General features: G+C 37.8%; 4 protein-coding genes, 1 long non-coding RNA gene and 2 pseudogenes across 10 annotated transcripts; 4 read left to right on the top strand and 3 right to left on the bottom strand.

Moving 5' to 3' along the window:
• The first annotated feature begins 15,467 nt into the window (after positions 1–15,467).
• Positions 15,468–15,941, top strand: LOC148690236 (uncharacterized). Its single transcript, XM_088687222.1, has one exon. The coding sequence runs from the start codon at positions 15,468–15,470 to the stop codon at positions 15,939–15,941; it is 474 nt and encodes a 157-aa protein (XP_088543348.1).
• An 11,885-nt stretch (positions 15,942–27,826) lies between these two features.
• LOC137732135 (serine/threonine-protein kinase BSK2) lies at positions 27,827–39,216 on the top strand. Of its 4 annotated transcripts, XM_088688291.1 has the most exons (11): positions 27,827–28,130; positions 28,222–28,448; positions 28,872–29,007; positions 29,413–29,546; positions 30,323–30,428; positions 36,451–36,536; positions 37,094–37,282; positions 37,421–37,579; positions 38,277–38,390; positions 38,466–38,543; positions 38,774–38,891. In XM_088688291.1, exons 1-10 carry the CDS (start codon positions 28,046–28,048, stop codon positions 38,517–38,519), a joined length of 1,290 nt encoding a protein of 429 aa, XP_088544417.1. In that variant the 5' UTR covers positions 27,827–28,045; the 3' UTR covers positions 38,520–38,543; positions 38,774–38,891. The 4 variants fall into 4 exon arrangements, with proteins under 4 accessions (XP_088544417.1, XP_088544416.1, XP_068327536.2 ...); XM_088688290.1 differs by lacking the exon at positions 38,466–38,543 and having other exon boundaries at positions 38,774–39,216; XM_088688292.1 differs by lacking the exons at positions 27,827–28,130; positions 28,222–28,448; positions 38,466–38,543 and adding an exon at positions 28,484–28,644 and having other exon boundaries at positions 38,774–39,216.
• A 9,276-nt stretch (positions 39,217–48,492) lies between these two features.
• LOC137732917 (uncharacterized) lies at positions 48,493–49,871 on the top strand (annotated as a pseudogene).
• Positions 49,872–50,215: 344 nt separating this feature from the next.
• Positions 50,216–51,437, top strand: LOC148690235 (uncharacterized; annotated as a pseudogene).
• Positions 51,438–52,974: 1,537 nt separating this feature from the next.
• Positions 52,975–54,550, bottom strand: LOC137730822 (glycine cleavage system H protein 3, mitochondrial). Of its 2 annotated transcripts, XR_015957579.1 has the most exons (5): positions 54,318–54,550; positions 53,865–53,953; positions 53,483–53,653; positions 53,108–53,295; positions 52,975–53,048 (listed from the first exon to the last, which is right to left on the bottom strand). XR_015957579.1 is itself a non-coding variant. In XM_068469805.2 (4 exons), the coding sequence occupies exons 1-4, from the start codon at positions 54,424–54,426 to the stop codon at positions 53,167–53,169; spliced, it is 498 nt and encodes a 165-aa protein (XP_068325906.2). In that variant the 5' UTR covers positions 54,427–54,550; the 3' UTR covers positions 52,975–53,166. The 2 variants fall into 2 exon arrangements, 1 of the variants encoding a protein (XP_068325906.2); XM_068469805.2 differs by having other exon boundaries at positions 52,975–53,295.
• Positions 54,551–55,365: 815 nt separating this feature from the next.
• LOC137730844 (nucleolar GTP-binding protein 1) lies at positions 55,366–59,544 on the bottom strand. 2 transcript variants are annotated; one of them, XM_068469833.2, is made up of 3 exons: positions 59,350–59,544; positions 56,183–58,228; positions 55,366–55,656 (listed from the first exon to the last, which is right to left on the bottom strand). In XM_068469833.2, exon 2 carries the CDS (start codon positions 58,212–58,214, stop codon positions 56,193–56,195), a length of 2,022 nt encoding a protein of 673 aa, XP_068325934.2. In that variant the 5' UTR covers positions 58,215–58,228; positions 59,350–59,544; the 3' UTR covers positions 55,366–55,656; positions 56,183–56,192. The 2 variants fall into 2 exon arrangements, with proteins under 2 accessions (XP_068325934.2, XP_068325935.2); XM_068469834.2 differs by having other exon boundaries at positions 56,183–58,231; positions 59,350–59,462.
• Positions 59,545–62,688: 3,144 nt separating this feature from the next.
• On the bottom strand, positions 62,689–67,360 carry LOC148690234 (uncharacterized). The gene is made up of 2 exons (XR_015957451.1): positions 67,192–67,360; positions 62,689–62,888 (listed from the first exon to the last, which is right to left on the bottom strand). It is a non-coding gene; the product is annotated as an uncharacterized LOC148690234 (long non-coding RNA).
• Positions 67,361–72,089: the final 4,729 nt, after the last annotated feature.

Here is a 72,089-nt window from a genome sequence, read left to right as displayed (position 1 = left end):
AGGATAGTAGAATCCTAGCAGATATCTAGGAAGTAGATATTGCATCATCTTAGGAAAGTGATTACTTGCGTTGCATGCCAATCCTTAGATTTAAAGGATTCCAAGACTATAGCAAACCTGATGATTCCTTGTTGGATTATGTTTCCATATATTGAGGAATAAGCATGGTCAATCTCAACAAAGCCATTGAACTTTTCCCACTGATTCCAGAACATGATGATGATGGCATATCGCTGCTTTGTTGAGGAGGCTTTCGAGTTCATGGCAAGACTTCTGAGGTATTTATATTCTGATTTGCCTAACTCTAGCCCTGGAAAATCATGGTCCCAAAATTGCCCCAAACTATATATCTAAAAAGGACTTGTTCCTCTTGATAATCGATAGTAATCCAAAGACTATACCTTTTGAAGTAATAGAATACATACCGTTTTAATCATTCAGATGTGTGGCATCTTGAATCTTGTGAATGCTGCAAAGAATTACTCGAGTTGTTCTGCATTTAGGCGTGTTACCTTGCAAATCATGCCATCAATGTCGTTATGATGGAGACTTCTTAGTTGCATGTGCGAAGTGTTTACTTTAATATTTAAATTTTCTCATCCAAGTTGTAGTTTCTTCTCTTCGGCATATGGATGGAGTTGTGCATAATGTGAATGAGCATAAAAAAAGTAAGGAGTTGTGCATAATTAAACTAGGGTTAATGGGTTTATAAAGGATAGTCTTGGAAATAAAAAAAGTAAGTGAGGGCATAATGGGAACAAAAGTGTCATTCCGATTGCCCAAGCAATCAAGAATTGGATTACCACATGCATCTAAGGAATCCAATTCCACCAATACAAGGAATTGAATTCCAAAATTTGTGTTGGCCCCAGTGCTTTTTTGATTCCTCAATGTTTAGTAAACACCAGAGTACTCTGTAATCGGAATTCAATTCTACATTTTTATTCCAATTACAGATACGTAAACATGCCCTTAAATCAAACAAAAAGTAGCATTCTAATTCCATTATACATTAAAAAACACACCCGCACACTTCTAGAGGCCTCTCCTTCTATGAGAGCTCTTCTTTATACCAATGAAAGTTCTTCTCACCTTAGTGTGAGTTTAAGCTTTATCTTCTGTTTTCTTGTGTAGCTGCTGGTCCTGCTATGGCCAAGGTTGTTGGCAGTCCATGCTTTTCATGTTTTCTTTTTATGTTCCTTTCCCTTTTTGTTATCTGCAAGAAGCCCAAGCCCTTTTCCTTCCTGATCTACACCTTTCTTGCCTTTATTTTCACCATATGGATCCCAAATTCCATACCTCACTTTTTCAATTTTCAGCCATACAACCTATTGAGATTGTGTGCAAAGTTCTGTTGGTTTCACTGACTTGGGTGTTTCCAACACCACCACTTTCTCCTTATTATCTGCCTTTTTTGACAGTGTCGTTTGTGGATTTCCAAGGACTTCATTTGATTGTTGGCTTCTATCGTTTGGTTGCCTACTATCCATACTTTATGGCTATACTCGAGAAGCAGATTGGAGTTGGATGTGGCATTTGGTGAGATGTTGCTTGGCTGTGGAAGTGGATCTGGACGGTTCAGGAAGATCTCTTGCGGCGGCAAAGATAGTAGAAGTTTCTGGGTGCTGTGTTTATGTGTTCTGGTTGTTGGGCCAAAGTGTTTCTTGGCTCGTGTAGTGTATTATCTAGGTTTGGCCCATGTTTTTCCGTTTATATGTAAGTTTGGGCTTGCTTGTTTGTAAGGTTTTATTGTGTAATAAAATGTTACTTTTTACCAAAAAAATGAAAATAAAAATTTTATTATACAGTTGTCACCCACTTTCGCACATTTTTTTATTTATATATTTTAGAATAAATCAATTAGAATTTTTCATTACATTGCAGTTTCTGTTCTAAAATTTGTATATTTACACATTGTTGCACTTATCTTTCTATAATTCTATAAATTTAAAATACTGCGTTGCCCTTTTTGTTTTGTTGTAATCAAATTAGTTACCTAATACTTGAATTTAGTATGATTTCCAGCTCTTTGTAGTTCATTTTATTTCTCAATCATTTATTTTTAGTGAGAAATACATCATTTTTTATTATAGTGAAATTAGTCACATCTACTCAAAAGAGTGAACTAGCTAGAGAGAACTTTTGGATTGTAAGATACTAGTAAATATTGAGCTCTCAGCTATAAACTTTTTTATTGGAAAAACACCAAGATAATCATAAAAGCACAAATTATGGGAAAATCCTCATGTTTTAAAGAAATAAAATTCACATTCAAAAGGGAACCAATCAATCAATAATTCAAAGATTAACAAAAACAATTAAGAAAAACTCAAATTTTAATTCACAAGATAATTGATGAAACGAACCGAGAAATAACTTTTGCATAAAGAATAGAAGCAGTTGAGATGCTTGAGGCTCCTTCACATGCCTAGCGAAAAGTTCGAATTGAACTGAAAGTCAGAAATGGGGTGAAAGAAACGGCAAAACGAATTGTTGTTGGGATATGGGGAGAAATGGTTTTTTTTTTTTTTTTTTTTTTTTTTTTTGAGGTTTGACAGAAAAGCCGGCATGAGGAGTTTTGAGAGAATCTAAGAGAAGATGAAGCGGCAAAGCCTGAAATTTAGATTTCAAAGTGGCTGGAAGCAAATCCTTACAATCATGTCTAATACATGTAAAGAGAGAGGGAGATTTTTGTTTAGCAATCAATAAAATTGCAAAATCATAGTGTTTGGGCTTGAAATAACAGCTTGGCCCGAGATGGGTTAACTCGAGGACCATGGTTCTCAATCCAGTATGCATCCTTTAGCCCAATGGGTTTTTGGCTGATAAATAGGATTGACCGAGTCCTTGTAAGGGCAAGAATGTAATGAGATCAAGCGTGGCTGGTTCGGTCGAGTCCTATATGAAATTGCCAGAGATCAGACTGAGCCTTAGCTAAATGCGAGTTATTCTAAGGATCAAATGCCTGCGTGATCAGATATAGATGAATACATCTCATAACAATGCTAGGTTCAGAGTCTTGGTGAGGATTAACGAAGTCAAGACTAGATGAAGATGAAGTTTTGGCTAAGAGGAGACAAAGGAATATTCGAGCTAGTGCCAAGCCATTATAGTCCCATCAAGACTCTACATTGGCAGTCTTGTTTATCACAAAAACTTCATCTATAAATAGAAAACATTTTGTAACATTAAAAGCCCATTCAACTCAACAAACAACTCAAAATTATCTATGCGAAAACCCTCGCTCTATGTGAAACCCTTTTCTCATTTCTTGAGATAAAATACTAATTATTTTAACTCTCCTGATAACAAATCTTCAGTTTGGATAAGTGAGCAACACTGTGTTGACAACTGGCTACATTTTCAGTTTGAACTAACAAGCTGCTTCTAGTTGGTTGGTTATTTATCAAAGTCTTTCTAACTTATTCACCAAAAAATGTCACTTTATTATCTTCCCAACAAAGTGGAGTATTCTATGATTGGTTACTCTCAGGTGTACTTTTCAGTTCAGCATTCAGACGGCTGAACCATGTTCACCATCAAAACACTTATCTTCTTTGAATACTTCTTTGAGTACTTGTTTTTCTACGTAATGATCTGGTCAACTTTGTCTTCAGGTTCTAAAATCGAAGGTCGAGACGTACTTCTTCCTCGACAGTAATTGCTCAAGTACTGAAGTCAACAACACATTGGGCACCATCACCACCACATCTATTTACTCATTCACCATAATGACGTAGTTAGCTCATATTTACTCAACATGTGTGGCACGTAGGCTTTGTAATGTTTAATGTCAATATTTTGGCATGCCCAGTAGGAAGGTGCTAAGATAACTACGAAGCTTATGACCATCGAAACTTGCTCAGTCAAGAAGAAAACAGTGATGGGGAAATCATCAGCAAATCAGGCATCTATAATTCAATGTTTGCACTTTAAGTTAATATGCCTACTGGTACAGAATTGGCACAAGATCATCTTGTTACCGTCACACCAGAGCATACATAGAGGTGGAAATAGACCTTTATGGCCAGAAGTTATCGGAAATGTCTATAGGAAGACAACAAGACCTGTCGATTTCGAACTTCATGAAGGTAGGCATGATTAAAGAAGTAGATGATAAAGACAGTGAAGACTCAGACATGCTTCCCAAAATTTTTTTTCGGCGAAGACTTACAGAAAACACCAGACATTTAGAGCATACCTTCAAGCGTGCGTTTAGCTGACTCGGCCTCAAGTAGAACACGATGAATCAGTACCGTGAAGAGATACGAAGATCCCATGAGGAAACTAATCGTTTTTTCACTGCTAAAAGACAACGGGCGAGCATCGCATAACCAAAAAAGAAAGTGTCTCTCGGTGAAGATCGGACACTCTAGACTCAACGACTTAAGGCCATTACAAGTAGAAATAAGGTCTGTCAAAAGGTCCTTATAGGCCGTTACTTTGAGTGGTTGGCCAGACAAGAAGACAGAGGGGACACAATGACAATTGACATAGACGAAATTCAACGAACATCGACTCGGCTGTGAATGATCCCATGATTTATACATCCTTATCCTCTAATACTTGAAAAATTCGACTATCCACGGGGTTTCAAAATCCTCGATTTTCGTTTATTTTCTGGCGAGTTAAGCTTGTCATTCGTAGAATATATCACTAAGGTCATAGCCTAATATAGAGATGCCATCCATAACTTAATGTAAATGACAATGTGGGTGATGAAGATAGCAATGGTGGCGAGGGCAATGGTTGTGATGGTGGTGGTAATGGTGCCAATAAATGGTGGTGGATAGGCTATATATATAGGTAACAATGGTGGTAGGAGTGACAACAACAACGATGGTAGCGGTTGTGGTTATGGTGGCAGTGGTGGCAGTTGTCTTTATAGTGGTGGCGACAATGGTGGCATAGATGGTAGTGGCAGTTGTGGTGGTAGTGATGATAGGTATGGTTGCGGTGGTGGTTATAGTGGTGGTGATGGTGGCGCGATTTTGGTGTGGTGGTAAAGGCAATGGTGGTGTACGAGGTTAGGTTTCTAGTGGTAGGTGGTGATGGTCACTTTGTTATCCAAGGATAAAATGTGTCTAGAAGGATAAATAATGTCATTTTTCTTAAATTAATGACCTTATTACAAGAATTAAAAATATTCATTAGATGCTTAATTTCGCTTTTTATTTTTACCAAACACTTTTTTACTGCTTAACTTTAAAGTGACATAACTTTTGGTGAAAAAAGGTAATACCAAATTGGTCCTAATTGCCACAACTTTATGGACTTTATTGTTACCATATGTATACCTGACAATTTCTTACATGACTCGTTAACATGACAAGAAAATAACGGGTTTCGAGTCAACACGATAACTAATTGGGTCGTTATCGAGTAAGTTTACACAAGGGTAACACGTGGGTCACCCGTTAAGACAAAAAATTATTTTGATGATTTTAAAGTTAAACTACTAAAAAAACTTAACATAAAATACAACAGCCATAGTTTATGTAATGTATATTAAATATGTAGTATTGAATTATTATTCCATATAAGTTAAAAAAATTAAGCTTTATTTATATATTTACTTTTACTGAGATAAATTTTACTTGACCTGTTGTCCAAAATTCAAATCAACAAATATGGTATTAGTATAGGCAAAAAGACAGACTTTCAATTTTAAAGTTAACGTGTAACATCTCATATCGCCCAGGGGAGTGGATCTTGTAAGCCTTATATGTATATTTCCATCTCTACCTAGCACGAGACATTTTGGAAGCTCATTGGCTTTAGAGTTCATTCGAACTCCAAAGTTAAGCGAGTAGCACGTGAGAGAAATCTCATGATGGGTGACCCACTGGGAAGTTCTCGTGTGAGTTCCCAGAAACAAAACCGTGAGGGTGTGATCAGGGCCCAAAGCGGACAATATAGTGCTACGGTGGAGTCTAGCCCGGGATGTGGTGGGGGCCCGGGCCGGGATGCGACAATTTGGTATCAGAGCCAATCCCTGGCCGGATGTGTGTCGACGAGGACGTCGGGCTTTTAAGGGGGGTGGATTGTTACATCTTACATCACCCAAGGGAGTGGATCTTGTAAGCCTTATATGTATATTTCCATCTCTACCTAGCACGAGGCCTTTTGGGAGCTCATTGGCTTCGGAGTTCATTGGAACTCCGAAGTTAAGCGAGTAGCACGCGAGAGCATTCTTATGATAGGTGACCCACTGGGAAGTTATCGTGTGACTTCCTAGAAACAAAACCGTGAGGGTGTGGTGGAGGCCCAAAGCGAATAATATCGTGCTACGGTGGAGTCGAGCTTGGGATGTGCTGGGGGCCCGGGCCGAGATGTGACATAACGACCCAACAAAGTTTTTCTTTTTCTGATACAGTCATATTCATAAATGTTTTATCCTCTTAAAAGTGAGATTAAAACATTATAAAACACATTAAAAATAAAGATATCAAAATAATTAAAAATACCAAACACCTTAAAAAAAAAAAATATATATATATATATATATATATATATAACCCATCCCTACTTTTACGATTTTATGAATTGTAAAAGAGTGAATTGACGAAAATGCCTTAGAGGCGAGATTGTTGACTTTCAATGATTGTTATTTTGTTATCTGTACGAGCTAATATTTTACAGTATTCTCGAAGTACTCAACATTATGAACGCGTAGGCGCAAGCAGAATCGAAATCGGAGTTACGAAGAAGATTTTACAGAACTACAAATACGAAAATACTTTTGTAAAAATTACTATTTTATATTTTATATATTTATTCAAAATTTTACATTATTATATCTTTATTTTAATATTTTTTTAAAGGATGTTTTATTAATTTATTTTGTGGCTCGTGTGGCCCACACCTTAACTCACCATCTCCTTCTCTTCCACGTAGGTCTCACCCCCCCCCCCCCAACAATTATGGGCTCTCTCTCCTCCCAGATCTCCCTCACTCTAACTCTCTTAGCCATCTCTCTCTTTCTCTGCAAACAGATCATCCATCACCACCGCATGTCGCCGCTTCAACGAGATGGCCACCACGCACCACCTGACCACTAAGTCACCAACCCCAAGCTTTTGAATGCAATCACTCTCTCTCTCTCTCTTCACCTCTCTCTGCCCAGTGGCACCATCACTGTTCATATTTTCCTTTGGCGAGTATTCAAATATCCGACAATGGTAAGTTCCAAAAACCACTCATAACTTCATAGATCATGTTTTGGTGTATGTTTCTAACCTTTATAAGGTCTTTATTGGGGGTTTTGGTGCAAAGATGAACTCGGGGAGACTTTTCCCCAGTTTTCAGCAAAAGCCGTGATTTTCAGGCCTCACTAGCCACCACCTATCTTTATTTTGGTTTAATTTTAGGGTGAAATGGTTAAAAATCGAGCTTAAACGAAGCTCGAAAGTTTCCTGGCCAAATCAGCCTGATTCCGGTGTTCTTCTTTACTGGGTCTGACCGACCCCTGAGCCCAAACAGGTCAACCTGACCTGAGAGAAAAAAAAGGGTCGATCCGGATTCGTGGGCCATATCCAACCCAGATCCATTTTAGATTTGGAGGGAATATTCTATTAACCTTTCAGTTAACTTTAACAAAATATTCCATTTGAGAATGGAATATTCCGTTAAAATTAACTGTTGACCGTTAGTTGATTTTTGTTGACTTTTTCATAATTTTCTCGAAAACTGTCCTAGGCTAATTTCAATGCCCCGAGTCTGTCTTTAACATCTATTTAGTGAAATTTTGAAGTTTTAACGTGGTTGATCGTCCTTAGCATATTTCGAAATCTTGATTCCAAATCCACCGTCTATTTCTTCAAATTTAATCGTTTCAGTAGGGTTTTACTAACGAGTCCCAATATTATGATTAGGTGCGATTATTATCGAAGACTTCGGCTTTCCTAGTTTGAATGGTTGTGAGCTCGCAAATATCTATGAGTGGTTCTTTGCTTTTAAATAATATATAATTATATAATTTCCATTCATATATTTGAAAAGGAATTTCTTACGTATGCCTAGATTAGTCTAATGTTTATAAAAATTAGCAAAATGATGAAATTTGCGAAATTATTCTAAATCCTACGGATGCATATGTATGCATACTTTTGTGGGATTTTAATTATGGCCATGCTTAATATTTATTGAATGGTATTATGTCAACGTAAATTATTCATTTACCTCTGTATGATTTTATTTATGTTATTTGCTCATTGTTGCTGCACCAATGTTAGTACTCGCCCAGGCCAGGGCCAGTCTTTCACGTGTATGTTCACATTGCACTATACGCTCACTTTGGATCCATTGTTGGTGCCAATCCTGTCCTAGATTGGTATAGGCAATTAGGACTCGTATACGATACATATGGTGCCAGTCTTCATGTGATTGTAGTACCAGAGCGTAAATCATTATTACACCTAGTCCTATTCATGTCAGAATACTTCTGCATGAACTCATGTGTCAGCATATGTCAATGAGCACTCGATGCGATATGTTCATTTCTACGAGATATTGTGATTACTGGTAGTTATATGCCTATTTACGCGTTTTGTGACATATTGAATTCTTGAGATATTGTAGGTTACGGTAAGTGTTTTCATACTATACGTAGTTCGTATATTTGGAAACTATACTTGTTTTACGGCGAGCGGTTATAATGCTTTCAAAAAGGTTTTTATAAAACTTTATTTTTAGGCCCACTCACCCTTGTTTTTCGCCCCTCCAGGTTTTAGTGCTGAGCTTTCATGTCGACGAGGATTCTTGGCAAATCTTAGTATAGGTGGTTACCTTCGATGGTATGATTCTCATCCTACCTTACTATACTTTACTTATACTCTAACATCACATGTGAAATAGGTTCATTCCCGCTCATAAGCGCACTCTTATAATTAGGCACTTTTAGGTTTAAATTTATTCACATTTTCCGTATCACTACACTTTATGGCTTCATCACCCTTTTGGTGTCAGCTAACACAACTCAATTCAGAGTCCAGGTGGACATTCCGGGTTGGGGTGTGTCAATTTGGTATCAGAGCATAAGTTTAGGCAGTATTACGTTCATCACACGCATGATGTAAGCATTCTTGGTTCTTAAACCTAAGTGTCAAATCTTGCCACCTTGTTGAGCACAAAAATTATATTAGCCTTTCTATGTTTTGGGGGACTTGGATGACTTATTGACCTTCTAGAAGAACATTTTGGCGACCGTCTGTAGACTTAAACAAAGAAGCTCACTGCTAAGGAAAAATCCCGATTTGGAATGTATTTATGGCCTTGACGTCAAGCTAATGTAGTTGTGTATCACCAGAGAATTACCAATCAATCCCATCATTATTCTTCGGTCATCATTACCAAACCTTTCGAGATAGGAAACTAAAATTAGTTTTGATTCTTTGCAATACCTATTAGTATACCACCTATTAGAATTCATATGAAGTTTTACTTTCATCAAGATTTCCAAAAACGTCTTGAGTGACAATGTGGTGCTAAAGTGGTAGCACTCAACAAAGGAACATATAGGGGGACATTCACTTTTGGTCCCCATAGAACTAATTTTCTCAAGCACACTAGTTATAATTCTGGATCTTTAGGAGGAAGATCGACTTACGTTAAAGTCCATTCTAAGTAGGTTGTTAGCAAATTCCTTTTCCCGACCTTAGAACACTTCAACCAACACTAGTTCCTAAAAATTCCTTCGATGTTGTACTCGCAAATTCGATGAGTATAGGCATGAGAGTATGAATTGTTATATCTTCGATAAGCAGTAATCAATTTTCTCTAAAATCAATGAAACCACCTCATATGACCAATTCCTTACCAATCATCCGAAACCATCAACTCGAGCAGGCTCTAACCTGTAATCAGCCTACGGTAGCGTTACTCATTGACAATGTTTTCCGATATCCCGGAACTGTAAATCAGTATTCAGGTGGTTTGATTTCTGATACTGGACAAATGCTAGTATATGGGAGTGATATCTTTGTGATTCACAATTTCAGGGTAATGAACAATACCAAAATATCATATCTGCGATCATTAGCGGCGCAACTAATAGACTGATTAACAGTGACTACCTAAGCTAAGGAAATTACAATCATGGAAACTTAAGAGAAAACCTTGTAGGAGGACAGTAAACTCGTAGTTGTTTTAACCACATTACCCATTTAGGCAACCCAAACATTCATGACCAGTCATTCTTGTGGTCACATCCATCGACAAACATTAGAATTGAAGCATGAGTTACTTTCATGCTGTGAGAGTGAATTGGGTATTTAGAAAGCTATGAAAATCTTTTAGTACATGTTGTAGAGAAATGAAGTAATCTTTTAGTACGTGTTGTAGAGAAATGAAGTAGTATGGTACATTTCGAGGACGTATACCTTTGGTGTCATTTCTGAAAATTTTACCTGGGATATCACCAATTTGTGCAGTAAGATACATTATCGATCCACTTTCTCGTACTACACCAATTTTCTTTGTATCTTTTGAACAACTTCTACATCCTTGAGAGAAATTAGTTACAAAAGCATACCGATTAGGAATTTACCCAACTAAACACTTTATTTTAGGAACATCAAACCCATCCACGAAGACAAAAGACTGAATCTTAGGATCGTACCTAGATTTTAGCAACTTAATCAGGTAACGATTAAAACCGTTAACCCATACTTCGAGTTGATGGTCTCTTCGACCAATTTTTAGAGCCCGAGTTTTCTTCCATAACCTGATGATTTGTAGTAACCTTGTTGATGACTTTCTTACCTATTCCAGCGACAAAATCCATTCTCTATACATCAAAAGTTAGCTTTTTACCAAATTCCTTAAATATTACCTTTGTTTAGTTGGTACTTTTCTTGAGAGAAGTGATCTCAGCAGACGACATTCTCAGCAGATGTGATCTCAGCATCTACTCTGACTCTGATTCCATATTCATCTCTTAGTGCTGGAAGGCATTCTAGTCAACCTTGAGTACATGTCTACCCTATTGGATTTTATATTGTTATGAAGCAAACAAATCATTAAGGAAAATCGCTCGAATAACTAATTTTTAGTTTTGACCATTAATGTTTCAATCACCTAACAAATACTCTGCTGAACAAATTTTACTATTGGTGATTGAATAATCCGAAAGCTATTGTTGTAGTGAGATGTTACGCATTCAATCCAATTACCTTGTATTCTTGATTTGATGAACTTGTTTTGACCCTCATATTCTTGAGTGCTCTTTTAGCCTTCTCGACATAGTTTTCGCTAAATTCAAGATAAATTCACTATGAATCTGATCGCTAAGGCGTTGCTGTACCGACCTGTTCCTAATTTTCACTGTAATTTCCTTCCTGTTTGTGTAATTTGACGTTTTACCCTTTCTGGGAGAAGAGTAATCTGACATGGACTTTGTTTTTTACTGCTATTTCTTTTACCTAGGTTTCGTACTTAAATTGTGTTCGTCATTACAAAAAAATGAGCGCATGTTACATTAGAAGTGGATCTGTAACAAAAAAGTTACGCTCTATTAAAGTATGTTAACCACGGGTATTCTGTACACACATGTACGAACTTATAGTGTCTGAAACATTGTAAGAAACCAAATCTGTATGTTAAAATTGTACAAAATCTGAAAGTCAAAACCTTTCCACAAAAAAGGGATTCGTGTTCCCTCTCCTTCACATAAACAGCCAATCACTTTCCCCCATTTCCTCTCCTCCATTCGTTTCTTGGTTTCCCTCTTCACCACCAATCAAACGTCTTCACCATTATTTACCTTACACCAATCAGACCACTCCCTCACACCTCTCACCCAATCAGAAAGAAACTCACTCTCTCTTCTCTTTCATTTGCCAAGCTCTCTCACTCTGCAACTCACTCAAACGAACATTAAACCTCACCAACGTGACCTAAAAACTACATGGTTGAACTCCCCTCACTATTACGAACACAACCGTGTAACCAGATCGTGATTCAACTGAGTTTTGGACATCGAACTAGAAAAGTCCAAACTTGGTGAGTTTGGGCTCAGCGAGTTTCAGGTCAAGTCAAGGAGTTTTGAAGGCCGAGGAAGCTCTCTTACAACTCCCCAAGGCTCCTAGGACAAGTTTGAGGAAACTTTGACTAGAAACAACCCGGTTTCGAGAAGTTCCAATTTTGACCATACCTTCAAGGCTTGTTTAGGTCACATCCGTCCACTTTTTGGACTTCCAAGAGGTGTGATCTTGTTCTACTCCTCATAAGCTTCATTTCCATATAAATTTTGTGAAAAATGGTTGAGAAATGAGTAAGTTATGAAGTTTGGAAAATTTTCCCAAAAGCCGACAACTTTTTTCCAGAATCCGGCGAGTTCAGATGGCGGCGGACAACGGCAACGGACGAGGACCACCTGAGAAGACGATGGAATATCTTAATGGCATCAGGTAATGGTGTTACTATTTAACAGAATATTCTTAATGGCTGTTAAAGCCTCCGTCAGCCTCTGCCTATGCATGGTGGTGCGTATGGCCGTGACTTAGGTGGTGCGTAAAGGCACGTCCGGCCTCCGTTTTATCTTCTATCAATTTATATAGGTCCGTGACGTCGAGTAGATCGATTTCATACATTTAAACCCTAGGTTTAAGCAAACTATAGGGTTTTATTTGAGTTTATGTATATGTGTTAATACTTAATTTAAAGTAGTTATTTCACATATAGGGGAAACGTATCCCAAGGACGTACGGGGTCAAGCAAGGCTTGGAGGCTACGATCCGACGACGTATTTGTGAGTGGGCAGTTTGTTTCTATATCTATACAAAGTTACAGTTTCCATAAATGCGTATTTACTCCATTTTTACGCTTATATTGCCGAGTATCATTATTGTGATATTAAATATGATAAATGTTGCTATATGGTTGGGATATTACTGTCATGACATTTATACATACTTGTACATGCTCATCATTGTTGTACCCCAGTGTTAGTACTTGCCCCAAAGCCAAGGCAAGTCCTTCACGTGTATGTTCACATCAGGATCGTTCGATCGCATTGGATCCAAGTTAGGTGCCAGTCCTATCGTACAAATTGCATTAGGCAATTCCAACTCGTATGTGACCGTGCTTCGGCACCAGCCTTCACGTGATCGTAGTACTAGAGCATATTAATTACACCCAGCCTTGTTTGTGCTAGAAATTATCTATATGAACTTGTGTGTCAACTTAGATGGATGAGCACTTGGTTATACTTGATTATCACATGATTATATTACTGCGACATTTGATATTTCATTACTTGGCATATTTCTAGTATTATTGCTATTGTACTTTTGTTTACATACTTACGTAGTCTGTTTTACGGAAACTGTACTTGTTTTACAGTGAGGGGTTACTATGTTCGAAAATAAAGGTTTTTCTTACAAACATTGCTTTGCTGACCCACTCAACTTTGTTTTTGGCCCTTCCAGGACCTAGATAGTTGTACTTTTCATGGCATTCGAGGAACTTTCGGCAGTTCTGATATTAGCTTTGCTGAAAAGCATGAACTTATCCACTGTTGTGTAATAAGTGTACTTTAACTACTTTGACTACTTTACTGTAGTCGTATTGTCTATTATGCTCTGAATAATTGTAGTGGGTTCTTCCCACGACTGTGCACTATTTCACTGTTTTGTATAAATTAGTCCTCGTTCGATTTTAATTCAGTCACTTTTTCACATCACTTACTTTTATAGTTACATCACCTTCCGGTGATGGCCAGCATGCTTTGACCTCCTCGGTTGGGGTCTATCAACTTCCTAGTGTGTTTTAACTCTTGTTTTCTTATTTCATAATCATGCCACCTCATAGGAAGCCACGTGTTCCTTCTGAGACTAATTTTCCAGACTTTGATCAACTCAGCGAGGCTGTCGCTAATGCTATTCAATCCTCAGTTCGTCCACCCCAAAGGACTACCTTGGAAACTATATCTCACTTACAGCTACAAAACTTTTTTAATAACAAAAGACCTGAGAAATCAGAAGTTTGGATAGATCACGTCGAGAAGACTTTCCATGTCATATAGCGACATGGAAATATTGAAACGGATCACCCCAAAGGACTACCTTGGAAACTATATCTAACTTACAGCTACAAAACTTTTTTAATAACGAAAGACTTGAGAAATCAGAAGTTTCGATAGATCACGTCGAGAAGACTTTCCATGTCATACAGTGACATGGAAATATTGAAACGGATCGCTGGGTAAAGGCAGCGACTTAGTTCCTTCGTCTGGAAGCAGAATCTTGGGATGTTTTCAGACGTCTATTTAAGGCTAGGTTCACTCCTCCGAAGTATAAGGATCAAAAGAGAGACGAGTTCGCAAATTTGAAGCAGGGGAAGATGTTAACCATAGAGTACCACCAAAAGTTCACTGACCTTTCTCACTATTGTCCTGAAATAGCTGGGAATCCGAAGGAGATGCTTTATCACTTTAAGAAGGGAACTCGTAAGAAACTGCGTTCTATGGCAACTATTACGCCATGCATTACCTATTAGGTGTTCTTTGAGATCCTGCTACGTGTTGAAGCCTCAGAGAATGCCCCTAATGATGAGGATAATGATGATAACAAAAATGCCCAAAAGAACAGTAATAGGGGGCAATCGTCATTTGGTCCTTGAAAAACTCAGAACTTCAAAAGAAGTGGAAACAGCTCTAGATCATCCAGTAGAGGTTCAAACTCTTGTACACTTCATAGAGGTGGCAGATCGACTAGCATTTCTAGTTTTCAGAGTCAAGGAAACTCCAACAGTTCTGGTGTTCAGCTCTGTCGTAGGTGTAGCACCCGTCACTTTGGCAAGTGTAAGAAAGGAAATAGAGGATGCTTCACTTGCAGATAGATGGGGCATATAGCCAATAATTATCTTCAAAACCAGAGGAATTAGCCTGCTACTCTACCACCTACAGTTCCTCTATAGAAAATTCTAGCGGGGATGTAGCCCCGTACCAAGGGAAAGCATTCCAGTACCTACCTGAGGTTCCTTATTACCAAGGCAGCTGTCAACAGTTTCAGGGAGGCTATACGTCGTATCAGGGTGGTGGAGCACATATGTAGACTGGAGGACAGTACCTGAATCTAGATATAACTTCTAGCAGTAAAGGCACATGTAAGCCAGCAAATCAACCCAACCAGGGTCATGGCAACCAGGGAAGAGGCAATCAAACTCAAGTGAACAGAAGTCATAGAAGCAGGTAGCATGCACAGGGAAGAGTCAACTACATCACCCTACAGGATGCTTAGGGTCATCCCGACTTAATCATGGGTACGTTGAATGTTCTAGGTCACTTTGCTAGAATTTTAATTGATTCAGGTGCTACAAACTCGGTTATTTCCCATATGTTTGCTCAAAAGACTCAACCACACCCCATTTCCCTTGGCTACGAGTTAGAGTTCTTGATGTCTAGAGGTAAAACCTGCTACGTTAGCTGGGAGTATCAAGGATGTCTCATCCTTATCGAATATGTAGTCATGCCGGCTAATCTTGTTCCTTTAGATATCGTTGACTTTGACGTTATCTTAGGCATGGATTGGTTACACTACAATCGTGCCAACTTGGATTGTTATCAGAAGATTGTTACCTTTCACCGACCAGGTATGCCTACTGTCACGTTTATTGGTGAACGTAGCGGTCTGAAACATGGAGTTATCGCTGCCATGAGGGCGAGGCGACTGTTGAATAAAGGTTGTCAAGGCTACTTAGCTCACGTAGTGTTAACAGAAGAGACTACTGCATCTGTGGAAGACTTTGGAGTAGTCAGACACTTTTTGGATGTTTTTCCCAATGATTTACTTGGCTTCCCACCAGATCGTGAAGTGGAGTTCACCATTGATCTACTTCCAAGTACAAATCCTATTTTTCTTACACCTTACCGTATAGCTCCTGCGGAGTTAAAAGAACTTAAAACTCAGTTGCAAGAACTTGTTAACAAGGGTTTCATTTAGCCAAGCACTTCCTTTTAGGGAGCTCCAGTTCTGTTTGTGAGGAAGAAAGACGAAACCTTGAGGTTGTGTATCGATTACAGACAGCTGTACAGGGTGATGATTAAAAATCATTATCCATTACCTCGTATCGATGATCTTTTCTATCAACTTTATGGTGCTAATTTTTTCTAAAAAATTGATCTAAGGTCTGGTAACTACTAATTGAAGATCAAAAGTGATGACATTCCGAAAACAGCTTTCCAAACTCGATAGGTTAATGAATGCCATTCGGGTTAATGAATGCTCCAACAACTTTTATGGACCTAATGAATCGAGTATTCCGTCCGTAACTCGATAGGTTTGTCATTGTTTTCATCGATGAAATACTGGTGTATTCTAAGAGTGAGGCTGACCAAGCTAAGCATTTGCGTCTGGTCTTGAAGAAGCTAAGGGAGAATCAATTGTACGCCAAGTTCAGCAAAATGTCAATTCTGGTTGGATCAGGTATCTTTCTTGGGTCACGTGATATCAACTCAAGGTATTCTCATGGATCCTCAAAAAGTAGCAGCAGTCGAAAATTAGGAGCAACCTCAGATTGTCATGGAAGGACGAAGTTTTCTTGGACTTGTTGGTTACTATTGACGCTTTGTGAAAGACTTTTCAGTCGTAGCACTACTTCTGACAAAGTTGTCCAGGAAAGGAGTTCAATTTATGTGGAGTAATGATTGTGAGCGGAGTTTTCAACAATTGAAGCACTATCTCACTCATGCACCTGTCTTAGCACTTCCTGACAACAATGGAAATTTCGAGATCTACAGTGATTCATCTCTGAATGGTCTAGGATGTGTGTTAATGCAGCATGGGAATGTAATAGCATAGGCTTCGCGACACTTAAAGCCCCATAAGATGAATTATCCTACTCATGATCTCGAGTTGGCAGCTATTGTCTTTGCTTTGAATATCTGGAGGCATTATCTTTACGGGGAAATATGTAAAATCTTTACTGACCATAAGAGCCTAAAGTATATCTTCACTCAAAAATAGCTTAATCTCCGGCAGGGGAGATGGATAGAATTGTTCAGTGACTATGACTGCACTATTGAGTATCACCCTTGTCGTGTGAATACTGTAGCAAATGCCCTAAGCAGGAAATCTAATGGCCGACTTAATGCTCTTTATGCATATTGTGTTCATCTTCTCACTGATCTAAGATCTACTGTAGCCACTTTAGAAATGGATCGCCAAGGAGCTCTACTAGCTAGCTTCCAAGTCAGGCCAGTTTTGTTGGATCGTGTTCTCGAAGCCTAGATGAATGATGCAGAATCCCAAGGGTTAAAACGGGTAGTGATGAAAGGCAAAAAGGGAGATCTAAAGATTCAAAAGTCTAATGACATGATGATGCAAGGCAATTGGATGTATGTACCAAACTTGGAAGAACTAAAGAAAGAAATTCTGGATGAAAGTGCATATTTCAGCTTATACGATGCATCCTGGGAGTACCAAGATGTATCATACCATCTGACATTTCTACTATTGGCTTGGAATGAAAAGAGAAATTGCAAAGTATGTGAGTCATTGTTCAGTCTGTCAGCAGGTCTAATCGGAAAGAAAGAAGCCTTTTGGATTGCTACAGCCACTTCCAATACCCAGTGGAAATGGGAAGATATCACTATGGATTTCGTGTACAAGCTACCTCATACACGAAATGACTATGACGGTATTTGGGTGATAGTAGATTGACTTACCAAGTCAGCACACTTCCTACCTGTTCGTGAGAACTACTTGTTGAGTCGGTTGGCCAAACTGGTCATCTTTGAAATTGTCAAGTGTCATGGTGTTCTCGGTTAGTATCATTTCTGACAGGGACCCCAGATTTACTTCAAAGTTCTGGGTGGCTTTCCAAGAAGCTTTGGGATCGAGATTACTCTATAACCCCGTCTACCTCCCCAAACTGATGGACAGTCAGAAAGAACTATCTAAACACTAGAGGATATGTTGAGATCTTCGGTTCTGCAGTTAGGAGACGCATGGCACAAGCGTTTTCCGTTGATAGAATTCGCCTACAACAATAGCTTCCATTCTAGCATTGGTATGTCACCATTTGAAGCATTGGTATGTCACCATTTGAAGTGTTGTATGAGAAATCATGTCGTACCATGAGGTGTTGGTCTGAGGTAGGCGAAAGAGTTTTGGTGGGCCCTAAGATCGTGGATGAGACGACACAGAACATTCAGGTGATAAAGGCTAACCTAAAAGCAACCCAAGATCGGCAGAAAAGTATAGCTGATAGACATTCAATCGACATAGTATATAAGGTTGGTGATTGGGTCTTCTTAAAGCTGTCATCGTGGAAAGGTGTTGTACGATTCGGAAAGAAAGGGAAGATGAGCCCTCAATACATTAGACCGTATCAAATCATTGAGCGCGTTGGTGAAGTTGTTTACCAACTTGATCTACCTCCACAGTTGTCGAGGGTGCATAATGTGTTCCACATGTGATTCCTCCTCAGCCACTGGAAATCAATCCAGATTTGACGTATGACGAGGTACCAGTGAAAGTCTTGTGGAGAAACCATTCTGTTGAGGAAGCTACTTGGGAGACAGAAGAGCAGATGCGGGATCTTTATCCACGATTGTTCTTTAACTAGTTCGTCAATATTGTGGAAATTTCAGGGACGAAATTTTCATAAAGGGGTAGGTTGTGATGACCCGTCCCTAATTTTCACTGTAATTTCCTTCCTGTTTGTGTAATTTAACGCTATACCCTTTCTGGGAGAAGAGTAATTTGGCATGGACTATGTTTTTTACTATTATTTCTTTTACCTAGGTTTCGTACTTAAATTGTGTTCGTCGTTACAAACGCATGAGCGCATGTTAGATTAGAATCAGATCTGTAATGAAAAAGTTACACTCCGTTAAAGTACGTTAACCATAGATATTTTGTACATGCATGTATGAATTTACAGTGTCTGAAACACTGTAAGAAACCAGATTTGTACATTAAAATTGTACAAAATCAAAAAGTCAAAACCTTTCCACAAAAAAAAAGCATATGTGTTCCCTCTCCCTCACACAAACAGCCAATCAATTTCCCTCATTTCCTCTCCTCCATTCCTTTCTCGGTTTCCCTCTTCACCACCAATCAAAAGTCTTCACCATAATTTATCTTACACCAATCAGACCACTGCCTCGCACTTCTCACCCAATCAGAAAGAAACTCACTTTCTCTCTCTTCTATCTTTCTCCCTCACCGAGCTCTCTCACTCTACAACTCACTCAAACAAACACTAAACCTCACCAACGTGACTTGAAAACTACATGGTCGAACTCCCCTCACCATTACCGAACAGAACTATGTGGCCAAATCATGATTCGACCGAGTTTTGGATGTCGAACTCAGAAGGTCTGAAATCGGTACATTTGGGTTCAGAGAGTTTCAGGCAGAGTCAAGGAGTTTTGAAGGTCAGCAAAGCTCTCTTACAAATCCCCAAGCCTCCTAGGACGAGTTTGAGGAAACTTTGACGAGAAACAACCTGGTTTCAAGAAGTTCCAATTTTGACCATACCTTTCTAGGCTTTTTCAGGCCACCTCCGTCCACTTTTTGGACTTCCAAGAGGTATAATCTTGTTCTACTTCTCATAAGCTTCATTTCCATATAAATTTTGTGAAAAATGGTTAAGAAATGTGCAAGTTATGAAGTTTGGAAAATTTTCCTAGAAACCAGCAACTTTTTCCAGAATCCGGCGAGTTCAGACAGCGGCAACCGACGAGGACCACCGGAGAAGACGACAGAATATTCCGTCAACTCTAATGGAATATCTTAATAGCGTTACTATTTAACAGAATATTCTTAAGGGCCGTTAGGGCCTCAGTCAGCCTCTGCCTGCACATGGTGGCGCGTATGGCCGTGCCCTAGACGGCGCGTGAAGGCAAGTCCAGCCTCCATTTTACCTTCTATCAATTTGTGTAGGTCCGCGACATCGAGTAGATCGATTTTGTATATTTAAACCCTTGGTTTGAGCAAACTATGGGGGTTTTATTTAAGTTTCTGTATATGTGTTATTAATTAATTTAAAATAGTTATTTCACATACAGGGGAAATGTATCCCGAAGACATATAGGGTCATGCAAGGCTTGGAGGCTACAATCCGACAACGTATTTGTGAGTGGGCAGTTTGTTTTTATATTTATACATAGTTATAGTTTCCATAAATGCATATTTACTCCATTTTTATGCTTATATTGCCAAGTATCATTATTGTGATATTAAATGTGATAAATGCTACTATATGGTTGGGATATTACTGTCATGACATTCATACATATTTGTACATGCTCATCATTGTTATATACCAGTGTTAGTACTCGCCCCAGGGCCATAGCCAGTCCTTCATGTGTATGTTCACATCCGCACCATTCGCTTGCCTTTGATCCAAGTGAGGTGCCAGTCCTGTCGTACAAATTGCATTAGGCAATTCCAACTCGTATGTGACCATGCTTCAACACCAACCTTCACATGATCGTAGTACTAGAGTGTATTGATTACACCCAATCCTATTCGTGTCAAAAATTATCTGTACAAACTTGTGTGTCAGCTTAGATGGATGAGCGCTTGGTTATACTTGATTATCACATGATTATATTACTGCGGCATTTGATATATCATGACTTGGCATATTTCTGGTTTTATTACTGTTGTACTTTTGTTTACATACTAAGTAGTATGTTTTACGGAAACTATACTTGTTTTACAGCGAGGGGTTACTATGTTCGAAAATAAAGGTTTTTCTTACAAACATTGTTTTGCTAACCCACGTAACTTTGTTTTTCACCCCTTCAGGACCTAGATAGCTATACTTTTCATGTCACTCGAGAAACCTCCGACAATTCTGATATTAGCTTTGCTAAAAAGTATGAACTTATCCATTGTTGTGTAATAAGTGTACTTTAACTACTTTGACTACTTTACTGTGGTCGTACTGTCTATTATGCTCTGAATAATTGTAGTGGGTTCTTCCCACGACTGCGCACTCTTTCAATGTTTAGTTTAAATTAGTCCTCGTTCGATTTTAATTCAGTCACTGTTTCACATCACTTACTCTTATGGTTACGTTACCTTCTAGTCATGGCCAGCATGCTTCGACCTCTGCGGTCGGGGTGTGTCAGTTGTGAACTACATTGTTTGGCTACAGGGTGTGCATGTCACTACTGTATCTCACTGTGATGCTCGTTTCACTTCCAAGTCTTGGGAAGTTTTCTTGAAGGCTATGAGTACTAAGTTCTTGGCCAATACCACATTTCACCCTCAGACTAACATCAAGTCTGAACAAACTATCCAAACCTTAGTGTATGTGTTGCGTTTTGTCTGTTATGTAGCATGATTATTGTTGACACTTATCTTTGTTAGAGTTGCGTGTAACTGCAATTGCGTTTTCGGTTTTGAGTATGGCACCGTTTGAGATGTTGTATAGAGATTTTTCGCACAACACATGATTGACAAAAGAGTATTGTCAACAGGTATATTGAAAGATCAAGATTACGATGTAGGAAATTATGTATTATTAACGACATCGCCCGAGAGGGTAGTGTGTAAGTGCGATTGAGGCTTTGATCAAATGATTTATGTATATTTCCCAATAACGGGCAAGGTGGTAATATTGCATCCTTGTGAATTATTTGCTTGCTTATTGTGACGATAGTGAGTTGTCGGTATTGCAGGCTGCAGTATGTAATATCGATAACTTATTCGTTGGATTTCTTAAGCAAATGGACAATTAGGCTTGTCTACGTTAGTATTTGTATTTTTTTCATTTAATCATTTACTTATTGTTTGGTCTTAACCCAAAGACACTAAACTTATCCTTGGAGTACGTGACGCTACGAGTGTGTAGGTGACATTATTATATGTTCAGTTTTAATTTTAGTACAATTATTTTAACTTTATGTTATTCTATGTATGTATTTTGATGTTATTACACATATATAAATATTTCAACTTTATGTTTTTATAAAAAAAAAGTATTATATTATAGTATTGTACTGAAGGAGAAGAAAAGTGTGAGATTGAAGGCATGAAAGAGGAATCATTGCAATCCGATCGCGACGGAATGACATTCTATTTTATGCAACCACTCTAGCTTTTAGCAACTTATTTCAAATTTCAGGGACGAAATTTTTTTAAGGTGGGTAGATTGTGACAACCCGTCCCTACTTTTACAATTTTATTAATTGTAAAAGAGTGAATTGACAAAAATGCCCTAGATGTGAGATTGTTGACTTTCATTGACCGTTATTTCGTGACGTGGACGAGCTACTATTTTACTGTATTCTTGAAGTACTCGACAGTACAAACACGTAGGCTTAAGCGGAATCAAAATCGGAGTTACGATGAAGATTTTACGAAACTATGAATACAAAAATACTTTTGTAAAAATTACTATTTTATATTTTATATATATCCAAAATTTTATATTATTATAACTTTATTTTAATATTTGTTTAAAAGGATATTTTATTATTTTATTATTTTATTAATTTATGTTGTGGCCCATGGGGCCCACACCTCAACTCACCCTCTCCCTCTCTTCCTCGTGGGTTTCTCCCCTACAATTCTAGGCTCTCTCTCCTCTCAGATCTCCCTCACTCAAACTCTCTCAAACTCTCGTGAACTTTCTCAACCATCTCTCTCTTTCTCTACAAACAAATCACCCATCACCATTTCACGTCACCACTTCGGCGAGACTGCCACCACACACCACCTGACCACTAAGTCGCCAACCCCAAGCTCTGGAATGCAATCACTCTCTCCTCCTTTCTTTGCACAGTGGCACCGCCACTATTCATATTTTCCTCCAGCGAGTTTTCAAATTTCTGACGATGGTAAGTTCCAAAAACCACCAAAAACTTCGTGGATCATGTTTTGATGTATGTTTCTAACCTTTCTAAGGTCTTTATATGGGGGTTTTGGTGCAGAGATCAACTCGGGGAGATTTTTTTCCCAGTTTCTTGGCAAGAACCATGATTTTATAGGCAATTTTCAAGCCTCACTGGCCACATATGTTACTTGGGTGAGGTAGATTCGACTCCCCTGTCTTTTCATCTTTATTTTGTTTTAGTTTTAGAGTGAAATGGTTAAAAATCGAGCTTGAACGGAGCTCAGGAGTTTCCCGGCCAAATCAGCCTAATTCCTGTGTTCTTCTTCTATGGCTCTGACTGGCCTGCGAGGCCAAAAGGGTCAACCCGACCTAAGGACTAAAAAAAAAAAAGGGCCAATCCGGATTCGTGGCCAGATTCGACCCTGCCCAAACCCAAATCCAACCCAGATCCATTTCAGATTTGGAGGATTATCTTGGAATATTTTATTAACCTTCAGTTAACTTTAACAGAATATTCCATATGAGAATGGAATATTCCGTTAAAGTTAAATGTTGACCGTTAGTTGACTTTTGTTAACTTTTTCGGAATTTTTTCGATAACCCTCCTAGGCTAATTTCGACGCCTCGATTCTGTTTTTGACATCCATTTAGTGAAATTCTGAAGTTTTAACGTGGTTGACCATTGGGACGTCTTGATTAACCTTTTAGGGTTGACCGATGACTTTTCGTTAACTCTTTACAAAATTTGTCCGAGACCCTCCTTAGCGTATTTCAACGTTTGATTCCAAATCCACCATCCATTTCTTCAAATTTAATCATTTTAGTAAAGTTTTACTAACGGGTCATAATAATATGGTTAGGTGTGATTACTATCGGAGATTCCGGCTTTACTAGTTCGAACGGCTGAGACCTCGCAAATATCTGTGAGTGGGTGTTTGCTTTTAAATATTATATAATTATTTAATTTCCATTTATATATTTGAAAAGGAATTTCTTACGTATGCCTAGATTAGTCTAATGTTTATAAAAATTACCAAAAGGATGGAATTTACGAAATTATCCTAAATCCTACGAGATGCACAAGTATTCGTACTTTTGTGGCATTTTAATTATGGCCATGATTAATATTTATTAAATAGTATTATGTCGACATAAATTATTAATTTATCGCTGTATGATTTTATTTACGTTATTTGCTCATCGTTGCTGCACTGGTGTTATTACTCGCCCGGGCCAAGACCAGTATTTCACGTGTATGTTCACATCACACCGTATGCTCACTTTGGATCCATTGTAGGTGCTAGTCTTGTCCTAGATTGCTATAGGCAATTAGAACTCGTATGTGATACGAGTTTTTTTTCAAAAAGGTTTTTATAAAATTTTATTTTTAGGCCCACTCACCCTTGTTTTTTGCCCTTCCAGGTTTTAGTGCTGAGCTTTCGTGTCGAAGAGGATTCTTGGCAAATCTTGGTATAGGTGGTTACCTTCAATGGTATGATTCTCATCCTACCTTATTGTACTTTACTTATGCTTTGACATCACGTGTGAAATGGTTTCATTCCTGCTCACAAGCACACTCTTATATTTAGGCACTTTTAGGTTTAAATTTATTCTCATTTTTCACATCACTACACTTTATGGCTTCGTCACCCTTCTAGTGTTGGCCAGCACAACTCAATTTGGAGTCCATGTAGACATTCCAAGTCCGGTTGTGTCATATAATAGATAATTTACAAGTACAAAAAATGCCAAAAAATATGCAAACACGTGTGATGCATCTTCTATGCTTTAAGACCTTAGTGAATAGCATTTTTAGTGGAGTTCAAAATAAATAATAATTAATGTACAAGTGTGAAAAATGTGAAAGACTATACAAACACTCGTTATTGCATCCTCATAAATAGTGTTATTTATTTTTTTTTTTTTGAGTGCAAAATTAATAAAATTCATAATAATTATTGTAGAAGTGTTTTTTTTTTTTTTTTTTTTTTTTTTTTTTGAACAAACGATATTATCTACACTATGGGGGTGGGGGTGGGGGTGGGTTTAGCCTCACAATGAACTAGCAATAATTTGGTTCAAATTCGCCTTTGACGAGAATCGAACCTAAGATCTCTCACTTACAAGTGAAGAGGAATACCAGTAGACCGTAGTACTAAGTGGTGTAGAAGTGTTAAAAATGTTATAAAATATGTGTGTGTGTGTGTCTGTGTGTGTGTGTGACACACACAATCACTCATCATGACAAGTTTTACAACTTTTGTGAATGTGTCAACTCAGAAGTTCGACACTGTAATCCATAAATCTTAGATTTATATTTAGTCATCGATTGTCTTTTACTCTTTATTCTTCTCACCATATTTTGTTTTTTAGATTTTTCTTTTTTGAAAACATGATCTTTTAGCGGATGTAGAAAAATGAACTGTTTGGATCCTTGATATCACGTTCCAATATTTACAGTTAACTGAAATATGGGTCGATGTTCTATAGTTTCTAGATATTTTACAAACTCCGAGCAATATTTTCACTAACGGTAAAACTTTGAACATAATATCAATGATCTGAATCATTTATCTCTATGCATCCTCTAAAAGTTCATGTTTTCAAAAAAGAAAACAGAATTTGATGAGAAGACTGGAGGGTAAATGTAAACAACAATCAACGATTAAATTTTGATATACAGTTTATGTGATTAGAGTGGTGAATTACGAAGTTGAGCCCTTCACAAAAGTTGAAGTATATTTTCTTTAATGGGTAACGGGTCGATTCATATTTTCTTTTTGAAGTAATATTTAAGTGACAATGTGGTGTGTATATACTACTTTAGTATTATATTTTTCATTTGATTAATTATTAGTTTAAAGTATATTTTCTTTAACGGGTAACGGGTTGGATCATATTACCTGTTAATATTAAGGGGTTAAGTTCGGGTCGGATCATATTACCCGTTCATTTTAATAGGTGTTACATGACACGACTCGTTAAGATATCATATATAGCACAAAAACGGCACGAACACAGAGAACATGACGCGAATGCCAAGTCTAATCATATGGAATGGAACATACCACTTTTGTTTATATTTTTTATACATCCAATACTAGAGAGATGAAAGTTGATTTGTAGCAGATGTAGAAAAATGAATTGTTTGGATCTTTGATATCACATTCTGATATTTATGGTTAACTGAAATAAGGGTCAATGTTATATAGTTTCTAAAGACTTTATAAACTCCGAGCAATATTTTCACTAATGGTAAAACTGTGAACATAATATCAATGATTCAAATCGTTTATCTCCTTGCATCCTCTAAAAGATCATGTTTTCAAAAAAGAAAACAAAATTTGGTGAGAAGACTGGAGAGTAAATGTAAATAACAATCAATAGTTAAATTTTCATCCATAGTTTATATGATTAAAGTGGTGAATTACGAAGTTGAGCCACTCACAAAAGTTGAAGTATATTTTCTTTAACACGAAAAACACGACGTGAATGCCAAGTATAACCATATGGAATGGAACATACCACTTTTGTTTAAATTTTTTGATACACACAATACAAGAAAGATGAAAGTTGACATAAAGTAGTAAGATTAATACTCTTAATGAATTGAGTTAAAAATACTTACTGTCATACAATCTCCTCCCCCCACACCCCCCCTCCCCCCCAAAAAAAAAAAAAAAAAACAAAAACTTCAAAAGTACAGCTTCAAGTTTTCTTCTATGGTGCCTTCAATTAGGGTTGAAAGAGGAAAAAAAAAAAAAAAATCAATTGTGTATGTGTATGTAAGACGTTGTTTAGCAGCTCAAACTATATTGACTATTTAGTTGGATAAGATAAATAATCATCGGATAGTACTGACTATATTAGTTGGGCGTTAAGCGTAATATCGGACTAATGATCGTATTATTTATACTGTGTTTGGTATACAACATTACTTGAATACATTTGATACAAAATTTCAGCAATATATAGATAAATTTAAGCAAAATTCCAAAAAATTACAGAAATTTATGGAAATATCCAACTTTTAGGATCCTTCTAAAACAATCCACACATAGATCAACGAAAAACAAAAATCCCAAAAATTAAATATTTTCAATGGTCAGAGCCCAGATCATTGGAGCCCAGAAATTAAATATTTTCAACCATAATCAAGGAAAGTCAAGCTCCCTTCCTCGTCTTCGTCCTTCTCGTCGGAGCCCAGAAATTAAATATTTTCAATGGTCAGAGCCCATATCATTGGAGCCTAGAAATTAAATATTTTCAACCATAATCGGGGAAAGTCAAGCTCCCTTCCTCGTCTTCGTCCTTCTCGTCGGAGCCCAGAAATTAAATATTTTCAACCATAATTAGGGAAAGTCAAGCTCCCTTCCTTGTCTTTGCCCTTCTCGTCAGTGCCCAGCTCCCTTGCTCGTCGTCCTCCTCCTAGTTGGAGCCCAGATCGGAAGAATTTGAATCATTGTCTTCCTCTTTCAACCCATGGAAAGTTTAATTAGAATTGTTGTTGTTAGAGATCGAAGGCAAACAGAGGAGGTGGGAGGTGTGTGTGTGTGTAAAGGAGAAGGGAGGAACAAAGAGAGAAAAAGAAGAAGACGACGAACACGAACCTAGTATCCATATGAGAGAGAGAGTAGACAATGCGAGAGTGGAAGGAGAGCGTTGTGAGTGAGGGAGGGAGTGAACAAGAAGGATCCTACCAATAAATAATCGGATGTGAGGGGTATAAAATAAGTGGAGGCAGATTAAATAGTCTGGTACTTATTTAATACGAAGCCCACCAAGCACCCATTTTGTATTATTATTACTATTTGATGGTACTATACGGCGTACTAAACGATACCTAATTTTTTTTCTTATTGAAGGACTTGAACATAAAACCCTAGACACAGGTCGCTTCAGTGACTTCACTGCTCCCTCAGTTCATCCCCCACCCCTAACACTTAACCCTCACGTGACTCGTGATTGAACCATCACGTGACTCGGGATTGAACCATCACGTGACCCCCTTCTTCCGCTTCCTCACACACAGAGACACAAACTCTCTCTCTCCCTGTCCCTCTCCCCGGCTGTCTGTTTTCACAGATTCACTTCTCACTGTCACCTTTGTCCTAAGCTGCAGGAACACAACACCCTTGTCGTTTCTTGTCTCTCCATTTCCAAAGCTCTTCACTTCAGAGCTTTAACATCCCCCTTCTTCTATGTAGCCCCACTTCCAACACAAACTACTACCACTACCACTACCAGTCAAATGGGTTGCTTACACTCCAAAACCGCCCACCTCCTTCGCTCCCCCGACCACCCTTCTTCTCTACCCACCCAAAAACCCGACCCGGGTAGGTCTCTACCTCTCCTGGGTCCTCTTTGTTTCTTCTTTTTACGGCATTGATTTTTTATGGGTTTTCTTGTTTTTGTTTGGTTTTGAAGCTAATGGGGATCAAGCTGCGGCGGCGGAGCCCCAGGTGCCGGCGTTCAAAGAGTACAGCGTCGACGAGCTCCGGAAGGCCACGAATGGGTTCAGCTCCGATTGCATTGTTTCCGAAAGCAGCGAAAAAGCTCCGAATGTTATTTACAGAGGGAAGCTTGATGGCAGTCGCTTTGTCGCTGTTAAACGCTTCTCGAAGCAGTCTTGGCCCGACGCCCAGCAGTTCGTGGTGAGTACAAGGTCATTGTTTTCTGTTTGGTTCCTGAGAAAATGAAGGACGAAGAAAATAGCTTTTATAACAGAGTATTTTGGGACTTGGGTTTTCATTTGGGGCTGAACTATCTGGTAATGCTGAGGAAATGGAAAAGACAAAGTCAAGTAATATTTTGGGATTCGGATTATTCTACAATTTGTAGTAGACAAAAGTACGTTAGATAACTACTTCGTTCTTAGTTTTCACTTTTTATTTTTCTTCAAAATTGAAAACCGAAAATTTGTTTAGCAACTACTTTCAATTTTTTGTTACAAAACTGAAAACGAATTTCAAATAACCCCTCATTGTCCCTTTATTTCTTAAAAACAAACAAAGGAGGAGTTTTGGCATTATTGGATGGTTTCACTGAGTTTGATGTTAATGAATATGATTGGGCAGGCTGAGGCTTCTGGAGTGGGGAAGTTGAGGCACAAGAGATTGGTGAATCTGATTGGTTGCTCTGCCGAGGGAGACGAACGGCTCTTGGTGGCTGAGTATATGCCCAATGATACTCTTTCCAAGTATCTCTTCCATTGTAATACCACTCAATCACTTCCCTGTTGCTTTCTTTTCTCTAGTGCATATCATTGACTTTGTAACTAACCATCCTTTTGCTTTTAGCTTTTTTGAACACTTTGTTGTGCACTAGGATCAAATTCTTTTTTTCGCCGTTGCATTTTTACTGTTGTCCAACACTTTTTGTGAACCTATAATAAAAACCCTCTCCTACCGTACTTTTCTGAAGAATTGCGCACAATCAAAGGCAAAAACATTTAGTTCACTTTATTTGACTACTGTTTGCCTAGTGCAACTAAAACTGCTGATGATTCCTGCGTATCTATGACTTATGTGTTACACTTGGTGATCAGTATACTGAACGATATCCCTACTCAGGCCATTATGTTTTCTTTTATTATTAACTTCTTATGGCTTCTTACAGGGGACAAGAAGCCATTGCCATGGGAAATGCGCGTTAGAGTTGCATACTATATTGCAGAAGCACTTGATCATTGTAATACAGAAAACCGAAAGATCTATCATGATTTGAATGCATATAGAGTTCTTTTTGATGAGGTGCGTCTTATGGCTTCAGATTATTCCATTTGGATGCACTAGACTTTTATGTTTGCATTCCAACAGCGTATGCATTTGTAGCTGCATATGTGCTTCTTACTGAAAGATCATCGAATAGTTTAATTTATGCCCTGGATTGTTGCTTTGGTTGGTCATTGATTTATCATTCATCTTGGCAAATTCATTGCACTGGTCGCTAACTTTGACAAATATTGTTTGCTCCATCTACTGTTAAGGTATCCAAATTCCCAGAACACAAATCAAAAGACTACAGTACCTATACACTTATATGTTCTTGTGCTTTTCATTTACGTCTTGTCCAAAATCATATTAGAGCATTGTGCTGACATGTGTCATATAAGTTGCCGTTTTCCTGTGTATAATCTTTCTAAACTGCGTAAACAAGTTTGAGAATGGTCAAAAGTAAAAGAATCTTTTAAATGGCCTTGCCTAGCCAGAAAGAGAAAAAATAACCAGGCCTTTTACAACTACTCAAACAGCGCTCAGTTTGCCCATTTCTTTCTACAGGTGTTTCAGTATTTGCTAACATTGACCTCATTTAAACTTTCTTTATTTTTGCAGCGACTATCGCATAGTTTCTCTATTCTTGATTGTTATTGTTCCTACCTTAAACATCTTACTGTTGTATGGATAACTGCTAGTCGTTTTCCTATAACAATACACTTGATTGTGATAGTAAACATATTGTATAAATTATACAAGGTTCTGTAAGATTTTTGTAATTACATTATAACTGACTAATGAACTTGTGTCAGGACGGTGACCCTCGTTTGTCAGCCTTTGGCCTTATGAAAAATAGTAGGGATGGAAAAAGCTATAGTACCAATTTAGCTTATACACCACCTGAGTTTCTACGGACAGGTAAATTACTTCACAACATATGCCCTTATGGGTGACAGAAAATTGTGTCTATAATATCTCCTGCATCATTTGGAATAGCAAAATATTGTAATATGAAGTCTAAACTATAATATTTCCCATTTTAGTACCTAAATTAATCTTTTTGTGCCTAATAAGTCTTGTGAAATCAAACTTCCATTAGTCTGATAACAGATCTTAAGGGCAGGTATTGAGATGGGACCCGCCCTAAATTTTAGGTACCAAAATTACAAACCTTTCATTTATGAATTGTTAGAAAAATATTAAGAATAATTACATTGTCTCGTACTGAGGCTGGTTAGATATCTTATAAAGTATAATACGTAGAAATTGTAAGCCTCTATGTTAGAGTGAAAGGTGTTGGACTGCGAAGCATAGTTGTTTTTGTACATCAGTGTCGAGTTCAGGATAATTGGATGTCATGTGATAAAGTATATGCATAGAAACTGTAAGCTTTTCTGCTCATTATAATGAATGGTGTTGGACTGAGAAGAATAGTCATTTCTATGTATCAATTAACACCAACTTTGAGTTTGTTATGTTCTTTTAGAGGTATTGATGTATGGAACCGTAAGTAACTCACAATGTTTTCATGCTTATGAGGCCTGAAGATTGTGCAACTAGTGATAGATCCTCGATCAACCTTAACTCAGAGAAGCCATGAGAGAACGAGAGAGTAGATCCTCGATCAACCTTAACTCAGAGAAGCCATGAGAGAGAGAGAGAGAGAGAGAGAATGACAAATGAATTTCAATACTATTTCATAACTGCCTTTCTGTTACTTACAAACCAAACTATATAGCAACTCTCCCTAACTACTTTTATCCATTTACAGCTATACTAACAACCTTATTACAAATATTACAGCTCAATCACTCAGATGATGACATCTGGCACAATCACAATTGCTTTGTAACTACTCTTAGCTACTAGTAATCCCATTAGAATCCTAACATTACTCCCCCCCTTTGAAATTAGCCTTGTCCTCAAGGCTGAAAGTTAGGAAACTTTGATTGTAGAGTATCAAAGCTTTCCCAAGATGCATCTATAGCATGGTGATTTTTCCAATGCACCAACACTTCTGTGATTGAAGTTGATCCTGTTTGAATCACTCTTCGGTCCAAAATAGCTTCTGGTTCTGGTTCATCTAGCGTTAAGCCAGCATCTTGAACTGTTGGTAAGCGAATAGTAGTAGTGACTGAAGTTCCCAGCTTTTCTTTGAGACATGAAACATGAAAAACTGGATGGATCTTGGAGTGACTTGGTAGCTTCAACCTATACGCCATAGGCCCAACTCGATCAAGAATCTCAAAGGGACCATAGAATCGAGGATGCAGTTTATGGAAAGGATACAAAGCTAGTGACTTCTGCTAGTAGGGAACCAATCTGAGGTAGACAAAGTCAACAATTGCAATGATCTCTCAGTTCTGTGTTTGTTTGCTTGAGTTGTCATCTATTCTTGAGCAATTGCTAAGTTGGTCTTTAACAGAGATAAAATTCTAGTTCTTTCTTTCAAGCACTGGTCCACCATATCAATTTTTGTTGTTCCAAGTTCGTAGAGTGGAACATGTGGTTGGGACTGTCCATACAGCACTTCATAAGGTGTCATTTTAGTTGCAGAATGGTATGAGGTGTTGTAGCTCCATTCTTCCCAAGGAAGCCATGTCAACCATTGCTTGGGTTGCAAGCTACAAAAACATCTCAAATATGTTTCCAGACATCTATTTAGAACTTCAGTTTGTCCATCAGTTTGAGGATGAAAACATGAACTGAGACAGAGCTTGGACCCTTGGAAGTTTAAAAAATTCCTTTCAAAATGAGCTGATGAAGATTGGGTCCCTATCAAATACAATGGAAGTAGGCATTCCATGTAATTTAAACACTTGATCAATAAAGACTTGGCCCACTGAATGTTCTGTATATGGATGAGATACGGGTAAACAATGTGCAGCTTTTGAGAATCTGTCAACAATGACAAATATAACTGATATACCCTTGCAGGGAGGAAGTTCAATGATAAAATCCATAGCTATATCAGACCAAATTCTTTGAGGGATTGGTAATGGATTAAGAAGTCCAGCAGGTGCAAGTGTCTCATACTTATTCTTCTGACAAGCATCACATCCAGCAATCATTTCTTTGATATTGTTCTTCATACCCTCCCAATAAATAGATCTAGATATCCTTTTATAGGTCTTAAGAAAACCTTCATGGCCTACAGATGGTGTACAATAGTGTTCTTCAAATATCCTTGTTCTCCACTGACTTGTAGGACTGATAACAATCCTATTCTTATACTTCAAAAATCCATTATCAAGCTGATATTTGAGAAAATTTAATGGAGTGGGTGTGTGTAAAACAGCTTGAGACTTCTGTAAAATCCAATCATCTTTTTCAACGCGCCTCTGCAGTTCATCGAGCCAAGACATATAAGGGTATGATAAGGCAAGTAAATCACTGTCAAAGTCTGCATTCCAAAGTAATTGGAGCAATATTGCTGTGATCAGTACCCATAACCATGCTTGAAGCCATAGCAAGTTCATTACCTGAACCAATAGCTGAATTAACTTGAGAAGTGAACATTCTAGATAATGCATCAGCTGCCTTATTGTCACTGCCCCTTCTATACTGGATTTCATAATCAAATCCAAGTAAATTGGAAACCCATCTTTGCTAGAAAGGAGAATTAGCTCGATTTTGGAGAATATTTGAGGCTATGATGGTCTGTCCTTATAATGAAGTGGTTTCCCAGTAAATAGGACAACCACTTTTTAACTGCATGAATCACAGCTAACATTTTTCTTTCATATGCGGATAGTGCTTGATTCTTTGGTCCTACAGCTTGACTGGTAAATGCAATAGGTCTACCTGCTTGTTGCAGAACTACCCCTATCCCAGTGCCTAAAGCATCACTTTCAATAACAAATAGTTTTGAAAAATCTGGTAGTGCTAAAACTTGAGGAGACAACATTGCATTTTTCAATTCCTGAAATGCATCAGTGGCTGTAGAACAAACCCATCCTTCTTAGTGAGTTGAGTCAAGGGTCCACTGATTCTTCCAAATTGAGGAATGAACTTCCTATAATAACCAGTTAAGCCTAAAAAACCCCTTACAGCTTTCACAGAAGTAGGGTGAGGCCAATCTGCAATGGCTTTCAGTTTTGAAGGGTCAGCAGCTACTCCATTCTGAGAAACAATGTATCCTAAGTATTCAATTTGTTGTTTCCCAAAAGCACACTTAGACAGTTTCACAAACAAGTGATGAGTTTGGAGTAAACTGAGAGCAATGCTCAAATGCTGCAAGTGCAATTCCCAAGAGGCACTATATATCAGAATATCATCAAAGACAACTGACATGAATTTCCTCAAATACGGCCTAAAAATCTCATTCATAAGGCTTTGGAAAGATGCAGGGGCATTTGTTAAGCCAAAGGGCATAACTAGGAACTCATGATGTCCCTCATGAGTTCTAAAGGCAGTTTTTTCAGTATCTTTGGGGTGCATATGAATTTGATGAAAACCGGATCTAAGATCCAGTTTTGAAAAATATTTTGCACCAAAGAGCTCATCCAATAACTCATCAATCAATGGTATAGGGTACTTATCTTTGATTGTGAGTAGATTAAGTACCCTATAATCCATGCACATCCTCCAAGTACCTTCCTTTTTCTTTACTAAAAGTACTGGAGAGGAGAATGGACTATGGCTTGGCCTAATTAAACCTGATTCCAGTAGCTCCTTGACACATTTCTTTATTTTTGTTTTCTGAAAGGGACCATACTTATAAGGTCGAGCACTAGGTGGTTTGCATCCTTCCAACAATGGTATTATGTGATCATGGGGCCTGGATAGAGGTAATCCAGATGGACTTTGAAAAATAGGTTGATACTTTGCTAAAGGAACTTGCAACTCCTTATCTTGGTGAGAATCCAATTGAGAATGAGTAGATAGAGTTGTGTAGTCTGCACTAACTTGCAAAACAAATAAAGCAACTCCTAAGCAATGTTCATGATTGAGCAACTTATCCATTTGTAAGGAAGAAATGGATTGAGGTTCTTGGGACTGAGGACTTGAGATGGAAAAAGTGGTGTTGCCAACTACAAACTGCATAATCATCTTGTCAAAGTCCCATAGTACTGGTCCCCATGTTCTTAACCATTGTATGCCCAAACCAATATCACATCCACCCAAGGGAAGAGCATAGAAATCAAGCACAGTGGCATAATCTTGTATTCGAATAGAAACCTGAGCAAAACATCTAGTACTAGTAAGGGATCCCCCATTTGCAATCTTCACAGTGAATGGGTGTGTGGTATCTAGATGACCCTTTAGTTGTTTTGACTAATGAAATATCAATGAAAGTATGTGAGCTACCTAAATCTACCAGAAAAATAGCAGGACAATTGAGTACTAACCCACTGACTTTCATTGTTCTGATGGATTTTGGAGTAGGTATTCCATAAACTGCACAAGCAGTTACCTCAAGCTCTTCATTGTCATCAGAATGATGCTCAATAAGGTCTCCATTTTCGTACACATCCATGAGTAGCACTTGACATTTTGGACCAGCACACACATGCTCTCTGGAAAAAATTTCATCACAGTTAAAACACAACTTGTTCTTCCTTCGAAATTCAATTTCTGCTGCTGTTAAGCGCCTAAAACTTTCATTTCTTGAAGAATGCTCAGTCTTTGGCATGTTGGTGATATCAGATAACTGTGTAGGCTTGAACTGAGATGCCGAGGGAAGGCTTCTTGAAAAAGAACGAACCTTTAATTCTGCCAGTTTGGCATCCACTTGTTGAGAATAAGCAATGGCTTCATGAACATCGAATGGTCTCAGAATCTTGACATCGTGGCGAATTTCTGGCTTCAAACCTCCAATGAAACAGCTTTTCAAGAGTCCAAGGGTCATTTCCACTGTGCGATTTGCCAACCCTTGGAATTCCATGATGTAGTTTCTGAGCAATCCAGATTGGCGAAGCTTCACCAAATTTTCAGTGCAGTCCATAAGGTCAGAAGAACCAAATTCTCTGCAAAAAATCTTTGTAAAATCTTCCCATTTAGGGTATAGTTCTTGATGCAGTTCACTCATTGAAACCATTGAAGTTCTTCATTTTCCATATGAAAGGAAGCCATACGAACTTTCTCGTCTACTGGAATATCAAAGTAATCAAAGTAATGCTCCGCCTTGTAAATCCACCCAAGAGGATCATCACCTTCCTGGAAGCTAGGAAAATCAAGTCTAACCAAAGGGGGTCTTGGTTGAAATCCCCGAATCATGGCGGTTGAGATGCTGAATTCTTGAATCGTCATGCAGATGGGGGTCAGATTGAGTTGCGTCCGATGAATCTCCCGGACAACCCATTTCACATTTTTCCAAAAAATCGCAATGAAGCTTCTCGATTCGAGCATCTGATGAATCTTGACTCCCTTCCATGGCGTCGAACCTTTGGAGTAGCGTGTTGAGAGTGTTGTTTATCGCAGCAAGATGATTATGCGATTCCATGGCTTTCTTCGTCAATGTACAAGTCATATGGCAGCAGAGAAGGGATGGAGGAGTCAAGACTGGCTCGATACCAATGATAGATCCTAGATCAACCTTAACTCAAAGAAGCCATGAGAGAATGAGAGAATGAGAGAGAGAGAGAGAGAGAGAAAATGACAAATGAATTTCAATACTATTTCATAACTGCCTTTCTGTTACTTACAAACCAAACCATATAGCAATTCTCCCTAACAACTTTTATCCAATTACAGCTATACTAACAACCTTATTACAAGTATTACAGCTCAATCACTAAGATGATGACATCTGGCACAATCACAATTGCTTTATAACTATTAGCTACTAGTAATCCCATTAGAATCCTAACAACTAGTTACTCCCATAGCATTTTCCCATGGTAGTGTGATAGTTTTCCCATATTTGGCCAATAAATTCATATGCCTCGAGATATGAAAACCGATTTTCAGTATATTTGACTAGAGTCAAACTTTGCAGGCAGTGTCATCCCAGAGAGTGTAATCTACAGTTATGGAACTGTCCTGTTTGACCTTTTGAGTGGGAAGCATATTCCTCCAAGCCATGTAAGTGGACTAACATTCCTTAAACCTTTACATTATTCTTCTTTCAGGGATTATTCTTTTTCTTTTCCCTGTGGATTCATTGACAATTCTAGCACCAAGGCTCCCTACTGCCTTGGTGCAAATACTATTTGGTGCATGATCTCCGGGTTCCAAATCTAGGTTCTTAAACTATGTTTAAGGATCCCACATCTAGAATTTTCATTAGCATTATGTGAAGCTCCTATTGTTTTGAACGCTTTCGTCTTCGTTGTATCTAGTATGTATTTATGTCCTGCACTTGATTTATAATTTTGACGTGTTTGGCATCATTGATATCTCAAATTCAACAAGAATTGGACACCACAAACAGTGTATGTTCATTTCGTTTACTTGAAACTCTACTTTTATGTTTAATATTTTTGGCATCCTTTATGATTTCTGCCAAGCTCAGGTTTCGTTAAATCCAAACTCTTTTAGGAATAGAAAGTGGGCAAATGATTCTGTTTAGTTTACTTAAATGATGTGTGACATTACTTTGATAGATATGAAAATTGTTTAAGGGATTATTGTATCTCCAGGCATTGGACTTGATAAGAGGAAAAAATGTATTGTTGTTGATGGATTCGTCATTGGAAGGGCAGTATGCGAATGATGATGCCATGAAATTGGTTGAACTTGCTTCCAAATGTCTTCAGTCTGAGGCTAGGGATAGAGGAGATATTAAGTTTCTTCTTACAGCCGTTGCACCATTCCAAAAGCAGAAAGAGGTGATGTACTGTGTTCTCCTGAAATCGCCAGTTTTCTATTTCTTTGTTTTGTGAGACATGGAATCCTTCAACTTTGTTTTAGAACGTATTCTTTTTTCCATCCTTACATGCTCTGATTGCTCATAATGGTTGGTTAAGGTGGCATCTCATGTTCTAACGGGCCTCCCAAAAAACACTGTTGAAGTACCAACCATGCTTTCTCCTCTTGGAAAGGCGTGTGCAAGGATGGATCTTACTGCTGTGCATGATATTTTGCTGAAAACAGGCTATAAAGACGAGGAAGGTGCCGAAAATGAGGTACACTGAATATCCTATTCTACTTGCACTTATGACCTTAACAGTTTGAAACAGAGTTCTTAATTAGTCTGAAGAATCTCGGCATAAACCAATCAGAAATGCTAACTTAATGGGGTTTTCCCAAGTTTGAGATGTAGTAAATTCATTTGGAGTTTTTATGTTTTTGTTTCTGGATTTTTTGCTTGAAGTTTTCTTTGTTTTGTAAAATGAAAATGTTACAGCCCATATAATTTGAATTACCTCTAAGTTTGAAGACTGATGTCTTTTTTGTGTCATTGATTTGATATGAGTAGCATGAATACTCCAATCTACGTTGGCATACATCCTATTGCAGACTGGGAATCCAACCCGCTTTTGCATAAATCAAAAGCTGTAGATAATATTCAAATTTTATTTTCATATTTCCCATGTGTTAAAGCACTTAATAGAGAAAACATTCTTGGTACAAATTGATTGTATGCAAACTCTTAAGAGGAGAATGAACAACGCTGCCAGTAGTTCACTAGAGATTTGTTTTTGCCCAATTCTTTTGGAAGTTCCCATGTGTTCATGTTGATGTTGCATGAGTCTCATGGTTGTTTATTTGTCTGTTTTCCGATAAGCATATCATAGTTTTCATGATTGTTCTTATTTTATGTTCATGGGCTTATGAATTCACTTCATTTATGTTCTGACAATGTGATCTGTTTAATTCCAGCTCTCGTTTCAAGAATGGACACAACAAGTCCAAGATATGTTGAACACAAAGAAATTTGGGGATATTGCATTTAGGGACAAGGATTTCAAGAAAGCAATCGAGTATTATTCCAAGGTAGGTGCACTCTTTTCTTCTCCTTCAATCGAATTTCATGTTTTAACAAGAGGGTGATATTGTGTGACGATTTAGTTCAATATGCTATTGGCTAAGCAAGAGCTATGGGATCGTAGTGCCACAACTTGAATGTGCATGGTGCACAGGTACCAGGTACATGGTTAAGTTAGAGTAACAGGATGAAATTGTGTTACTCAGCCTATTTATTTGCAATGTAGTGTTCTAAAAATGAAAATGCCAAAATTTGTAAACAACGATAGCCAACATCCATAAGCTATGGTCTCTTGAACACAGACATGTGTGTCTTTGTGACGGAAAATCAAGACTATTGTTTGTTTTGATAACACAATTATTCAAGGATACCTTTTCTTTGCAATGAACAGTTAGTCGCTATGATGTCTGGCCCTTCAGCAACTGTCTTTGGGAGAAGAGCCTTCTCCTACTTGATGAATGGCCAAGCAGAGCTTGCCTTAAGAGATGCGATGCAGGCACAGGTATGCCTACCAGAGTGGCCGACTGCATTCTACTTGCAGGGGCTTGCACTCTCAAAGCTCGGAATGGAGACTGATGCTCAGGACATGCTAAATGATGGAGTGGCCTTTGACACAAAGAGACACAATGTCTGGCGTAACTAAACACACTTGAAATGGATAGAATAGGTGTTGAAAGTTGTAGGTGAAAGTGAAATGCGTTAGATAGATTTATTTAGGGTTCTTTGCAAATGTTAACTATAGTAACTAAGCCTTCTTTAGCCTGTATAATGTATTTGCAGTAGAAATAACCGACTAAAATTATTTATTCTAGTGCATATTGCCTTTGAAGAAGACATTTACTTGTATCAATTTTATTTTTTATCTATCTGAGGTATATACTGGGCATGATTGAGCCAAACCTTAAGCTACTAAAACAAATTGCCAAGCGTTCCTAGACAGAACATTTGTCATGTAATTATTCTCTTTTGGTTCTTAACTTCAATGGACCTCAAGTTGCATTGGTTTTCACTTTCTCTGAGTCTGCTAGGAAATTGTGGGATTCGGTTGAAGATATGTATGGGCATCAAAATAATGCAGCTAGAATTTTCCAGCTTAAGAAGGATATTGCTGAAGCTACTCAAGGAGGAAGATCTTTCACCGAGCATCTTGGAAAATTGAAAATTATGTCGGATGAGCTTGCGATATATCATACTGCCGATGCAGTGACTCTCTTAGAAGAGCTGAAGAAGACAAAATATTTCAGTTGCTTGCCAGCCTTGACTCTGACTATGAAGACCTTCAAAGTCATGTTCTCAAGAGTCTTGATTTGCCGTCATTGTCTAATGTTTGTGCCAATGTCCAGCGTGAATAGTGTTGGAAGTGTGCCCATAAAGCCACTTATTTGATGTAATAGTTTTTGGAATACTCATAATGTACTTTTATTTGTTTAATGAAAGGCAAAACTTATTGTTAATCACTGTTTATTGTATCATGTATTTAAGTAAGTTAGATTAATGAGACCTCTCTTATATTCATTCCTAAAACGTTCCTAGCTATAGGATTGCCAATTAGGCATTGATAATCCACTAAGGTTAGTATGTTTTATGTTAACTTAAGCGTGAATATGACTAATCTCAAGTCATTTAGTATTGAACACTAAGCCAAACACATAGGTGCTTCGAAGGGTAATCAAGTACATTGAACAATGATCAAAAGAGAGTTTGAACATACATGTCATGTAAGAACTCATAAGCTGCAATATGCATAGTAGTCCTTTGACTTGAGGCATCATAGTTGTCTAATGGTTAGGTCCTTGATCTTTGACTATGTCAAATGCATTCTATTGAGAGTGTCCACGATATTGTTGGAGTCAAGCTATCAAATCATGTAGGCATGTGAATCTACAACAAGAGATGTCAAACCTTTCCTGGTTGAAGGAGAATACTCTGAGATATGATTTGGGAGTCTTTGGCCAAAGCATATGAATATGACTTAGGAAAAATGTTCCAAATCCTATTCAATTGAGTCATATAGAGAAATATCACATTATATAATAGATAAGAAACAAACTATCACTTAAACAATGTGATCTAGAGTATTGTATTAAAGAATGACCGTATTGCATTGTAGTTGTAATTGGATAGGTTCTACAACCATTTCTACTTAATTTGGGTAGCCATAACATACTGTTAGGTGTCACTTATGGCTTGTGGAAGCCTTGAAGATTGACAAACACTAGTCTTCATAAAAAAAAAAAAAAAAAAGGAATAATCTGGTACATTAAACAACAGATTTTTCGTAGTACTAAGATTATTAATTTGTAGAGATTTAGCTGTATAAAGCTTTGTCAAGAAAATAAGACAATAAAGATCATTTGTTCATCTCTTGCACACGATTTTGAATCTTACAGTATCATAATAGATGTCAAAAGAATTAAACAAGAAAACAAACAATTCAACCAAAAAAAACAATTAACAATAAAAGAAAGTGGCATTGAGATTGGATCGGGATAAATCTACTTTTTACCAATTAAAGGCGGCCAACAAAGGCACGGTACTCAGGTCCCAGGTACGACTAACGATTATCCTTTTTTTTTTTACTTTTATGAATTCTTTTCTCTTAATTTATTATTATACGCCTTAACTTTTGTATGGCTCCCAAGAAAAGAAAATTTGATCGTTCCCATGTTCGAGACGAAGACTCAAACTTCTTTTTTTTCTGTATAGAATATGTAAGGAGTATGTATGTAGATATTTATTTATGGGGGTTTGTAGATCTGCGATTTTTTAATAAAACTAGAACAATTAGAGTAAAAAATCCGTCTTAAGGAAAAGGGATATTAAATTGATGTCCATATATGGGCATAATTGATGAAAATTTAATCCTCATTCATGTGGAACTAAATTTTAATTTCTCGTAGTTTGTTCGCACACCCGAACTTTTGATGAAATTCTTAATTGTAATTTGAAAAGAGAAATAACTCTTATGCTGAGTTGAGCAAATGAAAATGATTTTCTTCTTTTGGGTGAAGGATTTCAAAATCCAAAAAGGGATTAAGGTCAAGTTAGTAACGGACTATGAGCATTAAACTGGCAATGTGAGCCATTTACAAATTCCTCCTACGTGCAGTTGTACAGCTTATATTATGTGTTTCTAATCTCTCCTATCTAACGTTTTACCACAGTTGGATTTGGATATTTAAAAGTCCAAAATCATGATAACTGTAACAAATATTTCTCTCAAGTGTACATCTTAACAGGTGGTGTCTGTAATGTCATATGAAAATGGACGTTCAAAGTTGGTTTATGCACAGCAGCTTGATAACTATAATAGCTTTTGGGTGGACACAGTAGGGCAGGTCATAGAAAAAGAATAGCAAAAATTATGGCGTTTGCTGAAGCTTATCACAGCTTGATAACAGTTGGGTTTTTGAAATGCAGGAAGATTCGGAATTTTATGGATAATGGAGTACTCTGCAAGGAGGTTTCTGATGAGCGGGCCAGGGAGTTGCTTATCGCAATATCTTACCCTGTAGATCAGGTTCACGACCTGAGTTTTCTGTCTGTGGTGGACAGGGTTGTGGTGGCAAATGGGGATGGACATGAGAAGTATGTCTCTGAACTGATGTCTATTTCTAATGTGTAATCCCCTGATATCAAAACTTGAGCGTTTGCGATGTGAAAACCGCAAGGATTAGCAGCAACGCTGTTATCAGTCGTGGAATTACGCTTTCTTCAGAGATTCTAAATATATTTGTTGTGTTTCCGAACTAATACGTGTGTGAATAACTACTGTACATTGAGTCTAGTTACGTTGATAGACTCCTGGTGTCATTAGTGCGATAAAACTTCATATTAGAAGGATGATGAATGCAAATGGACGAAATGGTTCTTGGCATTTTTATATAGAACTTATTAATAAACATATCCTTGTCGTACGAGTTGGAATTGCTTTATTCCTCGTATAGTTTTTTTTTTCTTTTCTTTTTTATTCATGCGATTTTCAAATCTAATGTAAACTGAGAGTTGCTAACGGGTTTTTAGACTGATTTATGCTCTCTCATAGACCAACTGATCTTATAAGAACTCGACAGTTCGTATTCTTTTCACATACCAACGACTGATGTTGTGGTCATAACGCAGTATATGAAGATTTGATTTTTCTAATCCATTTTACTTCAATAATCAAAGGTTGTTTTACAAAAGGATAAATTTATCCTCTCGCTCAATTAACAAGTGGGGTTTAGTGAGCAAATAAAGGGGAACGACTATATAGCCCTTTTTACTTTTCTAACCTCAATCACGTGGTAAACATTATGTTATAGTATGATCTCCCTTGTACCAGAAACAAAAATTCTAGAGTGCTCAAGAGTATGAGATACTCTTGAGTGTTTTAATTGTTACTCTTGGATATTGTATCTTTAAACAAAGATTTTGATTTTCGTATATGTAACGCGTAGAACATTCAGAATAGCTCATATTGACTAGAATACCATAGAAAATCTCTATCATAAAGAAAGGAATTGACTTAAACTCAAGTGAAGGGGTTGAACGCTATTAACAAACTGAGCTGCAAACTCTTGCATATGTGTATGATCCTTTTCGTTTTATTCATTAAATTAATTATATACGTCATCGGTCCCAACAATTACTAACCAGAAAGATTCTACTGAGAGATGCTTGGTATATTGTGAAACATAAGGGAAAATATTACTAGGCAAAACTCAAACAGAAGTCCAAATTTTTTACGTAAAAAGAGGGTTTGTGTTAACTGCCTGATTAGCTCCATTAATTAGGATTAAAAGGCCTGTAAATCCAAGAAAAAGTGGAAATTTGAGTTTTTGGGTTTCTGAATTTTATTTTGAGGCAAAACTGCATTCGTCTTGAGCAACTTCACATTATCCGTGTGCCACTGTGTGTCGGCTTTTCTTGTTCTAGTTTCGAATGGAGATTGACCATTCTTTCTTCTTGACATCGGGATATACCGGAATATGGGTACGTTCGGTCCTTCTGAAGGCATCCTACTCCCTTTGGTTGTTGCAAGTTAGCAAACTCGTCATTGTCTTTGCTTGAAGATGGCACAGCTTGCTCTTTTTGCTTTTTAGGCATGGCTTGCCACTCCTGCTTTTTAGGTGCTGCTTTGCCCGTGGATTTGATCTCTTCCAGAAGAGCTTCGGGTACCATGTCTTCGTCCATGTAGAACTTAGCGTCTGCAAAGTGTGATTCGGCTTCGGTGAATGGCTTGGTGTCACCTTGGATCACCTTCACTCCTTCTCGGTAAAATTTTAGGCATTGGTGAAGGGTGGACGGCACTACCCCATTTGCGTGGATCCAAGGTCTTCCTAGGAGCAAGCTGTAGGAAGTTCTTACATCAATCACGTGGAATATCGTGCTTGATTTGAGCTCACTAATGGTCATCTCTACTCGGATCATGCCTATCGCCCTTTGTCCTCGTTGGTTAAAACCCTGGATCAGCAGACGGCTCAGGGATAGTTCATTCGCCTTGATGCCGATTATGGTCATTGTTGATTTTGGCATGATGTTTATGGCCGACCCACCATCCACAAGCATGCGGTTGACTTTGTATTCCCTTACGTACCCCAAGACGAAGAGAGGACGGTTGTGAGGCTTTGATCCCAGCAGTAAGTCTTCGTCAGTGAAGTTAATTGCGTCATGGGTGGCACAACATGTGGCACATTCATGTGGCTGAAGCTTCAAGCCTTCGTCGTTCCTTTCTTGCACTTCGTGGTCTTCGGGACCTGCCAAGACTACTGCTAGTGCTCTTCGCATCTTTTTTGGCAATTGTAGCGCTTCCTCGATGCTAAAGTGTGTTAGCAGACCTTCTTCAAGTGTGAGGGTCTTTTCTACCTCAGTGGCGATAGCTTTGCCTTTTGAGGGCTCTTCTATTTCTACTTCAACCATGTGACAGGCCACGGTAGTGCACTGTTGGAAAAAGTCATTCGGGAAGTACTCGTGCAAGGAAACGGGAATGCGTGGCTCCTGCTCCATAAGTTCCCCAGCATATGTTGTCTTGTCATCCTTTATGTTTCTTTTAGGCTTTGCATTGTTGTTGCCGTGGTGATTTCTTCTTTGTTCCACCTTTGGCTATATGACTCGTGGTCTTGGTTTCCTTGTCTTTTTGTAGGTTACCAATATCCATCCTTCTTCATCATCGGCATGTACATCTTGGTCGCTTCCCCCCAGTGATGGTTGTGTAGGAGGTGTCATGCAGCTTGAGCATTCACGAGAATGGTCAGGTGTCGCTTGGAGAGGCACAGGATCAAACGATCCAAACGCAATTGTAGTGGTATACGTTGCGGCCGTGTCCTCAAGGTCGAGCTCAATTTGCCCTTGTTGTGCTAGCTTCATGATTAGTTCTTTAAGAACGAAGCACTTGCCAACAGGATAGCTCACAATACGATGGTACTTGCAGTACCTCGGATCGTTTATGCGATTCATTTCTTCAGGACGTTTGCATTCGAGTAGCTCAATCACCTTTTTTTCCAACAAGTCATCTAACATGGCAGCCATGTTAAAGTCAGGAAAAGGGTACGTTTTCTGTTCCAACTCTCTCAAGGTGCTCTTGTATCTGTCTTGGGTGCGAGAAGACTCATCTTTCTTTATCTCCTTCACTTTCTTCTTGGAGGAGATCTTGATGGGCGCTGAGGAGATCTTGATGGGGGTGGTGTTGACGATGAAAGCTTCCTTAGCGGGCTTCTTCCCAATCTTGTCTACAGTTGGGGCGAATACTTTATCCTTCTTGAAGTTAGTAATCGACTCCTTTTTCCCGTGATTAGCGATACTCAGCTCCATGTCGTAGGAACGAGTTGCCAGCTCTTCGAATTTTCTTGGTTTTATGCCTTGGAGGATGTAATGTAACCCCCAGTGCATGCCTTGAACGCACATCTCAATGGCAGAGGTTTCAGAAAGCCGATCTTTGCAATCCAGACTTAAGGAGCGCCATCTATTGATGTAGTCGACGACAGGTTCATCTTTCTACTGTTTCGTACTGGTCAGCTCTAGCATGCTTACAGTACAGCGAGTGTTGTAGAAGCGATTGAGGAATTCCCCTTCTAGCTGGTCCCAACTGTTGATAGACTCGGGTTCGAGGTCGGTGTACCAGTCAAAAGCGTTACTTTTCAACGAACGCACGAATTGTTTGACGAGGTAGTCCCCTTCTGTCCCAGCATTGTTGCAAGTTTCAATGAAATGGGCGACATGTTGCTTCGGGTTGCCTTTTCCATTGAACTACTTGAATTTTGGGGGCTGATAACCCTTTGGCATCTTCAAAGCATCAATCTTCTTGGAGTAAGGCTTTGAGTACAGTACGGAGTCCTGTGAGCTTCCTTCGTACTGTGTCTTGATAGTGCTTGCAATCATCTCATGTAGCTGCTGGATAGAGAGAGATCCCATGAACACCGTTACTTGGTCTAGCTTCAGCTTCTCTTCGACTTTCTCTGCTGGAGGCTCCTCTTCTTCGTCGACTTCTTTCTTTAATAGGCCAACGTTTGGGTCGACTTTCACGTCGGGCCGCGCATCTAGCTGGTTGACAAGTGCGGCAATCTGCAAGTCCTTCTCTTCCACAGTCCGTGTGAGCTTTGCGATTGCTTCATTCATCTGAGCTAGCTGCTCCTCGATTGAAGTTGCTCCAGTGGTCATGACTTGCATGGTTGTATTGCCGCTCGAATCAGCGTCGGAGAGTAAGGACTCTGAGTATTTCCTCGGGCTCTCCCTCCTTGACGCCCTTAGCGAGGTTAAGGTGATCACAGGCTCGTGCCTCAGGTGCTCTTGTTCCTTTGACAGAGTTAATGCAGGGGTGGAAGCCGCGGCAAAAAGAGCTCTTGCCTTACTTCGGGTTGTGATGCCCGAAATATCACCAGTTGCGGCGATGATGTTCTCGTTCTTCGCTTTGATTGCGGGAACAGCTTGATCCTTTCTTGATGCCATTTGCGTTTTTTTCGATGATTTGAGGATAGAGATGAGAGGTAGAGAGGTCCCACTGGGCGTGCCAAATTTGTAAACACGAAAAATTCCTGAAACAAGAACACGTGTACAAAATATATTTTGTATTAATTATTTTTTGGGGTTACAATCTCTTTATAATTTGATCCTCTGATTCTATCTTCGTAGGGTGTAGGTTTGTGGATGAGCTATTGATTCAAATCCCTCCCTTTGTCAACCACGCACCTGGGCCTTATCCAACTCGCTACAGATGTGTTTGTGATTACATATTCAGCTTATAATATTTATATGGTCGTTAAGATGTCTGCAAGGCTTGCAAGCTAATATTTATTATCTAGGATAAATTTCTATATTTAAAAAAAACACCAAGGGACTTCGAACCCCTCCCATTTTACTTCTTCAACACCTTGACCACCATATCACTTATTTTTTTGTGAAAATATGCTAAACTATTTATATATATGGTTTTGTTTTGAATTCTTTTTGCAAGAAACAAATTTGCACATGACAATGAATGTTTGACAATTTCTTTTCAAGCATCTACTTTTGAACTACTCACCACGTTCACTCACCTAACTAATTAGTTGTAGTCATGTTTCTATATATATGGTTAGGTAGTTCTATTTCTACATATACAAATAAAATCAAATGGTCCCATGCCGTCCCTTATTCTCAACATCTCTCCAAAACAAAACATAATGCTCATGTTATTCTCAACATCTATCAACCTCAATTTCCCCCCAAGTTAAAAAAAACTGAACTATAGTAAGTTATTCTCATTCATTATTGTTATTTAATTTGCATGTTTGTTATTATCTATTCCAAATTTTTGGTGGTATTATATTTTAAATTGTGTCAATTAATTACTTAGCCAATGGCATGTGGTTTTTAATTTTTCTATTTTTTATTTGGTCACTTTACATGTGTGTTTATTGTCTCTTAATTCATTATTAAAGACTTTATATGTTTTCATCACATTTGTGTAATTATTATTTTATTGTTCAGATTCTATTTGGCCTTTACACAAAGGGTTCCATATTTAAGGTAGGTTTACAAACTTATATTTATATTATTGTAATTTATACAACAACAAAAAATTTTGTGTGGACCTATGCATGTGATCTAAGAACCAAATAATACTTGCATGTTAATTTTTTTGAAGTAATTAAGTAATGTTGTATAATTATTCCCTACGATAATTTTAATATGTTTAATGTTATTTATTATTTTATTATCAAATTGGATTATTATTCATTAATATTAGGTTTTATTATTCCATATTATTTTTATAATTACTTAAATTCTTACAATCATTTTCTTTACTTCCTATTTAATTCTTCTCTAGAATAACTTTATTATTTAGGTTCTCTTATATAACCGTCACTACTATGTTTTTTGGCCAAAAAACAATTGCCTAATTTCCATGAAAAATAAATATAGGTATGTTTAAGATGTCTAGTGGAGTTATTAAACGTGATCCAGCTTGAGAACATGGAGACCCAATAGACGGAAACAAACATGGCACAATTTGCAAATATTGTGGTCGGGTAATGAAGAGTGGCAGAGTGACACAACTTAAGTACCATCTTAGGGCTGGTTTGGTATTGTTGTGCTTTGAAAAAAAAGTTGCTTCTGTTGTGCTGTGAGAATAAGCAGCTGTGAAATAAAGCAGCAGAGTGTTTGGTAAACTTTTTTGTAAAAGTGCTTTTGAAAAAAAAAAAAAAGCAGTATTATAGTGTTTGGTAAACTTTTATGTAAAACAAATGTGAAAAAAAAGCCAGTTTTTCAAAGCTGGGTTTTGCAGCTTCTTGTTTTTGGTTTTTTTTCACTCAAAACTGTGAAAAAAAAGCTGAAGCTGAATGTTTACCAAACACAAAAACAACTCCCATCTTTTTTTTATACCAGCTTTTTTCAGAATCACCTCAGTACCAAACCAGGCCTTAGTGGATTAGATTCAGGAAATAATGTCCAACGATGCGATAATGTCCCCCCATAAGTGAAGGCATTCATCACCACATTATTAAAAAATAAAAAACACTAGAAGGAAAAGAAAACACATGGAATGGAAAATATTCGAGTTGGGCTACGAGGAGAAGTCATTGGCCAAGCAGTTGACAGTGATGATGATGACGATGAGGGCGAATGTGATGATGACATGGGACTTGAAGAACGACACAATTTCAAACAGGCATTACGTGCCTCCAAACAATCAGCATGGGAAAGAGAACACCTTCATAAAATTTCTAATAGAGCACAAGGTTTCGGGACAAGTGGTGGTGCACAAATGAGACAGGGAGCAAGTGTTAGAGAATCACAACCAACACCACCAATAGCCGCAAGTTTATATAAGTCATCCAAAGCACGTCAAAAGAGTGTTTGGAGTTATTTCACTGGAGGTAATGTGAAGGAGGGAATGGGGCGTCTAATTAGCAAGTTCTTTATCTATGAAAATGTCTCTGCTGAGAAAGCATCAACACATTATTTCAAAAATATGGTATTGGGATGTCAACAGGCCGATGTTGGAGTACAACCTCCCACTCCCTATGAGGTAAAAAACAAATATTTGGAAATGGAGTATAAAGACATTGGCGAGTATGTTAACAAGTTGAGGTCAAAGTGGGAAACTAATGGTTGCACAATCATGTGTGACGGATGGACTGGACTGGCCTGACCAGATTGTCTATCATAAACTTCATGGTATACTCTAAGGGAAAGACAATTTTTTTGAAGTCCGTTGATGCTTCAGACCATATAAAGAACTACAAGTATATTTACAAATTATTAAGGGATGTAATCATGGAGGTGGGAGAGCATAATGTTGTCCAAGTCATGACCGACAACAATTCTGCATTTGTCAAAGCTGGAAAAAAGTTAATGAAGCATCATAATGTGTTTTGGACATCATGTGCAGCACATTGTATTTATCTCATGTTTGAGGCAATGGGGAAGAGAAAGAATATTGCTAATGTCGTAAAAAGAGCTAGAACGATCACAAATTATATTTACAATCACGATTGGTTGTTAGCAAAGATGCGTGAATTTTGCAAAGGATAAATTATTCGTCCAGCTACCACTTGATTCGCCACCAACTATATTGCATTAGACAGCCTACTTAAGAAGAAAGCAGGGTTGAAGCAACTATTCACTAGTGACGATTGGGCCAACCACGATTTCAGCCGCTCAAATGCAGGTTGTATGGTGGAAAGTATAGTGCTTGATCATGCTTTTTGAACTCAATCAGAACATGTGTGCCAAGTGTTTGAACCTCTTTACAAAGTTTTATGGATCATTGACACAGAAGTGTATCCTACTATGAGGGCAATATATGAGTTGATGCGTGTAGTGAAGGAGGACTCGGAAAGAAAACATGGTGCAAGGTGGGTCATAAAGATAATTGATGACCGATGGTATAAAATATTATACCACGATTTGCATGCAGCAGGTATAAATTATGTTATAATTTGCAATTCATTTCTTTAGTTGCATAAGTATTATTTCTCTTATTAGAGTATTTGTTTCTTTGAATAGCATATTATTTGAATCCTTGATACCAATACAGACCCAGTGTTGGAGATGATGGTACCCTTATACGTGTTGTACATAATATATACTCTAAATTAGACCCTGCATCACCAGCAATTGGCCAATATGGAAATGAGGTACACAATTACTTAAATTATAATAATTACATTGTTGGATTAAACTAACACGATTTATTGAATTCAGCTAACATGGTTTAAAGATGCAAGAAGAACTTTTGGAGAACCAACATCAGTTGTTGCTCGAACAAAAATGTCTCCTAGTGAGTGTAAACATATTTCACTATCAGTTTATAATAGAATTTGTTGGAGTTATTAGGCTTATCAACATTGTTTTTCATTATAGTTGAATGGTGGATCATGTATGGGACTGATGCACCAACTGTGAGAAAGTTAGCAATCAAAGTATTATCACAAACAACTTCCTCATCTGCTTGTGAAAGAAATTGGAGTACATTTGCACTCATACACACAAAGCAAAGAAATAGTTTGGCTCATAGTAGGTTGGAAAAATTAGTTTATTGCTACTACAACATGAAGCTTTAAATTCGAGATAAGGAAGCAGAAATAGATCATGTCAACCGTGGTGACCCACTAGATGTGTTTGATATTGTTGCTGAAGATGATGATACAGAGGGTAACCAACTTTATCAATGGATTAGACCTCTTCATTTAGATGATGATGAAGGCAACCCAGCTCTAAGAGTTGTTGAAGAAGCACGTAATGAAGGGATAAATGTAGAAAGAGTATTAAAGGAAGAGGTGGGATCTAGCACCGCTAACTCTTTGGAAGAACTTTTGCGCCCAAGACCAAGAAACACTGGAATTCCACCTTCTTCCAATCCTACACAACCACAAGATCCTGCTGATACTAATGATAGCTCTAGTACAAGATCAGGAGACTCACCTACCACCGGAGGTGGGAATAATGAATGATATAGTGGAGCTGGAGGTAGTGGTGGATATGGAAACTATGTTAGACCACCTCCCGGATTTATGAGCCCCTTCACTGGTGAGGCAAACTTCACGCATGCAACACAAGATGAGGACCATGGCAGTAGGCAGGCAGGACCAGGAATTGGTGCCATAGGGAAGGACTATACTCGTAGAGAAAGAGGCAAGGGAACTTTGTCAAGTCAAGAAGATGACTCGTTAACTATAACTTCGGACTCTATTGGAGTGGGAAGTAGTAACTATGGTTATACTTATAACCAACCATTTCCCTACCCTTCATATCTCATTCCTATTGGGATGGAATTGAGTGACTCATGGAAAGAATCTGAGACTCAATCTTCAAATGATTTTGCTTATGGACAACGTCAACCAATCTCGGATCCATATGGGTGGCATGTTAACAATTACATGCAAAACTATTTTGGGGATTTATCATTTGATGACTACTCTTCACAATACACTTACTCTACACATAGAGATGATGAAGATAGTGAAAATTTTGAACCTCATAGGAACTCTATGTGGTACTAAGTCACTCATGTATCTTACCATGCAATGTATAAAGTGTAAAATATTGTACTAATTCATTATATATAAATGATTATGGTGTGTTTAAACTTCTTTCATTGCTTACTATATATTTTCTACACTCACAATGTTTGCCAGCTCGCTATATAATCAACTTAAATCAGTTAAATCTATCATGCAATGCATTTCCTTCCAATTTTTTTGTGATAAACTAATAGATAATTGACTAAATAAACATCTTGCAAAGTTTCAATAAAAATTTCCAAGTTTTTCTTACAATTTCTGTGGTTTTTATTCAATTTTTATCGATATCGATAATATTTCGATATTTCCATCGAAATTTCTGATATCATCGATATTTTAGACCTTGGTTTCAATAGTTTGTGTTCTCGTTTTTGTATCATTGCGGAGCAAGGTGTATGCTTATTTTGAGAGGAAAATTAATACAAAATACTTGAAAACTTCGAATTCTAACGATAAGGATAAAATAAAGGATAAAGTGAACAGTACTAGAATTAACTTTTTAATATAAAAATATGATTTTTCGTTAAAATGAACAGTGCCGAGTTCGCATGGACTTGCTTTCATATTCTTAGAAAATGAAAATGCTTTTATGTAACGCTCATCCCTTCCTGTGCTTAAAGCTCAGAGAGAGAGAGAGAGAGAGAGAGAGAGAGAGAGAGAGAGATCCCTCCCACTGTGAGTCTGTGTCCTTCCCATATCCCTTTATCCTAGCTAGCCCACCTTAGGACTCTCTCTTCCTCTTCTCTCTGTTTCTTCATTATCCTGAACAGAGAGAATTTCACCCAGAAAATTAGAAGCCCATTTAATTTTCAATCTCCATTTGGGATTTGTGGGATTCAGTTCATGAAACAACGTTATGTGTATTTTGCAATCGAAATTTTTCGCCTGGCCAAATTGGAATTACAGGTAAAATGCTTGTTGGCTCCCGATGCTTGCCAAACATTCAGAGTCCCAAATTTCTGAAGGACCTTTGGTTGTTCCTCTTGATTGTGAATGGATTTGGCATTGTCACAGGCTAAATCCAGTACCCTCATTTGACTGAACTGTTGTAGTTTTGATAATCTTTAATCGACATGTTGAATTGCTAAGCTTTGTGTTTTGGATCTGTTATTCTTGTTCAGTACAAGATCGACTGTGAGAAACTTTATGGAAAGATTCTTTACAATTCTAATGTTTTATCCTCTGTTCAGGCCTTCACGGCTCTTGTATAAGGCAAACCGAATAAATTTGGAATAGTCTGTATCCAGTTGAATGTGTGATTTGCAATCGAAAATTTATGTTTCTTAATTTCCTGTTGTCCTACTAACAAAAATATTGGGTTTAAAATATTCTAGTCAGAAACTTAGTTCGGCATTGCACCAAACACTTCATTATTTTTGTCCTGCTTAGTCCAAACCAATACAATTCAGATTGGTCCCTAAAACTAATCTAGTCCCAGAAAGTCTAGTGCGACAAACGCACCCTAATTGCATTTAATTTTATATTTTTTTGTGGTATGAAAACGATTCCATGAACCTTTTGGGGTTTTGATTGAACGAGTACTTTTATTCACATGAAATGTAGGCAGAAGGTTGAAACTTGATGTATGGGACAGTAGAAAGGGAAATAAATAAAGCACATTTGATTTAGATGTTGCAGTACTTTGATAATAATAACAACTTAATCAAACATTAATTGAACCTTAAACAGCTGAACATTACTTTGATAATAATAACAACTTAATCAAACATTAATTGAACCTTAAACAGCTGAACATCAGTTAGTTCAAGATTGTAGGGTCTTCACTGCATGCTTATATCTAATGGGCTGCATCTTCTTCCTCGCAAAATTTCGTGTATTCTTTAGGTCCCAACAAGGATTCTAGCTCTGATGGACTGCTGGGCTTGATCTTGATCATCCATCCATCTTCATAGGGGCTCGAATTGATCTAAATAAACTCAAAATCGATTAACGGTTTAGCAACATAACATGTCAAACTGTTTCAACAAAAGTACAGTACTTTATCAAAACGTGCATGCGGAGTATATATAATGAATATTTGAAGAATATTGAAAGAAGGCTAACCATTGCTTAAGGAAAGATAATAAGTATAGGCAAAAAGGAAGATGAATTACCAAACCAGGTGATTCAGTAAGCTTTGAGTTAACCTCGACGACTTCGCCGGAGATTGGGGAATTTACATCACTGGTTGCTTTGACACTTTCAACAGCTCCAAAACTGCCTCCTTGAGAGACTGAACGACCAGATTCTGGCAGCTCAACAAACACTACTTCTCCAAGATGGTCCTGAAACAAAGCTTCACCTACATCACCCATTCCATGGTCTATACACTTACGTGCAACTTTTGAGATGATTATTTTATATTTTATTATGTCGATGTAACATTATGGAAACGAAATAATTACACAACACAATTCAGAAAAACAAATACTTCTTCAATCCAGTTGCAAGAGACATCGAAGATAAAGAAATGGAGATATGCATATTAATATTAACCTGAGCATGATCAGTGATACCAATTGTTGCCACTGAGCCTTCATGTTTCACCCACTCATGTGAAGATGCATACTTCAATCCATCCAAAACTGCAATATCCAAACCTTTTCAACTTAATTACCCAAAAACAACAAACTTTAAAATACCCCAAATACATAGCACTCCTAAAATTCACCATCTTCTTTGACAAACGATGACATGTACACTAAATTAATTTAAACTACGAGGTGGGGGATTCAAACTTGAGTGCAAATTACTGCAGATGACGGAGCACACTGCTTTAGCCAACTTTGCTAAAACCAAATCTGCATAGCACTCATAAATTCTAGTTGAACAAAATCATGCATGAATTGGCAGCATCCTTCGATATTAGTAACATCAAACAGATGTAAGGAAATTGACTTATTAAACCATATAATATGAAGTTGAGAGAGGAGTGTGTAGTGTACGTACCAGTAGAAAAGCATCTGGAGAGAGAAAATGCAGGAGAGAGGTGGGATTTGGAGGCAGTGGAGATTCTGAGCGCATTGGCTGTAGAAGAAGCCCACAATCTCAGTGCCATATTTCTTCTCTCTGTCTGCCGAACGCTATCTCTTTGGGTGTCTGGTTATCTCAAACTTCCAAAGGCTAATATCAAAGAAAGGACCAAGGAGGGAAGGACACACTTCGGTTGGGATATGTCGTTTTATCTTGGATGAATGGTTGGCAACAAAAGCTTCATCCCAAGTCTGAAATACGAAGCCCCAGTTTATTTTTTTATTTTTTTTTTTTTTAGTTATTATTTTATGAATCTCAACTCAAGCTCAACTTGTCTTTAACTTTTAACTTTTGCTCACCGTCACTGTGAAAAATGAAATTTAAGGTGATGTGAGAGTAAGAATATCACGTCAGGGTAAAAACGTACGTTGCAATATGGAGAGTAACACAAACTTTTACAAGCACACAAAGGTTCGATAGACCTCCAATAATCACAAATAGTGGTGAAAATCAGCACTTTTATCCTCACAAACTTCTTACAAGCACAAACGCAATTTCGTACCTGAACCAAGCTAGTCACATAAATGCAAATTAAACTAAGCCCATTTTACGGAAAATTCTTGACTAGCTTGGTTTAATTTGGTTTAATTTCCCAAAACACACGAGAGAAATTATGCATTCGGGTTTACCCAAATGAGTTCATAAGTGACCCGAACGCAAGGACCCCCTTGTGAATGCCTTACGAATAACTTTCAAATCACAAGTGCACCATCACATAAACGTTTTGTGCTATGAAATAAAATGGGAAAGGGGGTATTTTTTTTTTTTCAAGTTACAGGAGAAGCCTGCAATGAGGAATATTCCTAACCAACCAAAGTTTTATTTTCCTGCAAGAATATACTGATCCCTTCATCCAAATTCAAATCCTGAGGCCGGACCAGAGTGAATTTTGAAATTCGAAAAATCAAATCCAAAAGGATAATCGATTAAATAACTCATTTGGTTGGTGCAATTCACTTAAACATGCCAAAAAGTGAACCTTTTTCATTCCGCAAGCAAAAGAAACAGTAGTTTCAACGTCTCACAGTACGTCAAACTACAAATTACGAAAGCGAAAGGGAACAGAAACAAACAATTCTGTGTAAATTCAAATCCAAAAACACAAATATTAAATACGGAAACTATAAAGTCTGGTTACATGATCTTTCATGCTGCAATCCCCTGCCGAGACGAACCACAAGTTTAAAGAACTAAGTGCTTTCTCATCAGCAAGTACACTTCCCGGTGCATGCTGCAAAGGCACAAACCAACCATCCTGCAAGAAGAAAAGGTCTATTGATTACTACCGGGAACATCAAAAAGTTGGGCACCTGACAAATCTATTTCTTCGGTCTTAATACCTCAAATATTATTAAGTGAAAATCTAAACTCCACTGGACTGAAAACTTCTATCTGCTAGTTACACGAAAGTATTCTCGTACATCCGCATCAAATACATGGGTGCTTCAAGTATGTAATAGACAAAAAAAAGGAATGCAGCTGGTCCGAAAAACATGTAATATGCAGAAAACATACACCTGCCTAAAGCCAAGGCTCATAATAAAGAAATCATTATAATAAATTTTGGGGTGTGATATCCACACCCCATTTTACTTGTCACACACCATTTTAATTTTTGGCGTCGGATCAGATGAATTGAAGAACATCAACTAACATAAATTATCAAGGGGTGTGTGAGAAGTAAAATGGGGTGTGTGGATAGCACACCACTAAATTTTTCCCAATAAGTGGTCAAAAGAAAGACAAGCTGAACTGAAAGTGATGCAATGTGTATGAGGTACCTCAAATATTTCAACGCCTTTGGGTTTTTCCTATTGAGCGCTTTCCAGAGAACAAGTGCTTTGGTTTTAGAGTGGGAATGACCCTATCTGCCTCTCCACGACGAGCATCCTTGTTTCTATTCTTATTAGATTTCCTGGCCTTCTGTAGTGCCTTAGCCTTCTGATTAGAGTCCTTGAAGCCCTCTCCAGGGGCAACTTCAGTCGGAGGCCTTGACCTAGACCTTGAATGGGATCTAGATAACATACGCTGCTTCTTGTTGGGTGTATCCACATCCATAGCATCACCACCATCATTATCACCCCTGTCAACTGATCTCTCTCTCTTCCGCCCCCTAGAGACAGATCTGCTTCGGGCCCGTTCAATTGCCCTACTAGGATCAATTCCTAATTTTGATAGCTGCCTCCCCATTCTCTTTGTTGTGAATTCCCTATCCTTGTCAAATTTCCTTGGTACAATGGGTCGACTCTCTGCTGTGCTTTTCTTGATTCTATGTTCTTGAATGAGCAAGCTTTTCTTTTTCCTGATCGCAGCCAATGTCTTTTTCTCTTCTGGAGTCAATTCCAATCCATCCATCTCAAAATCATCACCGTCCTCTTCCTGACGGAGTCCTTCTTCTCGTTCCAACTCCTCAAGCCTATGTAAAATATCAGGATCAACAAAGTCAGACACATTGTGCCCATCAAGAATTTCTGGCATGACATCCTCTTTCCATTCATCATTAGCTAAGATATAATGCTTCTTCAAGCTGGCAGAGTATACACCTGCACCACCATTCTCATTCTCCAAATCCCTTTCTGTCTGTCTCTTTTCCTTCTCCGCTGCTTGCTTAATCTTAGCTTCTATAACTGCCTGAGGTATGCATGGGGGCCTTTCCTTGTTGTCACGAGGCTTTGGCATGGCAACATGAAAACGATTTAAGCAATCATTTATCTTTTTGGATTTCATCTTCAGCTCAACTCTCTGATTCAACAACCTCTCACAAGCTGCATTCTTTACGGCAATTACCCCCTCCTCAGTCAAAGTACTCATGGTCAAGAGTACCCCATCATCATTTGTAGCCTCACCTCCCTGACCAATCACTGTCTTCATAGCTTCAGATTTCATCTCTGCGACCAACTTCTTGTCTTCCTCGGATATACCATCCAATGGCTGCAAATCAGTCTTGTTGCAGACTATAATCAATGGTTTGTTCATAAACAGAGACTTGATGCTATGAAAAAGAGCTGCTTGTTGGGCAATGCTGTACCCACAAGACCCTGAGATGTCCAAGAAGAACAAAACCGCAGCTCTCAAGTGGGCCAAAGCTGTGATGCTGCACATCTCAATAATGTTACGGTCTTCAAATGGTCGGTCCAAGATCCCTGGTGTATCAATTACCTGGTACCTCAGGTATTTATAATCTGTATGCCCCACAAAGAGTGACTTGGTGGTAAAAGCATAGGGCTGGACATCCACATCAGCCCTTGTGATCTTGTTAATGAACGAGCTCTTTCCAACATTCGGATACCCACAAATCAATACTGTCCTGGTATTAGGGTCAATTGAAGGTAGCCTTGCCATGTGCTGCCTAATTTGTTCCAGGTAAGCTAAACTAGGACCGATCCTCTTTATAACCGTGCACATGCGGCCAAGAGCAGCGACCTTGAGACATTTGCATCGGTAAAGTGAATCACCATACTTCAACAACTTCACATAATCCTTAGAAATCTTTCCAATAAGATTTCTTGCAGTATTGATTTGGCCAAGTGCAAGCTTGTAGTGGTCTTTGTTGTAGAGAACATGAAGGAGGTCGCCATAAAAAGGGTGGATGTCATCCAGCCTAGGAAACTCATCAACTATTGTGGAGAGCTTTTCATGAAAATTCTGTTGGGTATATTTGACTTTGCGCATATAGAACTGACGAAGGCGGGAAATGGCATAACCCTTGTGGACTACAGTTGGGGTCTGCCTCTGAGTGCGAGACAGGATAATGTCAATGAAGTCCTTCCCATTTGGTACAACAGTCATCTTCTTGAAGTTATATTGAACCATGTTTACCTACTGATCTGCTTAAAAAAATATAAAAAAACAAGTTAATACCCAGGTTAGGTTTACCATACACTGAAAGTAAAAAATATGAGTATCCTAATTCCTAAGTTCCTAACCAATGCAATAATAATTAAAACCTGATTCTCACAGCACATCCTCTGATTTAAAACGTCTAGTTTATATTCACATTAGTTTGTTATACTAAAAGAACGCACAAGAGTACTTCTCAACACAAAAATTAACAAGAAACATGCCAACACCTTAACAAAAGCCACTGGAAAGATGCATATAACCCAGAGATGTATCAATACGTATCAGCAACCATTAACACAAATTTTATAGACAGAAACAACTATATACATAATGAACCTAAATGACTAATTTCATCACTAAAATCATAAGTTCATAACTGTCATTAATAAGAACCCCACCAACACCTTAACAACAGCCACAAGAAAATGCATATAACCCGGAGATGCATCAATACGTATCAACAACCATTAACATAAATTTTATAGACAGAAACAACTAAATAGATAAGGAACCTAAATGACTAATTTCATCACTAAAATCATAAGTTCATGGCCGTTATTATGAGAGCGAAATTCCTCACTAAACCGCACATAACCAAGCTTAAAATTCAAAAATCTCTCAGCATGAACAAGTATGAAACCATTCAAAGGCAGTTGTTACTTGTTACTAATCCAAGAATAACAAAAGAGTCACACACACAACTTGAGAAAATTTAGCTAAAAACATTATGCTTCATTTTTTTTTTCCCAGGAGAATTTAACAAATAGTAACATACAAATGAATACATGGTCTGCAACAAAACAACATCAAAAATCCTGATACATGCGTAATAAGATGCAAGCTTGGATTAATCACACTAATGACTCGTTGAGCCGCTTGAGAAAAGAGATTAACCAACGAATATTGTGATTTTTGTCAGTAATAAATTACAGATATTGCTCAAGCAACTTTCTGATAAGAAATGGTGTAATTTTAACTTTAAAAATATGAAAAAATCTGAACAAGTAAAGAAAACAAGCTGCAAATAAATTAAAAGAAATACAAAACCCCAATTAGAAGAAGAAGAGTATGCGAAATGCGGTGACGGAGATCGGTGAGGACTTACTTTACGACAGAGTGAGAGAGGGGACGACGAAGATTTCAGAGTTCGAAGGTTTCAGAGTTTGAGGGTTTGAGAGAAGCGGCGGCGGCGCCTCTAGCAACTGGAGTTTTACACACAACAAAGAAAACTATATAAGGAAAGGGTTAGGCTTTTCTACCGCAAACCCAACTAAACAGGCCCAACAGGCCCAATTGATGTGATTTTTTGTGTTGGTTTTTCTAGGGTTCTTGGGCGAAGAGGCCACTCTCAAAAAGGAAAAATGTCGATTAAATTTTTCTTTTTCTAATGTGCGTACTAGTATATGCCTACATGTTTTGTGTATGAACATTTTTTTTTTTTTATTGGGAAAGAACAAACAACGTGGAAGTAGGGTAGAGAGAGACTTATTTTTTATTTTTTATTCTTTAAATCAAAGATATGTTAGTATCACAGTTAGGGTTGCAGACTTGCAATAGAGTCGAATGGATGGGAATTCATGGTCTGGTGGTTTTTTTATTTTTAATATTTAATTTATTTATTTAATATTTTCTTTTTCTGTATATAATTATAACTGATTTTTTTGTTGTTGTTTAAGTAATTAGTTATAACGAAATATCCGAGATAGTACATCCTTACATCTCATTTAACCTCATGAAATTCAAAATTTGATACTTAACCAACTCAACATGTGTCTCACTTTGCCTATGTCATCATAATACAGTATCGATTGAGTGACACATGACATGCCTCGATCCCAATATCCTCTACACACCAGGATGGGCACTTGTTGAGCAACACCCAAGGGTGACGAAGCCATTTTAAACATGCATACAAATAAAATATGTAATTAGAAATAAATAAGTCAATACGAAAACGTGTTCAGAGCATACAACTAATCAAAAATAATGTGAAAGAATTACTATAAGAAGGTACGAACAAAGGAATGGGTCCTCCACTGAGAAGACTCAAAGATATCTATCCAGAAATGCCCTGACGCCAAAATTGTATGCCTTGATTCTAAATCCTGAAGGGGGTGCATAACAAAGGGTGAGTGGACCAAAGTTTATAATAATAATAAAAACCGATTTCTTTCTGAACATATCCTGTTTTGAAAACATATATAATACTACATAATAGGTTTTTCTAAAATCTCTAACATGCCATGAAAAACATTCGTAAAACATATACGTGTAAACCAGTGCTCAGTAATGGTAATATAGTCACTCGAAGGTTAATCCGTAAATCACATCAATGATGTACTCAACTAGGGGTATCACAGTCGCATGAAGGCATAACCATCACCCGAAGGTGAAGCTATATGACACTGGGTTACGCTAGTGAAGAAATATAGTGGGTCCATTACCCGAAGGTGAAATTGTATATGCCAGTGAAGAAATATAATAGGTCCATCACCCGAAGATGAAGTTGTACGATATTGGGTTACGCCAATGAAGAAATATAATGGGTCTATCACCCGAAGGTGAAGCTGTACGACTCTGGGTTACGCCAGTGAAGAAATATATACATATAACATAACACACCGACATTGGCCGCGGCTAATGAAGCTGTCCGACACTGGTTTCACCAGTGAAGCTGGGAATATATCATAACTATCATCAATTGTGTCCTATGGCCATAGACGTATACATACTCGTGTTGTGTGTATGTGTTGTATGATAACCCACCAGATAAGCACAGGAAACGTAATTCAAAATCTCATGTCAAATCACCAGAGCTCAAAAACTCAAAGCATCAATTCTTAAACCATAATAAATCATACTCATAAATCCGTAATATATCATACGCGCAAATCCAATAATTCATAACGTTTCGTAAAACATAATTTGATAAATCATAAATAATGCAGAAAACATAAAATCATGAAATCAAGCTTTTCGTGAATGCAAGCCTAATATTTTATAAAAACATACAATTTAAGAAGGGGTCCACTCATAGATATTCCGTTGTCGGTAAGCCACTCGAATTAGGGAGGATGAGGTCACTTCCCACCGACGCACCTAAACACAAATAGAGACCATTTAATAAAACTCCACTAAAACGATAGAATTTAGGAAAATAGACAGCGGATTCGGATTTGGCACGTCGAAAAACCTAAAGAGGGACCTTGGGTTCCTCCACGCGCTGCCACGGGGCAGCAGCCAGGGTTACCACACGCTGCCACACGTCGAGATGGGTCCCCCAAAAAGTCGCCACAATTGCCATGGACAGCGGCGAAGCATAATACCTCCGACAGAGGAGTGTGTGCTCTATGCGTCGGCCATGACGTGCACCTACGCACCAACCATGGAAACTAGGAATTAGGTCCTGGTTGGGTCGGATCTAGGTTTTGGGTTGCTGTGTTGGGCTGGGTTATTGGATTAGGCTTGGTTATTAGGTTGGGCCTGGTTGTTGGTTTTGGATCATGTTTGGGTTACAAGTCGGGTCAACCCAGTCCTAGTCACTGGCGAAAGGGAAGGCCAGAATAATTTTCAACTTCGATCAATCCTAAATCTTCACTAAACCTAGTCATCCAATATATCAAAATGAAGCCCAACAAACAAGGAGTTGGAATATACCTTTAGTTTCCTCAGTCGTGGTCGGAGTTGGTTGGAAAATGGCTCGAAAGCCACCGAAAAACTAGGGGAGTTTTCCACCTTCGTTGCTTCTTGATCGGAGAACTGGAAATCTGTCTGGAGTTCGCAAGATTAAGTGGTAGTGGCACTATGCATCAGTGAACAGAGAGGGAAAAGGACGAGATAGTGAGTTTGTGAGGGAAGATGGCGAGGTGAAGGATGAGGTGGTGTGATATGGCTCGCCATAATGGCCATCGTTGTGAGTGACTGGCGGTGGTGTTTGTGTACGTCCATGCTCGAAGATAATGAGAGACTAACAGAAAGAACTGAGAAAGAGAGTGAAGATGAGAGAAAAAAGTGACGGGGAGAGGATTCGAGAGTCTCCAAGAGTTAGGGAGGAAAAATGAGACGGGGAAAGAGGATAAGTGGGGTGTTGGCCCCACGGGCCACAAAAACCCACCAAAAAATTATTAAAATAAAACAATTATCCAACCCTAATATCTAGAATAATAAACTGACTACTTTGCCCCTCAACTTCAAAATTCCTTAAAACGTTTATCATAACTCCGAATTCGATTCCGCTTGTGCCCACACGTTCATAGCGACGAGTGCTACATGAATAAATTAAAAGAAAAGTTCCTACATGTCACACCCCAATCGGAAAATTAACTTAAAACTCTAATTAAAGCATGATTCACAATTTAATATGGAATAAAATCTTTAAGAACAGATTAATCCATAGTTAAAAAATGAAGAAAGAAAAATAAATACAAATTAGAAGATATAAACCTATTCAAACATAATTCACATTCATTCACCAAGAGGTAATTCTCAAGTTTTACAAAGCACACTTTAAACAAATTTACATAAAGCTTCTTGTTCCTTATTCAAACAAAAGAGCAAACACCACCAAGCTCTTTATTTTATTTCTATTTACACATATCGTATAGTAACATCTCTAGCACAAGATTTAGTTCTCTGGTTCCGAACCTGCACAAATTTAATTAGGTGAGCATAAAGCTCAGTAGGGACATTATACCTCTATACATATGATATGTATGAAAGCAAATATATATATAACCATGAATATATTATTTTATTTTATTTTTTAGTTAAAACACATTAGAAAAATGATATGTATGAATGCACAAAGTTTCTCACTTCAAACCCATTAACCTGAACTCAAACACCATATTTCCCTTTCGTTAGTGCTCTTGCCTAATTCCCTTTCGATAGTTCCATATTACCCTTAAATTATTGTGCACTTTGGGGCTAGCCTAAAACATGGTACCTACCAAGAATTAGGCTCAACTACACAAAAGCCTTCCTCATTGCCCATTTACCTATCTCCTTCACAAGAATCTCAACTCAAGGTAATCAGTTCATTGTTTAACAAATGAATGAAAAACATGTATATCAACCCATCCAAGTAATTGTATAGGCAATGAGTTTATGAATCCAACCAAATAGTTAAATATCAATCAATATGTATCAATCAGATAATAAATGAATAAATAATTATAAGGTTTCCCAAGCACCCTCTACTTGGTTCCAAAGCTACAACGTAAGTCCACATAACTGCCAAACTAATCATGTGACAACCCGTTCCAAATTTTATTATTTTATAAATTTTAAAAGAATGAATTTACGAAAATGCCCTTGAGGCGAGGGTATTGACTTTCGTTGACCAACGTATAGTGAGACATACGAGATATTCTTTTTGAGTATTCATGTAGTACTCGACGATACGGACACGTAGGCATAAGCAGAAGTGAATTTGGAGTTACGGTTAAAGTTTTACGAAACTGTAAACCTGAAAAGTACTTTGTTTTAGTTACTATTTATATTTTTATAATCTTTTTATTAATTTTTTTTTTTTTTTTTTTAGTTTTTAAGAGGGAAGAAGAAGAAAAGAAAAAAAGAAAAGGGGGAGTGGCTGCCCGATGGTAGAGAAGGAGAAGAGAGGAAGAGAGCAGGAGGAACGTGGAAAGAGTGGTCGAATGGGGAGATGAGAGTGGAAGGTGAGTGACCAACCAAAAGAGGGAAACAGGAGGGGAAAGGAGGGAGAAGGATACACCGGATCCCTTTACCTGGTTTTCCATTTCGGGTTGACTCGGCGGCACCATTAATTCCGATGCATTTTCCGGTGGTTCTCCGGCAAATTAGAACCCCTCATCACTTGGAATCATCCTAGAATTCTTCCCTCTACCTACTTCACCCCAAATTGGAGAGAATTTGGCCTTGAAACTAGGAAATCCGCACCGTGGGTGCCATAAGAATCCTTGCTCGTGATCTACCAATTGTGAAACCACCTCCTTCAATTACCACTACCAAAACACTCCCTTAGAACCCAGGAACAAAGCCCAGGCAATGGTGGAGGCATCAGAGCAAGTTTGGAGGTCAAATTGAAAACACCCAAGTATAGGGTTTCCAACGGGTTTTAACAAAATTGAAGCTTTTCCTCGCCTAATTGGCCTTGGTCACAGGCGCCAATCGTTCGGGACGTTTTGATGTGCATGCTAGTGAATCTTAGCGTGGACTCCAGGGGAGTGGATGTTTTCCTTCTTATCATATATATACAATTGATTTATGCATGTCACATGCAAATAATTAATGTGAGCTACGAATGGCTTGATCCTTGTTTAGGGTACGTAGGCAGTCTAACGAGACGTTAGATGCAGCCATATAATAAACGAGACTAAATAATTGAGACAATAGCCTTGTTTGAGGAATTGAGTAGTGTGAGGGAGATTGGTGAAAAATGTGAGATTTAACCTTAGGTTTTGGTAGTTAAATGTTGGTCATAAATTAAGATGTAAAGAATCAAGAAATTGAAGTAAGGAAAGGTAATTAGTGATAGTTAATTTAATTAGTGTCTATTTGGACTTATCACTGATGATTACTCTCGAAAGTAAATAGTTCAGGAGTGGGGTGTTACAGTTATGCATTTCATGCCATTTGTATATATGCTTATATATCTGGAAATATTATAATATGGTTGAATTTTAGATTTACATCATGGCATATTCATATGTATAGTACCTGAACCTAATTATTATGAACGCTTTGAAGTACCAAATGATGCTGCGGACGTCCAGGTAAGCTTTAGGTGAGTACATGTTGATGATAGCGATAGTAGTGAGTATGATTGTGTTAAGATATATTAGAGCTCATAAACCTACACCCCGATGTTAGTGCTCCCGCCCGTGGCCAGGGCCTAGCCTTTACGTGATCGTTCACCTCTCGCACCACATGCTCACCTTGAATCCAAGGTAAGTGCCAGCCTGTCGTACAGACCACATTAGGTGGTTCTGACTCGTAGATGAGCTACGATTCGTCGCACAACCTTCATGTGATCGTAGCATTTGAGCGTACTTATTTACACCCAGCCTATCGTACATACAACTTTAGGTGTTCCGACACGTCTGCAGGTATACTTATTTATGAGCTATTGGCTAACATATTGATGAGCTATTGGCTAGTATGTTATTGAGCTATTGGCTAGCATGTTATTGAGCTATTGACTAGCATTGATTGATGAGAGATGAATAAGTAGTATAGGTCACTATAGGTGACTCCGACTTATGTGCTAGCATTGATTGATGAGATATGGGTGCAATTGTACATGTCACCACAAGTGACTTCCGACTTGCGTGCTAGTATGGATTATCAAACACATGATTATTTATGTTGCTAATGAGATGCTATGTTGTGGTATACTTTTGGTTTTACTATTGTTATACATTTAATTTCATACTTATACGTAATATGATTTTCTAGAAACTATTCGAGTTTTACAACGAGGGGTTACTACCTTTGATAATGGAAATGATTTTGAAAATCTTGGTTTCGATCACTCACTCACACTTTCTATTTATGCACCCCTCCAGTTACTAGCAGCAGAGTTTCCGTATTGACGAGGATTTGTGGCACTTCCCAGTATAGATGGATTCTTTTGATGGTATAATCATTATCATACCTTACTATACTATACATATGCTCTGTATCACGTGTGAAATGGGTTCAGACCCGCTCACCACGCACTCGTGTACTTAGGCACTTTTAGATTTTAATTTATTCACATTTTATACATTATCACACTTTATGGCTTCGTCACCTTCCTGGTGTCGCCCAGCATGCCTCAATTTGGGGTCCTAATGGATATTCCGGGTCGGGATGTGTCAAATCAAGTATCTTGGTCCAACTCGTGAGTTCCTATTCAAAGTATAAACTATCACTATTTAAGCACACAATTTAAAATATAACTCATATTATAGATAGACTTTGTAGAATACATACTTTAATAAGTATGTATAATAATAACCCAAACAAAACATACTTCAGTCTTCTAGTAAAATAGTTTTAAAACTAAAAGTTTTTGTATGGTGAAAATTTGTTATGCAAAATTAATATTGGATATATGTACGAACCCACCAATAATATCTAAATATATTATTGCAATTAGAACTTGTTTCCAACACCAAAATTTGTTTATTGAAATAGATCACTAGTTCAAAAGTTTCATGTGTCAAAATTTCACCTTGAAATCCCTTCCTTCCTACCAATGCATAACTAAAACCTCAACATAACAAACTCTTTCTTTTTGAGTTTCTGAAATCTCTTTGTTTTAAACAGTAACAAAACATAAGTATATTTTGAAATCAAAGGGGAAAGTGAACATTTTATAATATAAAATTATGGGGTTTTTGGCTGAAAGAGATTGACTATTGATTAACCAACCTCTTCAAAACCCACTAAAATAGAGAGATGAAACAAATAAAAGGAATGAGAAGTATAACCAAAAGAAAATAGCACCCTTTCTCCTTCACTAGCCTTTTGAAACTATAAAGCTTTTTGTCTGGCATTTCTGTTACTGTTGATTCTCAAAAGAACTGCTAACTCCCTATTTATACAGGTTTTTATTTCTTTTTAACTTGCTAAAAAAAAAAAAAAATCTTACTTATCCTAACAATCATGATACCTAACTCTAGACTTTTCATCATCTGCTTCTTAGACCTCCACCTCCTACTTCCATAGACTCCACAAGTTCTCCTGGAACTAACACTCAGGTGACACAAGCCACCAAGCCACAGAAATTGAACACCTCCTGCTTGCTAGCAGTAAGAGGAGGATTCACCTGACTAGCACATGGCAACTAGATTGAGATGAAAATCCTAGCAAATGAAAATAACACACCTCCTGATTTTAAATTCTTACGTGGTGGTAAGAGAGAAAGAGGCATGGAAATCACAAGCTCAATTGTACAGTCATAAGGAAATAAAAACAAACTTACCTCATGAATTACTTGGTGGCTACTCCAATTTGACTCTAGATAAGTATGGAATTGAAGACCCAAAGACAAAACTTATTTCTTGCTTCTGAAATTTGAAGAGAGAAAAAGCTAGGGCATTTTCCCCCTTTTCAGACTACGGTAGATTTGAGAAAAGGAGATTGTGGACTCCTTATTGGAGTCATCGTCCAGAAGAAAGAAACAAATATAAAAAATATAAATTAATAACAACAAAATATTGTATTTGTCCTTTTTGTCAAAAGTATATAGTATATATATATTATATATAATGAATCTCAAACATATGGACCAATTTACATATTAGTCTAACTATATAAATTTGAGAGTTAAATTATACACTTGCACTACTAACTAATTAAAAAAATTTCGGGTTCTCACACTACATTTCATAGAACGAGAGTCAACAGAAGTCAACGCTTTCCTCGTTAGGGGTATTTTTGTAAATTCAAGTTAAAATTATAAAAATCATAATATTTAGGGACGGGTCGTTACAACACAAGTAAGTCTCATTGTTGCTAAAGGATTGGTTTTATTAGTTTATCAGTCACAGACACTTATGTGACACATATCTCAACAACCGGTTCATTTGTTCCACGTAAATAGTTTTGACGAACTTGTTACCAAACTTTAAGAGTAATTCCACCCCAAACAAGCCCCTGCACAATAGGCAATTCAATTCCCCCAAGTGAACAGTAACCGTCTTTTGTGGATCTCCACACCTAAACTGAATTGCTCAGGCAATTCGTATTAAAATATTATTATTATTTAAATAATAAAAGATAACTTTATTTTTAATTTCAGATAATAATAAAGGATTGGTTGAAAGTATTTGAAAATATTGAAATGTAGTGTAAGGTTGGAAGAACATGGTTAGGTATTTATAGAAAATAAATTATGGAGTGAAGAGCAGTGGAACTGCTATAACTGTTCGTTAGTTAAGCGAGACTTGATCGAGTTTTATGGAGTGAACAATGTTTGGCTACGTAAGGATGAGTAGGAATTCCTACTCAAAATTCTTCATGCCCGACTCGCATAATTTTGTGCTTATATTCGAAACTATTTATATTATAAATCACTATGTAGAGATCATCTTTGCAACAAATGAATTACAACTAAGGTTGTTTTTTTTTTTTTTTTTTTTTTGTCAAGAACTAAAGTCGTTTAGTCAGTTAACTGTAGCAAATAGATAGAGCTGTAATGATTTTACTATTCTTGTCCATCTATTTTTATGTTGTTCAATAATTAAACGACATTTATGTTAATTGACTTTTTCTAAGATAATCTTTATAGAAATTTATTATATAAACAATTCTGATTATAAACATGAAAATTTATGAATTAGAAACAAATAATTTTTTGTAAAGAGCTGCTGGATATCGTTTGGTTATCAAAGTATCTCTTATAGAGTGGCCCCACAAACATCAGGAGTTTAGGTGCCGAAAATGTCAAATGCCCAGCTTGTGACAACCATGGTTTTTGGACACTTGTCCCATCACTTAACAGCAAGTTAAGGGAGTTACAAAAAATTTAAAAATTAAAAAAAAAAAAATTCTCTCACGTGACTACCCCCTCTGCAACAAACAAAGCATATCACCATAAATTCACAACTCAATAACTCAACAATGCACACAACTCCTCCAGCTCCGCCGCTCCCTCCACTACAAACGCCACACCAATGTATTTGTCATCGGCACCGGAAGCATCAGAATGGCAATCACCAAGGTCATCCTCAACCAAGACCTCGCCGACAAGCTCCGTCGTTATTGACGCCAAGCCCAACAAGTTGCGCGGTAAGATGCTCTACTCAAAGCTCACCGCCTTCTTCCTCCTCTACCCCAAGACCACCGTCCATGTTGAGTACTCTGTCACTCCCAGATCCAGTGAATACTTCAGTTTAGTGTAGGTGTTGTCGCCGTCTTCTATTTGATGGCGCTCACAACTTGGCGATTTCAAGAGTTCAATTTGCAATCAATTGCATTGATAATCTAGAGAACTGATCTCTATTGGTGGGAGACGATTTGAGGTTTGCCGACGGGATAAGCCGGTGGGTTTTTTTTTTTCAAAGGTAACGAAGTTAAGTTCTTGTTAAGTGATAAGATAGGTGTCAAAAAATGAAAAATGTACGATTGTCACAGGCTGGGTATTGAAATATTTTTCGTGGCATGGAAGGATAAGGATAACAAGGGAGGAATTGGAGTAGTAATCAAAAGTGAGGAGGGAAGATTTTTGGCGGCATTAGCGATGCATCTGCACCATATAGCTTGACCATGGTTGGTAGAATTGGAGGCAGCGCTTGCGGTCAATCACGATGGTGAAAGATATGCAAAAGGAGCAGTTGGAATTAGAGGGTGATGCTGCTTTAAACTTGCAGGCAGAGGATGATACTTCATTGTGGGGCAATGTAGTTAATGAGGCAAGATTTTTCTTAAGGTCTACTCCACAGGTCAGAGTAAGATATGCTCCTAGAGAGGCAAACAAGGTTATACTCACAGATTGGCGCAATGGGGTATTGCCTTCGATCACAAACGAATTTGGTTTGAGGAACCTCCGGATGTAATTTTGGACCTCCTGATAGAGGATAGTTAACTATGTAATTTTACTGGAGCGAGACATTTTTCTCTTTGACCGGGTTGAAATCTCCAGCAAGATTTCTATCGAAGCCCATTAAATATGCACCTTATCCTACTATCTTGTACGTATTCTATATCAAGCTTAATAATATCGTACTTTTTTTCAAAACATTTTTCGTGGCAAAATTGATATAGGTTTTGCTAGCTAAGCTTTTAAACTCTTACTTTCTTTGAAAATGAGTTTTACAAAGAGAAACCACAATTGAAGTGGTTAATGGTAATATAATAATAGTTGGTATTTGACATTGTCTTGAAAATTCTTTCTTCAAGTTTTGAAGTCTTCGAATCATTTTAATTTAATGCCATATTCAATGAACTAGTTAATTGTTATTAATTGGCTATCATTTTTAAATCAATTTCATGGATGTGTGATATCATGTGTGTTGAGTAACTAGTTAAGTTTATGTTCTACTATAAGACATAGGGTCATTCTAAATTTTTTATTGACTTGAGCATTAACAGTGATCATTGATGATGTATATTGATCCACCTTAAGAAATACTAGTACATATATACCCTTATGTTTTAGAGACAACTAAAACCAAAATAAGTGAAGGAATATGTCTAAAATTACAAGAAAGTTGAATTTTGACTTGTTGGAAAGTCATTTTAAAATGACTGAAAGCTTTTTATAGAAAATATTTTTGAATTCCAAAAGCAACTAAAATGCTTTTTGCACGAAGCATTGATGTTCTTTTTGTAGGAAGCATTTTAAGTACTTTTTATAAGATTCACTTGAAAAAACATTTTCACCAAAATCACTTTTAATCATTTTAAAAGCACTTTCAAATCAGAATTTGATTGAAATGAAGTTAAATATGCATGCAGATTTGACCATTGACTACAAGTTGAAGATATAGATAGGACCAGTGGTGTTTGATAAAAAAAAAAAAAAAAAAAAAGAGAGAGATAGTTGTGATGACCCGTTCCGGAATTTACGGAATGAAAGGGCATTTTGGTAATTTCATTGGGATTAGGCTAGATATTTTGAATTGGTGCTTTTTGGGTCTTAAATTGTGTGCCACTTGGCCCATTTCCTTTTTGGTCCCCTCAACCCTCTCTCAAGATACCTCATTTTCCTTCCCCCCCACGAAACCGTGTCACTTGAACTGTTCAAATCGAACTCTGACAAGCTTCGATGTGTGACCATGGTAAGCTCCTAAAACTCCTTTGATCGTGTTTAGAAGTGAGTTTGAGACATTTTTGAGTAGTTTTGTGGTTTTTGGATGAAGAACACCTCGGGAATACCTTCCCTAGTTTTCGACGAGATTGTCGTGCCTTGCAATCTGTTTTTCAGCCAACTCTGTCCACCTCTCGACCTCTCACTGGTATGAATCTCTTCCTTATTCCTTGGGCTTCATTTTGGTATATTGCATGACGTGTTTTGGTTAAGTTTTGGGGTTGAACGAATCTTAGGAAGCTTCGGCTTTCTTCTCCGTCGAAACCTGCTTGAAATCGGGTCAACTTGACCCGATAGCCCAAAACCGTACCCCAATCTGAGCCCAAACCCTTGGGCCAGGCTACAGGCTCTAACCCAAAGCCTAACCCAAATGTGAAACCCAGCCCAGAACCTAGGCCTAAACCCAATTTCCCCAGGCCCAACCTTGCGATCCAATTACCCTCGGGCCAACCCAGCTGAACCGGCCCATCTTAGAACCCTGGTCAGCATGCGGGGTCCGTGTGTGAGCCTTGTCTTGGCCGTTACGTGGAGCATACACGCCTCCACCAGAGGTATTGTGATGGTGGCGCTAGCAACTTTTCTGACCAACTGCCCTGCGGCCCAAATCGGTGCGTACCTTAGGTCCCCCCTTTATGTTTTTCAACGTCCTGAATCTGTTTATGGCGTTCGTTTCCCGAAATTCAATCTTTATGATATAGTTTTATTAATTGGTACCTTTATGTGCTTAGGTGCATTTGTGTATGGCGTTTCCGTCCTCTCTTGTTTGCATGGCTCTTCGACGAAAAAATATCGGTGAGTAGACCCCTTATAAAATGCATATTTTACTCTTAGAAATGTATACATGAAAAGTATGATTTAATAGCTATGTTTTATGAAACGTTTATGAGTAAATTAGATTTACACTTTAGGTTATATTATCATGCTTTATTGACTTTACATTCCTTGTGGTATATATGATTGATGACTATATATACCTACTTATGAATGTGGTTTTGCGATATGGCATTTTAGTTACTGAGCTCCGATTTTACAGATATATATATATATATATATATTAGAAATATTATGTT

This window comes from Pyrus communis, chromosome 16 (genome assembly GCF_041283825.1).
Source record: "Pyrus communis isolate YQ-2024b chromosome 16, ASM4128382v1, whole genome shotgun sequence".
In the NCBI taxonomy this organism is placed as follows: domain Eukaryota; kingdom Viridiplantae; phylum Streptophyta; class Magnoliopsida; order Rosales; family Rosaceae; genus Pyrus; species Pyrus communis.
Note: the sequence above shows the minus strand (reverse complement) of the source record. Positions and strands in the feature narration are given on the sequence as shown.

What these genes read in the sequence shown, in the direction of transcription:
- LOC137732135 (XM_088688290.1), top strand. Translation starts at nt 28,046, where the DNA reads ATGGGTTGCTTACACTCCAAAACCGCCCACCTCCTTCGCTCCCCCGAC. An exon ending in CACCCAAAAACCCGACCCGG is followed by an intron (nt 28,131 to 28,221) that starts GTAGGTCTCTAC and finishes TTGGTTTTGAAG; the next exon opens with CTAATGGGGATCAAGCTGCG. An exon ending in CATTCCAAAAGCAGAAAGAG is followed by an intron (nt 37,283 to 37,420) that starts GTGATGTACTGT and finishes TGGTTGGTTAAG; the next exon opens with GTGGCATCTCATGTTCTAAC.
- LOC148690236 (XM_088687222.1), top strand. Translation starts at nt 15,468, where the DNA reads ATGCCGGCTAATCTTGTTCCTTTAGATATCGTTGACTTTGACGTTATC.
- LOC137730822 (XM_068469805.2), bottom strand. Translation starts at nt 54,426, where the DNA reads ATGGCACTGAGATTGTGGGCTTCTTCTACAGCCAATGCGCTCAGAATC. An exon ending in CTCCAGATGCTTTTCTACTG is followed by an intron (nt 53,954 to 54,317) that starts GTACGTACACTA and finishes TGGATATTGCAG; the next exon opens with TTTTGGATGGATTGAAGTAT. An exon ending in TTACTGAATCACCTGGTTTG is followed by an intron (nt 53,296 to 53,482) that starts GTAATTCATCTT and finishes GAGTTTATTTAG; the next exon opens with ATCAATTCGAGCCCCTATGA.
- LOC137730844 (XM_068469833.2), bottom strand. Translation starts at nt 58,214, where the DNA reads ATGGTTCAATATAACTTCAAGAAGATGACTGTTGTACCAAATGGGAAG.